Source organism: Argentina silus (assembly GCF_951799395.1).
Source record: "Argentina silus genome assembly, chromosome: 12".
Classification (NCBI taxonomy): Eukaryota; Metazoa; Chordata; class Actinopteri; order Argentiniformes; family Argentinidae; genus Argentina; species Argentina silus.
This window is the reverse complement of record NC_139666.1, coordinates 12,746,801-12,801,166: the sequence shown is the minus strand read 5'-3', so window position 1 is coordinate 12,801,166 and position 54,366 is coordinate 12,746,801. Positions and strand designations below refer to the sequence as shown.

Below are 54,366 nucleotides of genomic sequence, written 5' to 3'. Positions count from 1 at the left end.
ATTATAAAGTCCTCTATTATAGCCAGTTTACACCTACACAACACCTACACATAGGTTTAACATTCAAGTGAATCAAGGACACCATGGAATCAAATGCAATACAATAAATGTACTGGACACAGTGCAGAAGAATGCTAGTGCCTATGAGAATCCCAAAATCATTTCATTAAATGTTTCTATTTCTTTGGATACACGTACATTTATACCAGCAATTTACAATTTTAACTGACTGAAATAAACAAGGCAAGCCTTCTTGTCCAGAACCAGCAGGCATTTAATTAATGGGCATTTGGGGCTTGCATACTAAATAAGGGAGAGAGAAGGCTGCAACTACAGCCTAAGGCAGGAAAACTTCAGAGAGACCTGCAAACAGCAGGGAGAGGCAGACTACTGGGCAGAGCTGCTAGTGGTCACTCAACCATGGGATTAAAAAAGCATTTAATCCATGTACCAAAACCATGCTTATTCTGACCATACCAGGGAAGAGAAAAGACAAGTTTAGGTAGCTGTGTTGATATTGCCATGGCAAAAACAAATCTAGCTGTCTGAAAATGCCAGCATCTCAGTGTTCTCTTGCAGAACAACATAATGAGTACTGTAGGTCTAAAAGGTTTTCTGTGTTCTGCTTAAGGTGCAAAATGGACTGTCACTACTGCTTATCTCTTCATGCCTGAATGTAATAGCAAACATGCAATCAAATGTAGGGAGTGCATGCACGGGTGGTTCACTTCACACTACTAATGCCTCAAAGGCAACAACAAGCAATTTATGACAGGCCACCCATATATTCATGACGACTTCCAGAGAGTGCCAAAGCTTGATTAGTAGGACTCAGTGTATCAAATAAAATCATTACTAGCTGATGTGTCTCTAGTATATGTCCTCTTGTATCACACTGAGGCATGTTTGTGCCTGTGAATGCCGGTGAAAAATAAACCAGTTGAGCTTGTGGTCTTCCAGTTCACTCGGCAGCTCCTGGCCTTGCATTTTCACTGGGGCTGCAGCACCCTGCCAGCCTGTCCTTGTTTTGATGGGCGATGATGAAAGCACAGGTGGATGTGAGAAAAGCGAGCAGCTCCCCCTCCCTGGGCTGCTGTGGACTCCTTGTCTATGGTTCCCCATTAGCAGGGGAGTGGAGGTTTGCAGTCTGGCTGCTGGGCACAGCGGGTCAGTGTTCACAAAGCTCTGTTTGTTCCCTGGCCTGCAGGGCTCCCTGGGTAAGCCTGGCTCCAGAGGGGAGACAAACAAAAAGGCGCCACTGTCTCACACACCGGAGCTGCTCCTCCAACACATTCATCTCTCCTTCTCAACAGGACTGTTTCTCTTCTTAGGAGAGGGATACCAAAAGGAAACTAGAGTCTGTGATTTGCAGAACTTAAGTTCATACTCTGAGATCCAATGGGGTCGAAAACTATCAATTAATAAGTTCATGCTTCCTCTTACTTTCACATCCAGTGTCTGGCTGTGATTTCCAAAGATGAAATAAAGTGCAGCTTAGTCTACTCTTGCTCTCGCTGTCAGGTCAGAGATTCAATGTGGTTCTGCAATCTGCAGTCCAAGTATAACTCCATTATTGAGGGGACTTTAAAATGAGAGCTATGTGACACACAGCGGGTTGATTTAGTTTAATGACCATGACAGTGACAGCGCAGTGATGGAAATTGGACTCCCCCTGCAAATTTACATCACTTCAGGGTACTTCGGGCTCTTTTAGCGGCTGCACTCCAGAGCACAAGCCATCAGGAGGTCCTGGATATGTCATGCTTGTCACCTTCCTTTAAGTGCATCTGCAGACGTGGGAGGGGGATTAATATTATATAGCCTACGGAGGCACAGAGACCGTCTTATCAGCACTGCAGATGTGATAAGTACCTCTACTGTACCCCCATGAAAACCAGGAAAGATCTCCATGCAGAGAGACAAGCATCTCTTTGTGATTTTTCTTCACACTGCTACATGATTTCAATGGTGCTTTACAGACAGATCTGGTGTCATTTCACATCTGTTGTAATTTGACGTGCAGGGATCATCCTGTGTGAAATCAGCTCCATCACAGCGTGACTCTTTTCAATTATTAAAGAACTTGCATATGGCTTTAGAGATACGGATCTGATGGCCTTTGATTTTCACGATGGGAAAACATTTAAGAGAAAATACAGTATATTCCCCAGTATATTGTATTATATGGTAGTGGGGAAAACAGGTTAGCAATAGGTTGTGTGACCACATTATTTGGTTGCTTAACCTCCCTCGAGTCCTCTACCCGTTTTCATTAAAATGTCATTTTTTACTGAAATGTCCTCAGTTTCCCTGCCACTCATCTCACATCAATGAAGATGTCAATGAGCACAAATTCCACTGCCCTCAACCGAGTGCTGAGATGTGAGTGGAGTTGTGGGAACCATTGCTGTCACATCAGTTTTAACTGCAGGGCCTCGTATGGCCAAGAAAACAAAGTGACATGGAAAGGATTGATCAAGATAAAAACTGCTGTGTATATGGTGCCACTGTATACAGTATTTATTGGCTGTAATTAGCATTACAAGTAACATCTATATTCTAGACCATACAGCCAAATACATATCATCTTTATTAAGCCTTTATATGACCACTATTCATTTCCAAACATTCTAGCAAATACAGTGTGGAGCATAAAGCACTAAAATGAAATATATATTGAAAAGGACAAACAGGCATAAGATATGTGTTTATTTGTAAATCAAAAGCTACAAACTGGGGTGCTACATTTGTTTTTGCTTTTTCTTCTGAAGAATTGCCTGCAGAGAGAGTACGTGCTTTATATGCTAAATGTTGTCTCAAGGGTCCAGGTGAAAATATGTCTTAGTTGGCATATTCTTACTAAATCAAGTACTGTGGTCCCTATTTCATCCTAACAAGCATAGCTCGCCTTTAATATCAGGTATTTACAACCAAATACAAAATTACAAAATAAATATCTGCATATAAATACATTGCTTACAGGGTGTGACGTTTTGAGACCTTTGGTTTAATTGGCATAATTGGTATATTTGGATTAAGTAAATTGTGTCCTCCTTACAGTATACCTAAAATGCGGCCCACCCACCAGCGGCAAGGCAGAATGACTCGGCAAGCTACCTGGCAGCCTCTGTAGTCGTAAGGCCAAGGCCAGTAGCCGCCCAGAGGTTGACATATCCTCTGACAGTGGGTGTAGCTGCGTTGGCATTCCGCACAGCAGATCCCCTGGTGGTCTAGCATGGGGTCAAAGGTCATGGTTCCTTCCTCTCCCTCCTGATTACGCTGTGGAGTAGAAAGTAAATTATTTATGTTTGCAGGATAACTTTTTTTCCTTTTATTAATTTCATATTCAACTAGCACACTCCCCCAACTCAGTGTCTTTCTAAAGTAGCTCCAGTTCAAACAGGATACATCAAGGTGCAGTGACTAAGGGGATAATAATTTCCACTTCAGTTTGTGAAACGGGGGCCATAAACATGGGGTGACAGCTATCACCTCTGCTAGTGACCTTAAATTGCAGCTGTTCATCTAACACCTACTCACACGTAGCACCTCGTTCCAACAAATCTAGAGTGGATTCTACGTGGGTGCGTTTGCACATTTCCAACTGTTGTTGTACTCGTGATTCAATAAGAATTACACTTTTGGTTCACTCAGGCATGGACTCCTTGAGGAAAAAAATCTAAATACTTTATTTTTCTGTAGGGGTTTCTTTAGGGCTTAAAATCAAAGCTCATCTGAAAATAAAATCTCATCTAAAATTTAGAGAATCTTATTGTCTCATAATACATCATGATTCCCAATATGTACAAAGCTGCCATTACTCACGTGATATGGGTTTTCTGGGTTGTATGCCGACCCCACTGCTGACTGTGCCCCCTCCTCTTCCTCCACTGCTCTCTTGGAGGTGCTGTTCTCTGCACGGCTCACTGTATTCTTCTCTTCAGCAGCTGCCTCAAACTCCTCCATGTCAATCTGACGCTTGGCTCGCTGGGTATCTCTCTTTCTTCTCTCTCCATCTGTTACAGCAGCCACAAGAGGCATGGGTATTGGGTCAACAACCACTAGACATCACACATGTCCTCAGAGCACAATCATATATAGCTTGGTCTCTCTCAGTTCTGCTGAATAATTTAATTAGCTACAGTGATATCAAGTATTCGTGCATATTTCAAGATCATTCTTTTTTAATGTGCGACAGGAGGAGTTTTATGTGTACTGTAAGTCTCCAAACACAGAGCATATACAGGTTGTAAGTATGTCTCACTAACTTTCGAAACAAACGTCTGAAGAGTAAAAGCTTGTGAATATCATTGGAAGATTAGAGGACACTAGCTGATCTGTGTTTAATCTGAGGTGGATGGCCTGAGCAGCTCTAGACTATAGACTAGACAATGTGATAACCAGGAGTCAGAGGAGAGGAACCTTTAGGGTAGGTTGGATGGAGCCAGAAAATAGGCAAATCCCCACAATGGGCCAGGATTTTGGTGCTCAGGAAACTGGTGTCCTTCAATGGCTGGTCTGCAGCCACCCAAATTAGAGACCGATCATCAAACTTCACTGGCATGATCTCATCTTCCTGACAAGATGACATATACCTCATGAGTCCATTGTTGTTTATCATATCCACAGGCTTACCATACATGCAAATCATTTAATGTCGTTCCATTGAAAGAAAATGTAAATGAGGATGGACAATACATATCTGTAAAACCAGCACAAAAACAGCATACAACTCAGGGAGGGTTTTCTATAAACTCTAGTTGTTATAAAGTTAGAACTGTATAACATGTTTAGTTATTCTTCAATATGCCATGTTAAGGTAAGATTAATATAAAGCTTACAGTACCAGGTCGAACATCAATGACTCCTTGTTGAGAGTCTCCACCTCTGGAAGGTTGGCTTTGATTTGTGATTTAATATAACACTTGTCTCCTCCAGAGAAGCGGATTCCAGTTATTCCCTGCATTAGGAGTCACAGAGATGGGATGTTTACACTCACAACTTTGCTACTTTCCTAAGCACATGCCAAGTCTCCGTTGAACTACTTCAGGGAAGAAAATAAGCATAAACTCACAATGTGAAAGTCATGAATCTCCAAAGCCTCGTCATTTCCACTCCCAGTTCTGAACCTTTCCAGGTTATTATCGGAATCAATTTCCATGGTTCCCTCCTCCACCTTCCCATTGATACTCATACTGTAGTGAACACTGTACACCTGATGACATTTGAAAGTGAGAGTGGAATGTTATGAAGGTTTTCCAAGGTTATGCCTATCATAAGCACAAATAATAACTTGAAATAACTATGAAATAGACTAGCTTGTTCGACAGGCAGCGAACTATAAGCTGCAATCGACTAATATTACTCTATAACATGTTTTTTGAAGCACCTTCAGCTTTAAAGAGATAGGAAAGCAGCCTTAGTACTGTAGTATTGTCTTCACCCCGAAGTCCTTTCACTAAACAATGTCTCCAATATCTCCATAATTCTCCTGGGCTTCACTTAAAATAACTGTGATGTGAAGTCCAATCACACAGATAATATATAATATGAAAATAATATCTCAGAGGAGGGCAACAGACCTTGACAGGGATCTATCCTGAAATGTTTGCCCTACAGGTGAGCTCATTATAACACAAATAAATATTCAAGTTTCTTTAATGAGACAGTCACTACACCAGGCCCAGGTTACATGCCCAAATTATTCACATAAATGGATATGGGATTTGAGCTATGTGATTCAAATGTGAAATAGAATGTAATGGCATACAATAACTCATATTTCATATTTTGGAAAACTTGAGCACTTTCAGGATCTTGTTGATAGAATTTATCTAAATCGACATTTATATACTTTTTCTCTCAACACATTTGTAAAAGGTTGCATACAACAAACCCAGTTTTATCAATTATCCACTGTTACAACATTTAAAAGTGCAGTTCATTCATATGTTGAGCTGAAGACAAAATTATATACAAAAATGAAGACACTTCATTTAAAGTAGTAGACCAGTAGTGGATCGATTAGAATATTGATAGGCATTGTGATGAGGCAACACCTCTTGGTCCCAGGGTTACAGATGGACCATAGACGTCTACCACCTGTATTTTACCTGGCTTAAAGTCTGCAGGTTACATCATAAAGGGACCAACATGACTACACATGACATATTCTTACATTTTTGTCACTGACTTTCCAAAGGTAGAAAGCTCCAATGGATCCGCATAGCATCAGTACAGCCCCGGCAATGAGAGCCCCAGCTCCAAACCTCAAGAGACGACCAACAGCAGTAGGGGGCTTTGTTGCCGACATACTGTATGCCTTTGCAGAGGTCAGAATGACAAGTAAGCAGCAATATCAACATTAACATTAAAGTGTCGTGAGGAATTCTTTGGTATTCAAATTTGATAAACTAAATAATCGTAGGAGCAATATTAATGAGTCACGACTGCATATTGTACACAATACAAATATAAACAAATTGCCTACCCTTCCTTTATTTCTCCAAGTTATCTTCTACTTCCAGGAAAATATTTCAAACCTTTCATTTACTTACTGGTGGCAGACATTGTTCAAAATCCTCTGGACTAGCAGTGGCAATTGGGACTTTCTCCGAAGTCTCCCCCATGATCTCTGTATATTGGCGTTGTTGATGGTGTTGACTCTTCTGGCTGAGATGTCCACAAGTCCAGTTTCCATACTTGAGTGTGAGTGACGTGCAGCTGACGGAGTGTAATACGAATCATTTTTGATGAGAGAAAAAAAACGAAGGAATGTTTGCGGTTTTATTCATTTATTCGTCGGTTGGGTGAGAATAGTTGCCGATTTTCCCTGCCCACCAAGAGAACGCGGATGTGTACTGACAAAAAGAGTTCAAATACTTTCAGCATGCGTTGAGTGGGATAAATAGTTCATGGACATGAACAACGAGAAGTTGAGGTGAACAGAAGTGTGTGTATGACTTTAGACAGGTTTGAGCTGAAAGTTTTGTCTAAGCACTATGTGTCCACTTAATTCACAATGCAACGTTCTTATAGTATGTTCCAGGTGGCGAATCCACACGAAGGCTCTGGATCGCAGATGAAGTCAGATTTACGACTGCCCTTGAAACCTGAGCGTCAGACACCCTGAAGTGAGCATACCATATCTGTTGGCCACGACATTGCCTCGGCCACGAGGTCTGAACCTTTGTGGCGCAAAGAGCTGTACATTTGCTTTGTAACTATAGCTGGATCAGGTTGTATTCTGGCTGCCCCCTCCACCCAACTCCATCCACCCAGACTAAACCTTCAGTTCTTTGTCTAGTAAGATGTGACTATTGTGGTTTAGAAGAGAGTCTAGGCCCATTCACTAACAAGACACTGCCATTTGAATATTGTTATTGTCCCTTTGACCAATTCCCACCCTCAGCATTGAGAGAGTGTACCAGAGACATCTCCTTCTCAATGTTCTTTACTTCTAATCTTGACTAAATATGAAAGTGGACCTGGTGCTTCTTGCATGTGAACAGCCACAGTTGCTTAGAAACAGGTGTAACCACAAATTTTCTTTGACCTTCCAGAGAATAAGGAGCTTATAAAAAAGATTCCTAGCTACACAGAATGTGCAAATGCCATGTACTACTACCGCTATACATTATTTCCTGGCTTGAAATATGGTATGTGTTTGGCACTATTTCAGGTATCATCGTGCAGAGTATACATATGTAGTATTAGCCCTCGAGACAAACTGTGTAGGGAAGTATTGAGCTGGCTAATTGAGGTTATTCAGTGTGCTTTATAAATATCTTCCGATTAGGATAGGCAACACAATACCTACGGTATGAGATTTATGATGCTGCCACTTTCCAAGGCTTGAAAGACTTATTGCATGTATGTATTATGGTAACACTTTTCATTCACATTACCATCTATGAATGATTTATTTAGAAAAAGTCCATTACACAAAACAAGAATTTGCTTTTGAATATTTATTTGTGCAACTTTGTGACAAAATCTACCACAAACATGGTAATTTTTGATATTGATTGTGTTCCACTTGACAGAGGCCCCTTCAGCCTAAAGGACCAATGGTCATGCCCTTTAAATAGTAAAAGTTCAAACATGCTCTTCAAAATTCATAATACAATTGTTGTTTACATTGAATCATTATGAAAAATATATTCTTAATGTACAAAATCTTGCATATTACACATGATACAATAAACAGTCATAGGCTATAAGAGACAGGAGACAATCATACAAAAACACTTATTGTAACACTCTTTAACATCAAAACAGAGAAGGCTATACAGTATATAAAGATGCATATTACTCTTAAGGTGAGCTTTATTGTTTATTGTCAACATCTTCTAGGAGTGTGTATACTCTGGGATGGCCATCTCATCAGTCTCTTGTATTCTAGCTGGTGTTGGTGGACAAACAAGAATATAATCAAATTCCTGGTGTTGAACTTTTTCATAAACACTTTGTAAACCATTGGTCTTGGGTAAGTGAGCCTGATAGTAGTTGTCTCTTCGCAGAGTGTCTCGTGGCAGGGAGGCTGTCTTGGAGAATGTTGAGAGGTGTGGTCCATTAGAGAGGCTGGTGTTAGGTCTAGTAGCTGATGGGCTCCAGCAGCGGTCAGAGTGGCCCAGGATCTTGCACTCACTTGTGCAGGCCCAAAGATCTGTGGGGACAACACAACTCTTACCCTTGGTGTACTGCCCTATAGTCTACATGGTAGGGCACAACAGACTTGACTGGGCATTGCCTCATTATGATTTGATATCTGATCGTAACAAGCATGACTGAATGTCAGGAAGTAGTGGGTTACATCAACACAGCAATGGCGCCTTTCATAGAATTTTGGTAAAATTATTGTGTTTTGCTATTGTGACGTGATTTTCACCGAAATCATCTCAACAACATGAGACAAGTTCTTACTGTTCATTGGTGGGGAGTCTTTTTTGTGGCCATCTCCACTTATGTCGGAATCGCTGTCATTGAAGTCACTGTCTCCTTTCCCACTGTCCTTCCCACTGAACTGAGGATCCCTTGCTGAGATAGTAGTAAATGAATTGCCCTTCCATATTGTTATAGGTCTGACGGTTTCCTTTCCATAGCCAGGCAGTGTTGAATAACCCTGTGAAAAAGCAAAGATGAAACATGCAACACACACACACACACACACACACACAGTCAGAATGGAAACAACAACAACAATACAATTGACAGCCAATCCATAAAGTCAGTCAGTCACAATTAATTACCTCCAATTTCCCCTCCATCATCCTGCTGCTGCTGCTGGGCTCAAAGACGCAGGCTGTTTGTCTTCTATCATCACAGCCTGTTTTCATTGTGTTGGTGCTGGCCAATGGAGATTTTTCTGGAAACGGATGAACATCAAACACATTGCTCTTGTGGTTGCTGATCAATGAATCAATATGGCTGCTCTCCCCCTTCTCCACATTTGCCATGTTTTCTTTTTCATTGTATCCTTCCTCTCTCTTCTCTCTTTTACGTCGACTACAAGTGGTTGTGATTAGGATGATGGCCAGTAAGAGGAGGGAGCAGCTCCCTGCTAGGACAATGATTATGGCTATGGACATGTCCCATTCAAACAGCTCTTCAGTGTCATTTTGGACCATAGAAGGTACACTTGGCAGTGTTCCTTCGATGAGAGAGATGTGTATGGTGGCTGTGGAGGTCAAAGCAGGTGTTCCATTGTCACTGACAGTGACTGAGACTTTCAGTGTTTCAGTCACATCGTAAGTCAGCTCACGACTTACATATAACTTCCCTGTAGCTTTGTTGATGGAGAAACCCAAGTGCCCCCCCTCCGTGATTTTGTAGGACAGCTGTGCATTTGTGCCTTCATCAGCGTCTATGGCCTTTATCTGGGTTACAACATATCCTGCAGGTGCATCTTTGGGCAGGAAAACCTCAGCAGATCCCTTATTAAGGACGGGTTCAATGATAGACGGTGGGTTGTCATTCTGATCAACTATTTTTAGTTTGATGACTGCACTGCTCTGAAGCTGTGGTGACCCTCCATCACTTGCTTGTATGTGTAACTCAAGATGTTTCATGACTTCATAGTTGAAACTTCTCAGTGCATATATTGAACCAGAGACTGCATTGAGAGATACAAACGTGTTCACAGGAGACCCCATTATAACACTGTCTAAAAGTCTATAAGTTATTTTGCCATTAGTCCCTAAGTCTGCATCTCTGGCCTCAACCGTGGTTATGTATGCGCCCGGTGCATTGTTTTCTACCACAGGAACTTCATAGATAGGTTTACTGAAGTGTGGGGCGTTGTCGTTCTCGTCGCTCAGCCTTATGGTGTATTGTGTGATTTTTCTCAATGGAGGTGACCCGAAATCTTCAGCCATCACTGTTAAGTTGTATTCGCTTATCTCCTCCCTGTCCAGGACTTCTGCGGTGACGATCATGTAGCTGTCCTCGTAAGCCTTTTGAAGTTTGAAATGGTCGTGGCCGTACAACGTGCAGTGGACCTGGCTGTTGACGCCCGAGTCCCTGTCCGAGGTGCTGATCAGCGCCACTAGGCTGTCCTTGGCTGCTGCTTCGCTGATATATGCGATGCCTGTCGTGATGGAGGTCATTGGGGTGATACTGATTTCTGGGGTATTGTCATTAACGTCTTTGACATGAATTATTATTTTACAGACGGAGGGGGTCGGGTTGGGTCCCAGATCAGTTGCCTGCACGTCTAGCTCATATGTGTTCTTGTTTTCGTAATCTACTGGGCTCTTGAGCGTCAGGCGACCAGATTTACTGTCCACTTCAAAAAGTTCTCGGATCTCCGAAGAAACCTGTTTTCCGAATCCATAGATGACCTCTCCATTTAAACCCTCATCAGGATCAACTGCATTTAAATCCAATAAAACGAATCCGACCGGTGCGTCCTCGGGCAAACTGACTGAGAAATTATTCTGGTCGAAAACGGGACTGTTGTCGTTAAAGTCTGTCACTTTAATAGTTATCTTTGCTGAACCCGATCTATATGGGTTTCCTCCGTCGGTGGCAACAAGCTCCATCATATAAGATGACTGAGTCTCCCTGTCTAGCTCTTTCATTAGCACCAACTCCGCATATTTAACCCCATCCGCTCTGAGAAGAACATCAATTGAAAAATGACTGTTTACAGAAATTTGGTAGTTTTGGATGTAGTTTGAGCCAACATCTGCGTCCTCGGCGGGGTCTAAAGGAATACGGGACCCCACCGCTGCGTTTTCAGATATCTCGACTGTAGATTCCTTGTTAGGAAACTCTGGAGAGTTATCATTGATGTCCTTTACTTCCACCTCGACGTGTATCAATTTGTACCGCTCTTTTGAAAAATTCACCACATCAAAAGTAATCAGACACTGCAAAGTGTGCCTGCAGATTCTCTCTCTGTCAATGCGCTCCCCGACAGTAAGCTCCCCGTCGCTTTCTCTTACCCAAATAAAAGAATCGTTGAATTGTTTCATCATCCTGAAATTAGTCTTCGAGCTAAAAGAGGGACTCAAGGACGTGTCCTTGGCGAGGTTTCCGATCACTGTGCCTGGCCCGTCCTCCTCATTGGTTTGGTATCTCAGTGTATTTCCCTCGGACTCAGCAAGTGAGACAAATAACATTAGTAGTATTGTGAATCCAGACATCCACCGATGCCAACCTGTTAAAACTTGCATCATCATCAAAGCCGCGATGGTTAGTTAGTTCAGAGAGCTAAAACCGTCTCACTTTGGCTCAACAGATTAGACCACTTCACCTTGTGAATTTGCCTCCCTTCTACACACCATCAACATCAGGTCTGAACTGTGCTGAAACTGAAAGTCACTTGTTCATTTCGCGCATTCGGGCAGACGCGCTTGTGCCTCGCGCCTTCCACACAGCTCCAAATCCTGCAGTGGTGCGAGGTTTATATGGCTCCTCATGATAATGAGACGAAGTGTGACCAATCCCCCGCTTTAGAATTAAAAATAGGCCTTGTGAAAGACATCTAAGCCTGTTTTGAATGTGCATAGAGCTAAGCAGCAAAATAAAATGCAGTGCTTGAAGTCAAGTTTTCTGCATTGGTTTTATCATTTAATTGCAATATGCTGGTTGATATATTTATTTGTTTATCAGGATCCCCATTAGCTGCTGCACATGCAGCCACTATTCTCCCTGGGGTGCACATAGAACATAAACACATGACAGGGTACAGAACAGCTATAGACAGAACCATTATACACAAGAACAGCATAACTATACAAAAACTACTAAAGATAATGTAACAATAAATAACAAATAATAATAAGATAAGAGTCATATATTGTCAAGACACCAAGAAACAACCAAATACTTACACACTATTCATATCCATATTCATAATCTTAGTTTATATACAGTTCAGTTCAATTGGATCTTTAGAAAGAGGAGAGAAATTGTGATATAAGGATGTTTTTTTTTATCTATTTCTTAAACTTGCTTTTTGCCTGAGTAACCTCTGGTGGCAGAGCATTCCATGATGACATGGCTCTCTACAAAACTGAGCGATGCAATAAATCAGTTTTTGGTTTGGGTTCCGTGACGAAACCCATAGTGGCATGTCTGGTGGGGTATATATGTATGTCTGTTTGAAGCGTATGCAAATAGATTATATAAGTGGACAGGAAAGACTGGAAGAGAAGTAGTCAATCTTTTCCCAGCCCTTAGCCAGGAAAGACTATGCCTCGTGCATGTTGTTGATGTTAGTTCTGTGTGTGCAGTTGAGGGCAAGTTATGCTGCTCTGTTTTGAGTTAACTACAGTTTTGCCAGGTCTTCCTTTGCTGCACCTGACCATATCACCGGCAGTAATCAAGATGTATAGGAAGTGCTATTTGTGTTATTACTGTGTTTGCTACCATTGAATAGTGATAATGATTCCTTGTTATTATTCAAATCCATATTTTCTGCGATGTCCCTCAAATGTATGTTTTCTAGTCAAATGCTGCTATAGACATTTAAGAAGCAACATCAATTATTTGTATTTTTTCCTTTCCTAATCAACAGGTAGCCCTACTGTATGGATTAATATTATTTGTAGGTGTAAAGTATTTTATATTGAGGAATGTGTAAGAATGTGTTCATATAGTAGGTGTGTCAGAATTGCCATACAACAAGGGTATTATTGTTTATGTGTCAGTATGGATATGTGGGAGTGTGCACAGGTAAACTTTCCTGACATAGATGCAGGTAGGCCAACCTGTTGCAACAACATTGTGATAAGTATGGGGTTGCTACAGGTCGTTTTGGTGTGTGAGTACAGGTAAATGATCCGAGTGGGTATACAGTACAGTACAGTATGGAAACAATGGGTCCATGAGCGTATGTAGGCTAGGTAAACTATGGATCAAAATAGGGGTGCAGGTATGTCATTGGAAACTATTGGATAGAATGGGTGTTTAAGGTGCACACCCACCGCAAGTATGGATTAGAATGTGCAGGCATGACCTTTGTTAGGGACAAACAGTTTTTTTATTTGTGACTTTATGATGTCTCAATGCACTATGCTTTGTTGTTTTCTTGTGTATGTGCATGCGGGGGTGTACGTGTGCATATTGAATGATAGCATTCCCAAGCAATAGTAGCAGATGTTGTTTTTGTGTAATGCCAACTGTGGTGAATTCCATCTCCGCTCTTGACGAGGATTGTCCTACTCAGTAACTATTTTATCTCTTGGAAAGGTAGATAGCACAGGTCATACAAAGAACAGGAGTGAAAAACTAAGAACAATGAGCAAAAAAGACCCTGCATTCTCATATTACAATATGTTTAGAATAAGAGGTTGGAGAGGAATTGAATCTTGGGCCCATATAATCAGTTCTTTTCAGAGATCCTAGTTTTGCCATCATATTATTGACTAGATAGTTAATTGTTTTGATCATGTTCAAGCCTCTAAAAGTAGAAATATATCGAACCTCAGTTCTCAGTTTGCATAAAAAAAAAGGGAAATGGAATGTTGGAACTATCTGTCATCCACAGCAAGTTTTTCAGTAAAGTACAGACAACTTTCTGAATTTTCAGAGAGCGGCATGGGCTCCATCAACCCATGATAACATTTGTATGCCTAATGTTGTGATTTATATGTATGGAAGTGTTATTTCTTTGAAAGTTTTGGTACATCTTTCATGGCCTTGAATGGATTCAACAAGACAGAGAATGAGGTAGCAGAAGAAAAATGCATGAGAACTGTTTTAGGGAAGATAGGGATTTCAAATTTACAGTTGGCCCACAGACACAATTCCAGTTTTAATGGGATTGAAAATGCATTCAGTTTCAGGGGATGCCTTTGCATTTTAACTTCTCTCTAATCACTTTGGTCCATAACATGCCTAAAGAAATGCCATGATAGTCTGCATTTGTGAAAGGCACTTAGCTGCTCATTCTCTTAGAAAGATTAGAAATCAGAGGCAAATTACTCAGTGTTGAAACCCAACTGCACTGATTATTGCTCTGGTGGGATATCTATTGCTTTACAGAACTCTGTAGAATTCAAGACTTTGTTAATTAAAACATTAAAAAAAAAAAAAATCCCACCCCAGAAGACTCTTGTCCCATGTGACTGGTACCTGTATGCCAATGTAGCCATCTGTGTGTGACTTGCACACTCCTAGCCTTTCTGCTGATAGCTGTAATATTATGCTCTAATATTATATTTTGTATTCACATTCATATGACTATGTCTAAAATCAGTTGTTTTTTACAATAATGAATTGTCGTCTAAGTTGCTCATGTAGCACAGTTCAGTACAGTACATTGTATATACTGTAGCTAGGTATGTTGGTCCTGTCCTGTATGTTAACAAGGTAATTAAACAATTCTATCATAGATGACTTAGGGCCCTAAGGGGATCTTTATCACAATCTTGAACTATCCTGATAATGGTGAGGTCACACAAACGTTCCTCTCAGCTGTGTCTTTAGTTTTCCCTGGTGACCATTAACATCTGGTGAATGGTCTGCATGATTGCCTTATTGTTAGATTTGGGAACATTCAAACACATTCTGTACCTGGGTTGAAATGTATGTATTTGAACAGATGAGGTTCCTGTGTTTTTCCGTGAACACATAGCTTTTCTGTGTTACTCTTTGATGAGAGTGTTCTATTCTCTAAAGGGTGAGATTTAACTAATAAAAATATCTGGTAGTCAATGCAGTACGATTAACTGGGTTTTTAACTCTACATATGAGACGGTCCCTAGATTGTTTGTTTGAGTCTATGAGCTTATTATGGCTGTTGAAATGCATTCATCAAAACATGCTTTTAAACACTTGCTATCAAATCCCAAATGACTGTGGATCCCAAAAGCAAGATCAGTTCTTTTTGTTCAGACTGATTAATTCAAACATCAAAAAATGAAACTGGTGTTTTTATGTTATGTGTGAGAACAGAGGTTCTGGCGTCACATAGGGTTTCAAACCCCATCGGAAGCCTTATATTCAGAGAGGAGCCAATCTGATGTTTTATTGATTCTTCTCCTAGAGCCTGGAGACAATAAAATACTTGAATATTTCATTTCTCTCTTTATGTTTGGAATGAGAGCTGTATTCCAGTGTTCAAGGTGTCTCTTAAGAAGCGTCCCACAGCACAGATAAACAAAGTTATTATAGATGAGTGAGACAACGATTCAGAGGGAGATTTAACCATAAGAGCTATGAAGGAACCCTCTGACAGTACATTATACAGTCTGTTACCTATGTTGCCTGGCTCCTATGAGAATATAGATGCTCCTATGAGAATATAGATGCTCCTATGAGAATATGTTTAATGTTACTGCAGAGTGTATACTGTCAAACAGTAATGGCGACCATTTAACATCTCTATGGAGGTAAATTAGTATTTGCCGATTTGAATGCACCATGCCATGACAGTTATGAATCATGACTTTTGATCAACGTAAATGTGCCTAAAATATGTAAGTGTGTCAATTTGGGTCATGTTCCAAGCAGTGAGGGTTTTTTTCAGTCATATTTGCATACAGACTAAACACAAAAAGGGAAAGCAACACACCCATTACAATATGTGATGTTTTGTAGACATATCTCCCTTCAAGTGTGACCATTGTGACTTAAACATGGTACAGATGGAAGAAACAGCCTCACCATTAAGGGGTTTTGCCACAGGGGTTAAAGATGTGGCAATTTCTCTCCCTTTTTGCTAAAAGCAACATGCTATTGGAGGCATGCCATCAGAAGACAGGAAGAGGTATAATTATGCAAATTACAGTCAAAAGAATCATTAATACCTCATGTGGAATGAATGTGCCAACAAGGTGTTCAGAATCACTGTGAGAATTTGTTAATTAAACATGACACCATTTATTTTCCGGCTCATAGCAGTAGGCTGCAGTCACATTTTGGGATAAAAATACTGTAGTGTATATTGTACTGCCAGACCAAGAACTAGAAGATAATCTGGAATTGAAAAATAGGCTTTGGTTGTGCTACTGCACGGGAAAGGAAGTGGGTCCATAGTTACAGTATCAAGCCTCTCAGAATTACTCAGAGGTATCGCACTGTTATCACGACAACTCACAGATCAGAGTCGACTGTGGAAGTGCGTTATCAAGTATTGTTTTTTTTTTCCATTAGGGTTAAAGGGTTACGTTACACCGACATGCATGGAGGCAGATTGTACGCGGGTAATGGTGTTGAGTGGTGGGGAAATGGTGTTGAGTGGTGGGGAAATCAATAACATCTTCGGATCATGTGTGGTGCGGTAATTAATTAATGCTTGAGTTATTGCGCTGGTAATGGTTGTATGTGATAGACCTTCGCTATTGTACTGCTGCATTTTCCCTGCCAAAAAGCGCAAGAATTATTTTCTTTTCTACAAGGAGCGCAAAATACTTTCCCGCAAGTGGCGAAGTGACAAAAATGATGACATCCCTATCCAACCGTTATCTTTGAAGAAGCTCTGCGCTGTCAAATGTTTGTAAAACACCCCTCCTTTCCCGAAATGTGCTTGTTTCGTGTGTGAAACCATATATCGGTAACTCATAGACTAGGCTTGCTCATAAAAAGTTAGGACACCTCTTGACGACTGCAAACTTTTTTGTCTAAAGAGTCTTGATGACTTGCTTTTATTCATTATGCTGAAACGTAGGACCAAATGTGAGTTACTCAGAATTTTCGAGAAGTTATGAGCTGTTTCCTACTCTGAGAGGCTTGATAACTACCGGCCCTGGTATCTAACCCGAGTCAGCCTACTATTAAACTTGAAATCATATTTTATCCTGTTCAATATATTATGTTTACATCAGCAAAATGTTTGAGCTTGCAAGTGCCTGTTTTGACTGTAGTGGGTTTCACGTTGTACTTTAGGAGAATGAAATGATAGATTATGTAGATTATTGATCTTTCTTGCTAAATTCATGAATACATACGTTCAGATTCATGAGTAGTATCAGATAACAATGTCTAATAGTTTTGATAAACAGTTTAATTTCCTGAAAGCATTATATAGAGACAATATATTCAGTCTACTAGACAACAGAGAGGTCTTCCCAGGGTGAGACATTTTATGGTTCTTCCCTTGCTATCGAAATGACCTGTATCCAGAAATATAGAGGAGATTGTCTCTAAGCCATGGTGGACTTTATCACCATGGAGAGCAAGACAGAGGAGAGAACTAGTGTTGTGGTTTCCTGTCTCCAGTTGTAGTCAGGGCACGTGAGACGGCTGAGTGGTGAGACAATTAATGGAGAAGAGACAAAGTGTTTGGAGAGCCTGTGAGCGACACTTGAGCTCTGGCAAAAAGGGGGGAAAAATGTAGCCTCAAAGTTTTTTTTCCTTTCTCTTCCTACGTTTGCCCAAGATGAATGGGCTTTTCAGATTTAAGAAAGTGCATGGCTGAAATACAAAGAGAGGCTCATCTATCAGTGCTGAATAGTGAGAGAAAATCCTATGGCTGTGTGGAAGGGAGAGGGGGCTGTTGGTCTCTGATTAGACCCCAGGCCAGTTACGCTCAGGGTTTGCAGCGCAAACATCAATCCTCTCTTCTCCCCCTCCAAAGCCTTTGAACCACAGGAGACAATTTCTTCACTGTAAAGCTCTGTTTTAAAGATTCTCTCAGAAACGAGCAAACACGTGTTATTGAACATTTAATTCAACTTGTTTTTTTGTTTTTTTTTAATAGGGAACTTAATCAGATGAAAAACAAACTCAGCATAACCAATGCCAGTTTAATATGACAGCATTCAGACTGCAGTTCCATCGCTCAAACAGGAGCTGTCAACAGCCCAGCCAGTGAGTGAGTGAAGCTGTGGATTGGGCCGAGGGAGAAAAAGAAAAACATTTTTTAAAAAAGCCCTCTGAAAGAGGAAATCAGTCTAAACAGTAAATATAGAAAGTACTGATGAATTTGAAAATAAAGCATCTCCAGCCTGCTCAACACAGACATGAAAAGAACATAATCAATTAAACACTGTGAGAGACATGTGGAAAGGTTTTATAATGGTTCCAAGGTGCCAATATCTTCTTAATTTTTTATGCTGTTTTATGTGCATCTAGAGTATAAATTGGCCTTCCTAGTTTCTGTGGTGATAAGAGGTAAACACCAAAGTCCACTAACTGTCAAACTAACATTAAATCAAACTGGCATCTCTCTTAAAAGGTAGGGCCATGAAAAATTAACAGAGAAACGTTCTTGAGGCGCCTTGGCGAAGTGAAGTATTTTTTTTACCTATTTTTGTAGCTGATGTGATCTGATGTGTTTTGCTTTGGTCTGTGGAATACCTTTTACATTTTTGGAAGAAAATGACCACATACTGTGTATGAAATGATATCATTTTCATGAAATCATATTTCACCTCAACTTAAGTTCCAACACTTGCTTATAATGTATACGGATATCTGCTCATCTTATGCAAAAGATAAAATTACTTGCAGGGTTTTCTCTTCATGCCGCTTTCTTTAAACACAAGCACTACTAAGTACGGGGAAATACAAATTCTCAGTAGTACCAAGAATCATTGGCTTTTGTAGTCTCTGACCTGGACTAAATCAACCCACCCTGAGATGTTCTCCTGAAGCACATCTCCTAGAACACAGCTGCACATCCTCCCTGCAAGGGTGGAGGAGGGCTTTGAAGGTTCTGTGGGCTCAGTGGGACCCAACACAAAGTTCTGGTTCCATAAAAAGAGCTGTAGTCAGAGGGAGTTGAGTAGAGAGGCAGAGAAGAGGGGAGTCTCTTACATCTCTATTTTAAAGTCATCTGGGAAAGAGAGAGGCTCAGAATACAGGGAAAGAAGTCAGAAGTAACATCTCTTAAAAATCCTTTTGGGGCCTTTTATGGTCCCCATGCTTCTAAATCTATACTGTATGCTGGGACAGAATGGAGTGCAATCAATGGAAGACTATCTCTGCAGAGAGAGCACCTCATCAGAATGAAGTATAGACTCCTAACATCAAGGTATATATTCAGACTCAAGTTTGAGCAGATCTATTAAATGTCTTGTATAAAAAGTAGGTCCACAACCGATGGGCATAACAGTTCTCAGTTGCCAGGGAAGCATCACATAGAGATTGAGCAAAGGTACAGTAAACCTAAACATGTCAGCCAATTGCAGACGTGTATAGCCACAGAGTGCATCAGCAGTGCTAGCGGCTCATGGCTTTGGGCCTTTGGCTGTCTGAATCATGAATTCACAGTTCAGAGCACTCCCGGAGATGGAGCTGGAGAAATCCTTGATGCCCCGCACAATGAGGCCATTTCATAGTAGATCACGGCAGTCTCTTACTGGCGTTGATGGGAGAGGAAAAGCATTATGACAGGCCGATGAAGAATTTATTTGAAATGTCTCTGGGTGTTGGGGAGATTCGTGAGCTCCCTGAAAAGCTCAGAAGAGAACATTAGAGTGCACCGAGAGGATTTGTGCACAACCCCCCTCTCAATAGAACAAAGTGACTATGAAATTACATTTATTGATAACTAGATTATTATAAACAAATGGTAGTATGTATAAACAGTATTGTTGGCAGAATGACATTTATATTAGTGTTTAAATTGACTGTGAACAGCGACATAACTTTGAGTTTACCCAACACTTTTCTACAGTCAAATGATGTTTCATCCGATGCAGAGAGGTTCATTTGATTAGAAGGTAGCGGTATAGTATGTAGAATATCCTCAGCTGTTATGAGCTGTTTAACTGTTGCAGAAACTGACAATGGAGGGAAGAGAGAGGAAAAAGGCAATGGAACAGAACAAGAGAGAACGAGGGAGTGTAGGAGAAAGGAGTGATGTGGCCTGACAGAACAGCCCTCCCTGAGTTTGCTGTTGACAGCTTTAACCACGGTGACACCAGCTCCTAGCAACGGCAGAGGCAGGATATGTAGTCACTTTCTACTAGCGCCCTATTTGTGGACTCTCTCTAGAAACACAACTCACAGTCACTCTCCAAAGCTCATGGAGGATAAATTAAGTAACAGTGCTCTAAATTAGTTAGCGTTTGGCTCACTGCTTTAAAATGTGCTTGGAATCTCAGCAACATAATATTTATAACACCTCAGAACAGCTTCTCTTGTTTTCTTTTGAATAAAGTACTCTGTGACAAGTTCCCTACACTGTTAGGAGTGGAAAAAGATATGTCCAGACTTTATCTTGCGTGATACATGCTTTTTGTCTCTGTAAATCTGATGAAAACCCTTTGTTTAGCACTGAAAGGATAACCCTTTGATAATTGAAAGAGAATGCTTGAATGAAATACTGTATGTCAGACGGTCGATATTCTTCTTCTGCACTCCACTATGGCCAAGCCATTGATTGGCTGACTCACCCCAGCAACATATTCTACAGGGGACCATTGCCCTGTTGGTTAAGATAATGAAAAGAGTAGAGAGGTATCGGCAACTCACACACTGAGCACTATACTCAACATTGTAGAGAAAAGGTATAAATATTAAACTATATTTCTTTCAGTGCTCAAAACATAAAAAAGATCTCCCACTGTTCACGTCTCGGTATGTTGTTGAATATATTCATACAGGCTGGCTGATAGGGATTCGGTTGATAGCAGGTGCATAAAAAATCCAGAGTTTATAAATGATAGATTGAAGTCGGGGGAACTGTTCAGTTTCCCTATTGCAGAGATGAATAGAATCAGCTCGTACACTGATTAGGCTCCTCTTCTTTGTACAGATATTGTAAGGAGTGCGCACATGGTCAAGGACAAAACATCCAGGGACAGTCTATTCTTCACAACTTGAATTAAATATTCATTGTGTTTGCAAGAAGGGTCATTTGTGTTTTATTCCTCCAGGCTTTTCTTGTCATTGTATTGCGTAACTCACAATGGAAAGGCCAACAACAGTTCATTCATTTCCCACTTCTCAAGCACCAAAATGGACACTTGAACATTTGAACATTAAACATGGTTTCATTCATGAGTACTGACCCCCCCCCCCCCCCGAACCTTCTGCTTCAGGGTACAGTATGGTGGCTCTTATAACAAATTGTCAGTGCTTCACAAAAGGGTTGCATTCCCTATACAGCAGTGAGGAAATGAATGATTCTAGGGAGCATTACCATTCTGTAGGCTGTGATAACAAGTCTCTAACTGAATTGCATTTCCCCAGTAGTATATTTGGCCATGTGAGAGATTGCATTTGGACCACCCAAACAAACACATACACAAACAATTTTACATAAGATGCACAAAACACAATATGAATATTCTTCTACTTCCAGATTTGTTAGACGGTGTGCTTTGGCTCTACTCTGAACATACTAATTAACTCCAAGGAGAACCATTGAACAGTTTGCAATTTTGCCCTGATTTTTAATCAGCCTAATTTCTCTCTCCAACACACAGGCACGTTCGCACAGCCATACACACAAACCCTCTGTTTGCATAATTTGTTCCCTGTGTGCTCCTATGAGACCAAGCAGTGTGTGTTTGTGTTTGTGTGTTTGTGTGCATGCGTGCGTGTGTGTGTGTGCCTGTGTGCGTGCATGCGTGCGTGCGTGCATGTGTGCATGCGTGTGTGTGTGGTGTGTATGCTTGGCTAGGGAAGGGGCTTCACTCCACACTACCCCCCACCCCCCTGGATTGCTGCCCTCACTGTGGCACGACCATGATTGCTCTGACAATTCAACAGAAAAAAATACCTTCTGCCCGACTGTTTTTCCCATCCTGTTATGGAAATTAGATTTTCCATCTCACTTCATCCTCAGTGCTTAAATACCTCTTAGCAGAGGGTAGGATTGTCTGGGCTGTTAACACATATTCTCCCTCATAACCTCTCTGTTGTTCACAAAGCTTGCACACATTTTTACTTTGGCTACCTTGGAAAAACTGATTATCTGAAAATAATGCAAATTGCAATCTGGTGGGTTAAGAATTTCACATTACCATTTGAATCTACTTAGATATGGCTGAAGAATGCTTCCTCATGTCAGACTCATGTGTTCAACTCGAAACAGTACTTATCTGCCTCACTTTCATTTCAGTGATTTGGATGGTGACTCATTGAGCGAATTTCAACTGTCAAAGAAAATCATCTATGTGTAAAATTGAACCTCAGTCTAAGATTGTAAGTGAGGAAACGTTGTTAGTGCTGTGACTAATTTGAAAAATCCCATTTCATTAAACCACTATGTGTAATTAATTCCATACTTTAAAAATCAATTAAGCTCAGCTGCCCTTGATGGCAAACAAAGCAGACATGGGGAATATAACTGCAGAGCTGAAAAGAGAACTTCTTAATCTGAAACAATTAATAACTGAGGTTCCATAAAACAGTCTTTTGGTTGAGCTCTGGAGAACTGCAGATCTCTTCAAATGTACACCAACACCCTCCTTTATCAGCTGTTGTTCCATGAAGGCGCAGCGTTGAGCTTCATTTTTACAAGAGCTTATTCTTTTCGTAGAGCCCTTTAGAAATAACTGCCGTTCATAATGGAGTTGGGATCTGATTAACCTCCTCGCTTGCCAGCACAATGGCAGGCTACCCTGAGACTCAGCCCCGTAATGGAGTCCGCTATCACCAAGCACACTCTAAACATTCCCTGCACTGCAGGACTCGACCAGATTGGTATCCCTTAACTCTTCTCTGCACTACACGTACAGTAGGGAGACAAAACATCCTCCAAGCTGATGCCCCTCAACATTAATCTATTCTCTCTGCTCCACAGAGACAAGCCCCGCATTGCATTCATAGCCATTTTTCTCCCTAATATTAGTATAGAGTTGACTTGTAGTGAGGGTTTCACTGTGTGCGCAATAACCATACAAATTACAATTGGAACATCTCTAGGGCTTCTCTGCCATTGAAATGAATACATACCAGTGAATAAACATCATTATCATCAAGATAAAAAAGTGTGAGATCATATGGTTCATGGCTTGAATTATTTCATATTTCCATGAAACCTCAGTCTAACCTCTCCTTTCTTTCACCAAGCCCTTAACAAGGCAGAAATGTTTCCACATGTGAAACATCCATCTCAATGTTGCCATCTCCTGGCGTAAAATGAAGCTATTTTAGCAGAGATAACACAGGCGTTGTTTATTGTCGAGCAAATGGAAGGCTTGTGCCAAATATGTCAGAGGGACTGATTACAGCCCTCAGTGGCCAGTTGGCCCAGGAGTCCACCCCTAGTGGCCACCCCTGTGGGGCCTGTCAGGACCAAGCAGGCTCTGGATTGGTAAGGAGCCAAAGAGGGGAGTTCACAGCCAAGTCCTTCCCAGTCAGTGTCATCTGGCCCTGCCAATGAGAGGCTATTCACAGTTCGCACCCATCAGATAACACTGAGGAGGAAATTGCTTCAAGGAGGCAGCAGTTTAGGATAGAAATATCTACACATAGAATAGAAAGAAGAGATTGGGTCCTTGAAAAGACACAAATTAGCATGCACACACAGACAGACAGACAGAAAGACAGACAGACAGGCAGGCAGGCAGGCAGGCAAACAGACAGAAAGACAGACAGACAGACAGGCACACACACACACACACACACACACACACGCACACACAAATACACACATACCCACTCACTGGCTATACTGTATCTCTCCTGTTTTGAATAATACAACCGTCCCACTGAGAATTAAATTTATTCACAGCCTGAACTGCCAAACAAATGCTGATTTACCCTGCCTGATATCGTAACTGACAACAAGCCACATGAATATGAATGGCAAGCATAAACATTTCAGCGTCAGTAATAAACACGTTGCAATATGGAGATATGCAATTAAATCAGAATTTATACAGGTTGAACATGTGAATTTTGAAATGTGAAAAATTAAATGGAATTAGAATAGTGTCATGTACAATACGTACCGGTAATCAAAATATATTCTACAGAATATCATTGGCAGTAAAAGGAAACAAATATGTACAGTGTATTGCTGATTTTCAAGGTTCTCATCCATGTACCTTGAGGTGATGAAATTCAATATAAACCATGAAATGTAAAGTAGTCCACTTAATTGGATTGAAACATTCAGTGGAGAGCTTTACAAACTCAGATTGAAAGGCACACAGCAGGGACCTGCTCTACACATATAATAGTTGAGCTGATTTCAAATAGTCTGACTGCTTATCACATGCGTTTGAGGTTCAGGAGTCAGAATCCTTTTGCTGCCATTCTAATGAACGTGTGTTTTCTGTGATCTTGCAGGACTAGATGTTCTCTCAGACAGGTGCTTCACACACTTGTTTATGATTCATTAGTCAGGGGAGGTATTGATCAGAGTCTGCATGAAATGTAAAAACGTGGACTTGCTGTGACGATTCGATATTGCTGTCAGCGTGCATGTCATTGGATGTCATCGTTTCAATATGAGCATCCTGTAGATGGCGCTCTTTCCCCTGGTTTCAGAAGAGCAATTTCATCTCTTGTCACTATTGACACATCACCCCTCATCGGAAATTGTGTATGTCCACGATTGAAAGCTTGTTTTATTGGTTGTTTTTTGATGATTTGTATTACAAATATGTGCCTTGAGAAATGACATTATTTTATTGCATACAGTATTATATAATATTTATTTTGACACTCAGTACTTGCACATCACAACTAAGACAGCAACTATCGATGGGTGTGTCAGAGTTGACAGTATATTTGGCATAACATGTCCTTTTAACAGATGAACAAATAGAATGCCCATTTCAATCGTCTGAAAGCACATGATTTCACAATGCATAATAAAACAGAGTTAGGAATGGGATGAATCTAATCATAACTGGAATCAGTCTTTTTAGAATACAACAGTTTTGCAGTGGGTAGGATGGGGTGTTGGGGTGTTGGACTTCAGCCAAGCATGATTTGTCTGAGAATGCTCATATCTTTTTTGATCTGCCTCTGTTTTCAGGTATTAAACAACAAATTGTGTCTTTCTCAATTTCTTAAAAGCCTTTTGCAGCCAACATTAAGAAAATCCTAGAAACATGTGTACATCCATATTAATGTGCTTCATTTGTTTAAAACATGTTCACTCCATAGAGATCCAATTACAGGGATACTCTGCATTATTCAATTGCTGCGGCCCTAATCGACTCATTAATTTTTCATGAAATAATAAAATAACCTCATACTTCACTTATGCAATTCATTACCATAATAGATCTTTGTTTTACAAATCTTTTTTAGGTTTTCTTTGATATATAAATACGGCATGCAAATAATCACATATTCTGAATTTAGGAACAGCAAAGTAGACTTTCCCCCTCTATAGCTATCTTCATGCATAAGTTAACCAAGCTAGAGAGACAATTAATGAATCTCTTCACATGTAAGACTTGGACTTGGCAGACAGTCCAATAACAGGCAATTCAATGTGACAGAATGTTGTCTGTTATTAGGAGCAGTATGCTAAACATTTTGCCAGTCGTATTCAGTTGGAGGGTGGTGGGGATGATCTGTGTTTTGGGGGCTCTGTGACGCCACAAGAGGTGCTAAGGCCACAGGGACCACTAGCCCGTCTGATCTTCTGGCACCTTCACATCTGTTGCTCACACACTCCCGCCCATTTGTCTCACCAATGGCCAATACCCTGGCAGAGGATAAGCTTTATCTGGCTTTCAGACAGCCCAAATGGCTTAGATTTAACACAGCCATCCCATCAACCACATGACCCCCCATGGCTCCAGGACTGACATGTATACCCCCACTTTAGAGAGCACTGGAGGTAACAAGTGAGATGAGGAAACTGAGGAAATGACTTGGAAATAAGACAGAATGGTTGTCAGACATGAGAATCACTCTAAATTAATTTGTTTTGCATACTCAGTGTATTCTGGATAATGTATGTTAGAAATACAAAACATTTTAAGCATGTCCATGGAAAGGTTTTACAAAATGTAGGAACATCCCTTTCCCTAGACCAGGACATCCCATGTTAGAAAATAATGTAGCCTAACATAGCTATTCTCATTTTTTCAATATCTAACATACTTTATGATGCCATCCAAAAGGTTGCGATTTATGTTCTGTTGAGACATGTGGTCCCTGTGGCATATGCTAAGGATTAATGCCTACTGTGTCACCAAAAGTTTGGCTCTGGCTTTTGGCTGTCATCCACGGTATTTTGACAAGCAACTGCAAAATACATGTTATGAAGAGAAGGTTTGCAGTTAGTGCACATATTGTCCTCAAGTAACCCCTCAATTGTTCACCGTGGAAAAGGCTACCGTGTGAGAGGCCATTTTTTACCATCACTGTGATTATTGAGATGGCATGCCAAGAAGAGATTAACATTAGTCTTACCGTTAATTAAAATCACCTCAGTACCAGAGCAGATGGCCCAACCTATTAATCTGCACTAATGCTCTTACTGTCACCAAACAGGTCTTAATCAAGCTGTGATCTGCCTTAATCACGAGACTTAAGTGGCAAACAAGTATCACTCGTATGTTGGCAATGCCCTGTTAGTGGTGGTAAGACCATTGCCCCATAATTTTGTGTTGATGATGCATCACAGTAGTAATTACACACCAGACACACTGGAGACTGGAGACCGTTGATGTTTTGTTTGTAATTGGTCTTTCTTAGTGTGAATTAGAAAAAGCATTATGTAGAACGGTGTCTAAATGATGCATGATTCACTTAACAGTGTGAAAGAATATCATTTACACAACTGTTTTATTGCCTTGTTTCGCTTTTTGAAATGTATTTAATTGATGTTCTCTCGTTGGTATGCATTTAATCAAATGTTGTTTTGAGTGTAGAATTTGTTTGTGTTAACCTTCAGAAATGTAGCCACTCAAAATTGCACATGTGTGAGATAAATTGAAAAGATTAACTAGTAAGCTTCTTAGTAGCAAAGATCTCATTTGGTCTAATTGTTTTGTATTATCTTTTAAACTGACTCCTTAGCCATGAAATCCTAGATTTCAACACCCAGTTAGCCTGATGGGCCACAGAGTGGAAAGCCTTTTGGACATGCATAGTGTTTCAGTACGTAAATGTATGAATGTGTTTCTGCACAACCGTGAACATTTAGTTTGGTCTGACTATCGTTCATAATTTGCGATTTGAATGAAAGTCTCTCTGATTGATAGTCATTAGTGTAGCTACATCATGTTCTGCAATTTGCCATCGCATAAAAATTGACAAAGAATAATCAAGCCACTATAGAGACAACCTTCAGACATTTTTCAGAGATGGTTTAAGCGGCTGTCAGATGAGATATTTCCAATAAAACAAACCACAAAACTAAACACAGTTCAGACAGTGCATTAACCTTTATCACAAAGATTACTGGCAGTCTTTTAGGGCATTATTTGTCATCGACACTCAAGCCATGGGCTTTAGCTCCAGTGGAGTCCCATATGTTGGCACAGGTGACGAGTTGATGCCAGTGCAAACACAGCACTGACTACATCTCAGATCTGAGGATGTTGTTAGTCAAATACTGTGAGTCCAATGTTGGTAATAGATCAATGACTGACATGGAAAGCATAGCAAAAGACTGGTCTTAAGAGAGATGGATCATTTCCATGAACTCATTTACAGTATTGTTAAGATTACAGTCATTGTCAATTCATTTTCAAGTTAATGGTGCATTGTTTTTGGCAGCTAAAACCTGCCCCTGGATAGCACTTCTCAAATGTGGATTACCCCTTGCAAACTTCTATCTTTTTTTTCTATCTTTTTTTTTTTTCTTTTTTATCAGAATCTGTAGACCAACAAATGCTTTAGTGACCCAGTGACTATTTTAAAATGTGTCACTTTTAACACCTTCCTGTATGTGGTCTTCTGGGGGCTCAGACAAATTTGGCTCACATGTGGAAGGTGTCAGACTCAGGCCCTTTGAAGCCAAAACACTCTGTTTAATCAACGCAGGCTAATCACCCATATGGTTGTCAAAAGCCAGTTTAGTTCACATGGTCTTTTGTGAGGGTCAAGAAAAGAAGTTTAAATACAACGATCAGTGTTTTCTAGTTAAAACGTTACAATACCCATGCTCAGAAATAAAGATAGAAATATCCCTTTACATAGAGTAACTAAATGTGTATTTTTTCATACGCAGAGACACACACACACACATAGTCTACCCACACATGCACCAGTGGTGGCTAGTGGAGGGAGAAATCGGAGGACTGGCTCATTGTGATGCATTGAGTTGAATGAGGAATGGTATCAAACATGCAACTGATACCATTCCTCATTCTGTTCCATGCATTACAATGAGCCAGTCCTCTGATTTCTATCTCCACCAGCCTCCCCTGACATGCTCATACACAGAGAGGTAAGAGCTTGTGGTTGGTCGTAGTGCTGAGCCCCTGGAGCAATAGGCTGTTTAATGCATTGCTCGAGGGCTCCAACAATGGTGGTACCAAAAAGTATTGATGAATGAGTATTACAGTTTTGCTCATTTTCTAAGAACTCTTTACCTTAGTGTCCTTCTCTGTTTATACTTAAATATGACATAGCAATGACATAGCAATATGGCGTAGCACACTCATGCGCATTCCACATAATCGCAAGGTTCCTGGTTCGATTCACACCCTCAACATATCTTGCATGTCATCCCTCCTCTCTCTCACCCATCCTTGTTGTCAATCTCTACTGTCTCTGTCCCAATAAAGCAGAAATTACAAAGTGCTCTCAAATAAAAGAACGACTCATGGCACCTAAGAAGGCCATCATAAAAGCTTGATTTGAGGATCACCTCACTGCAGTGACTGCAGTACTGTCTGTGGACATTCATTTTTTAACAAAGTGCACAACCAGGATCTATAGTAGCCGAAGTCGACGCTACAGGCTTTTGTTTATCTGACCTTTATCTGACATTTGTCCTGTATTTTCGACATTTACTCATGTTTTGGCTGACTTTAAATTATGTATGCATAATGGAAATCAGTTTCAGTTGTGGCTACCTCTGCATAAAAATTATTCAGATAGAAAAACATGGGTTTAACGGGAATAGTCTATCAATGCAGACTTTTTCTACTTTCTTTTCTTTTCTTTGTTAGCAATATGAAAGACCCTCGATCAATTTGTCTAGACTATTTGTATATATGAGAGGAGCTAGAGCAATTTGCCCCAGCCTGAACCAAATGTGTCCCATATGGTGGGACAGTTGAAGGCCATTGGTCGATGGGAAAACTGATTTGCATAAATCAAGGCTTATAGATCAACGCCACGCTCTTCAGTCAGTATTGAATTCAGTTGGTCCTGGCAACGTAACATCCCACCAGATTTACTGCAAGTTTGTTTTATTTATGAAGTACTCAGTTTACGTTGTCTTTTTCTTCTAAAATGGCATTCTGCAGGATTAGAGGAGTTGGAGAGTGCTTGGTGCTTGCTGTTTTGTTTTACTCGGCTCAGTGTACAACTACGAGATACTTCACTTATGAGGAGGATGCACCCGGGACAGAGATTGGACATCTCTCGGAGGACTTGAAGATCGACCCAGCTGAAGATCCCGATACAGCATTCCGCTTCATGCAGGAGACAAACTCGTCTGTGATCAAAATTAGGGAGATTGATGGACTTTTAACTGTCGGGGAAACAATTGACCGAGAACAGCTGTGCCCGCGGTCCCCGCGATGCTTCGTCACCTTTGACATTGTCGCCTTCTCAAAAGAAAAGTTTCAATTGATTCACGTCGAGATCGAAGTAAAGGACATAAATGACAACTCTCCTCAATTCCTCCACAATGAGACGCATCTGGAGATATCCGAGAATGTTCCATTGGACTCACGATTCCCATTGGAAATCGCAGTTGACCACGATGTCGGAAATAACTACATCCAAAGTTACCATATCTCCGCCTCCAGCCATTTTGTAGTTGATGTGCGCAGTAGGGAGGATGGGGTGAAGTATGCTGAACTTGTGCTGGTGAAAGCAATGGACAGAGAGGCTGAAGATTCTTATACAATCGAAGTGACAGCAACAGATGGAGGTGAGCCACCCAGGTCCGGATCAACGACTGTTTATGTCAAGGTGCTGGATTTTAATGACAACAGTCCGACCTTTGAGCATAACTCACTGAAAGTTGAACTTTACGAGGATTCGCCTGTGGGTTCCCGTGTGCTGAAAGTTCATGCGTTTGACCAAGATGATGGCGTTAATGGTGAGGTGGTGTATGGATTTGTGGAGGGGCCATCTTCTGAGGTAACACGCGTTTTTAATATAGACCCATATTCTGGCTCAGTGACTTTGAAAGCATTGGTTGACTACGAGAAGAAGAGGTCATATGAACTGAATATCCAAGCATCTGATTTAGGCATAGACTCTGTCCCATCGACCTGCAAAGTTATTGTAGATGTTGTAGATGTGAATGATAATGCACCAGAAATTAGAATCAAGCCGATGACCTCAACCAGTGACGGGGTTGCTTACATTACGGAGGCCGCAGCAGAGGAGAGTTTCGTGGCACTGATCAGCACCTCGGACAGAGACTCGGGTTCAAACGGTTACGTGCGAAGCAGTCTGTACGGGCACGAACATTTCAAGTTGCAACAAGCCTACGGTGACACTTTTATGATTGTAACAACCACTACTTTAGACAGAGAAAAAATCGCAGAGTATAACCTGACTGTGGTGGCTGAAGACCTTGGAACCCCACCCTTCAAAACCATTAGCCACTACACTATCCGAGTGACCGACGAGAACGACAATGCTCCTCTCTTCAGTAAATCCGTTTATGAAGTTTCCGTCCTTGAAAATAATATTCCAGGGTCATATATTACTACTGTTGTAGCACGTGATCTTGATATTGGTAAAAATGCCAAAGTCTCATACAAACTCATAGATTCAGAGGTTGCAGGAGGGGCCTCCATGTCGACCTATGTCTCTATAGACCCAGTCTCAGGGTCATTGTATAGTTTGAGATCTTTTGATTATGAAACTCTGCAGCAGATTGAATTGACCATCCAGGCCGATGACAAAGGAACACCTCATCAATCAAGCACATCCACAATCAGAATCAAAGTAGTTGATCAAAATGACAACTATCCATATTTCACATTTCCTGTTTTGCAAAATGACTCTGCTGATATTCCTTTACCTTACAATGCTCCATTAGGGTACCTTGCCCTTCGGGTCAAGGGTGAGGATGAAGACGAAGGTGTGAATGGTCAGCTATCCTACCGAATTGTACAAGGTGACCCAAAGCTTTTTTTAATAAACAAAGAGACTGGGGAAATAGCTTTAAAACAGGGGCTGACTACCCCTCTTGGAGACGTGTTGGAGATGAAGATTGCAGTTAGTGACAATGGGAGGTCCTCTCTCTCCAGCAGTGCTACCATTAGGTTTGTAGTCACAGACACACACCCCTCAGAAGACCAAGTTGTCATTGTGTTAAGGTCAAGCGATGAGGAAAACTCCAACTTGGATGTCTCTCTAGTAGTGATCATTATGCTCAGTGGGGGCTGTGCACTACTGCTGATTGCCATCGTGATTGTTGTTGTCACATGCAAGCTCAGCCGAGGAGGCAGAAACCACAGCTCCAAGAGGGAGGTGACTCATGGCCTGTTTGACACAAGGCCATTGCCAAGGCTCAACTCTGCAGAACCGAACATGTACAGTGGCCAAAGAGGTTTACTCCACAACAACACATCTTCCTCTCTTGACGACTCCTGCATGTATGAGGAGAGAAGTGGAGACTCAGAGACAAAGGTGAGTTGTTTCATTAATTCAGTTGGGGAAAAAATGTCAGATACACAAGATGTGAATATTAAAGTGGATGTAAACTTAATTCTCATTCTGTTATCTTGTCTTTGTTCTCTAGTTGTTCCTGCCTCCCAAGCCTTTTCAACCAACATCTGTGTGGCAAAATGACAAATACTGTGTGCAACTGAGGTAAGAATACCACCAAAATTATGATTTGCTGTGATCTGCTTCACAAGGAATAGGAATCACTGAAGGGTACTTAACATGCAGTATGCATACATGTACAGTAGATTGTATTTGTGCCTTTCTTGTGGAGAGGGGGTGGGCGGGGGATGGCCAGCTTCATAAGTGAAAAAGCAGACATCAATAATCAGATACAGTCGTGCAGTGGTGGGTAACATGTTTTATTGTATTCCCAGTGGCATGGGGAACACAGACCAACTGAGCGTGAAGGACAGTGGGAAAGGGGACAGTGACTTCAATGACAGTGACTCTGACATCAGTGGGGATGGAGGCAAGAGGAACCTCCGCACCTTCCAGCCCTGGATCAAAGGTGAGTTTTACAATCCTTTTGTTTTGAGATTTGATAGTGACATTTTCTCTTGCAGCTGAATAATAATGGTAATGATTTGCATTTATATAGCACTTCCTCTCAAACCCAAAGGGCTTAACACACCTTTCACCACCAATATATAGCACCCACATGGAAATACTGTGCAATATATTATATCCAGGCAACAATGAATGACATTGGTGTAAAACTTTCATTCTGATAGTAATTCTGTATGTGTGTGTTCTATTTCAGATTCATCCAACGCTGCTAACACCCTCACTGTGGATTGGCAAGGTAGTTACTGTGTAATACCAACCCAAAGCTTCAAGGCCTCTGGAGACAATGGATATACAATAGGCTTTCCTCAAGCACCAATCTACAACAATCCCCATGGCTATCCCCACACCTGGAAAGAGTCCGGCTACAACACAAGTGTTCCTAAAGCAAGAAGCACCATGCAGACGTTCTCCCGGATTGGCACACTCCCCTCTTACTTTTCCCATCAAAAGAGAGAGGCTGGGGATAGTGCTGGCAGAAGTTGCAAGCAGAACCAAGATAGGGTCACAGTCGCAACTATATCAGAAGTTGCTACCATTTTTTAACTTCCTGTCAAGTGTATACTGCATAAATACTGTAGTATTCACTAGACTGTAAAGGTACTGTAGATGTACTGCTATAAGGAGAGGATGTAAATACTGTGAAATTGATTTGAATCAATGTGTACATAATTGTCAAATGGTCAGTGGATGTAAAAAAATGTTTGATGACATGCTGAATATTGTAAATATCATGTGTTTTATTTTATGAACATTTTTATATTTGTTATTGAAATGCACAGTGTATCTAAAAAAAATGGTGATGGTTGAATAAATACATGATTTAAACAAAGCAAGATACTGTATGTACATTGTTTGCATGAGCAGTTGTGATCATTTTTTGCTCATCTTTGTTAACAATTGATAGCATGAATATTTCCTTCTAGTAACACATTGATAACTTTTATGTGGTTAGTATTCTGTATGGTGAGCAATATATGTATATCTTGCAGATATATTGTGCATTTAAAAAAAAAATCAAGTAGTGTCTTACAGTGAGAGTTTTTGTTTTAAAGATCCAGCATGTCGTTTTGGGTTTGAAAACGTGCATATGTTACATTTTCGAATAGGGCCAAATGTGAAATAGGCATGTAAAGCCTAGTGTCCTACCCCCCACTAGATTTTGGACTAATACAGCACTCTGATCTCATTCCTTGATGGCTACAGTATCGATTTATCAGGGCCATTTAGCACTATTTTAAAGCTAAAATGTACATACTGGACTATTAATCATGCTACCCGATGATCACAGTGATTGTGCATGGTTCATTCTAGTTACAGTAGTTATACTTTTCAAGTGACACAAACATGCATTACATATTCAATGCACTGTAGTCTTCATAACTCATCCTTGATATTACTCAGTGTGGTTCAACTTTGAGTTGGTTATTCAGTGATGCCATTGAAAAGCAACATTAGTACAAGGAAGAGATACACTGTACACAACACTCATAGATTTAATGAAAAGGTGTACATTTGCTTAGCATCCTCAGCAAAATGGAAAAATATATTTTAGAAAATGTTCAATGCGTGCAGTACACAATTCTTAATGGGTGGTCTGTATTCATTGTATTGTACTATGATAGAGGTATATATATATATATATTTTTTTTTTAATATGTTTTTTAGGGCATTTCTGCTTCATTGGGATAGAGACAGTAAGGATTGACAGGAAGGATGGGAGAGAGAGGAGGGATGACATGCAAGATAGGTCGGGGGTCGGAATCAAACCAGGAACCTTGCAATTACATGGTAAGCGCATTAGTGTGCTACGCCACTAAGCGCAGCCTGAAGGAGGTATATTGAGGTCAGACTTTGAACAGAGTATTCCACATCTGAAGCAAGAAATACAAAATGAAATGCATCTTTCAATCATGAGAAAATGTTCCTGAGGGAGCTGATTGCTTTTTATCAATACCAACAGTGGTTGAGAATGCTGTTTTTTGTGTTGTTGTTTGTTTTACATGTTACACTGCAGTGTATGTCCCAGGTGATCTATGTTGCCAGTCAGGCTCCAGTATAGGACTTGATCTTGGAATCATCTGCAGCAAACCTAGAGTTTTCGGAATATCTGTGCAGAAAAGAGAACTTCCTTCTAGCAACATTTATTCCCTTCATGTTGTTTTTCTGTTGAGCCTGCTCTTGCTGTTGAGTTCTCTCTTCTGCATTTGCATTGCCACTCTTGCTTAGGGTTTGCTGTCTGTGTGCTGGTTTGATGAAATCCTCTCTCTGCTTCAGGCCAACATCAAACAAGCCTGAAATTTACACAAGTAAATAAGACATCTGATGGCCCAAAATGAAGGGAAAACAAATACATAGTTTTTTGTACTTTTGTCAGGGATCTACGATAGTAATAGACCACTAGATCTAGCCAATGAACGCTAGATCACTATTCATTAGCAAACTTGTACTGTAGTTTTCTGTTTGGTTATGATGCAACTGAATAAAAATTTAATTATAAATATTTGAAGACATGAACTGAAAACAAAAAAAAATTGTTTCGATCTAAGATGAGCTTATAGATTGGATGCATTCACGAAAGGGTTTATTTGAAGTTTTCATAAATTTTTTAGAACTTATTACAATGTGCTGCCCCCATAATAGAGAGGAATTTATTAAATCCATATTCTCCAATTATGTTGTCAAGGAAGCCACCAAATATAATGTCCTTGTCCCTGGAGATAGAATGTATGTTGTCAAAATGGACACTCATATGAACCTTACTGTAAACATGTGCAGTACAGTATTCTTGATAGCTGATGTCCAGCAGTAAAATAGGACCAACAAAATAACAAGGTTATACTTTTGCTCTCAGTGATGTTCTAGGTTTTGACAGATCTCCAATTGCACACAGAGGAAAAATGCATTTATCAATCAATATAATATGAAACGCTTTACTTCATTGCTTTATATTCCCTAGGTAGGTCAAATAGCTGTCCATCGACCGGGTACTTTATGCCACAAGGCATATTCATCTACAGAATGAATGAGAGTGAATTGCCATTATCAAAACACTGTGGATGCATCTATTTGGAAATGTGAATATAAACGGTTAACACGCACACTGTATATATTCACGTTTACAGTAACTTACTGCAATCTGTTTTTGGTCTCCCCAGCTCATGGAAAATGAGGCGTGACATCCCTTGTCTGCGTTCACCAATCCTCCACCGACAGATGAGCAGGATTCACACAGATCTTTTTCAGCTTCACCATCCAATGATGACATGTTTAGTTGTTGGCAGATTGCCAAAGTCTTTTTTTTCATAATGTTGGTTGTGTTATAGTGATCTCTTCTTTTCATAGCTGTGTAGGTCGTGGCCACAGCCAGACTGACTCCGATCAACAAGACACAACCCCCCATGTACATGAGATATGGCCCAAGGGAGAGTTGAAGTTTTTCTAATGTAATTATTGACTCAGGTCTGTCTATTATTTGGCCTGCTAATGTCGCTTCCTCGACAACAATTACATTTATCTTCACCTTTGTCATCAACGAAGAAACACCCTTATCTGTCACACCTACTATACCTGTAATATTCTCTCAGAGTGGTTTGACATTGTGCCTCGGAGATACAGGTCGCCAGTCTGTTCCTTTACTGTGAATAATTTCTTTGCATCAACCAAGATAAGCAATGTTAATTCTGTATTCAATCCCTCATCAACGTCTTCGGCTTTGATCTGCACCACCGGGATATCAGTAGACACATCAGGCGCCAAGACAGCAAAAGCGGCTCCATTTATTAAACGAGGGGGTGTTATTATTGGAGGGTTGTCATTTTTGTCCGTAACTCTTATCCAAACTAATAGTGTTTTTGAAAGCGCCGGGTACCCACCATCACTGGCCTGTATCTGCACTTTGATTTCTTTAGTCAACTCATAGTCAAATGATGATGTTGCGTATACCGACCCCGAAACTGGATTTACTGACACAAAACTTGATGAAGGGATTTTTGCGTTTGATTGACAATTTATTATCATATGTTATATCATCGTTCTGACCGAGATCAAGGTCGAGGGCCAACACAAACGTTAAGAATGTACATTCAACACTACATTGTACCCACTCCATTCTTCTCCTCGACAAAAACTTCATAGATCGATTTACTGAAAACAGGGTGGCAGTCGTTTTCATCGCTCACACCGATTGTGTATTTCATTGTTGTCTTCAACTGAGGTGTTCCTAAGTCCATTGCAACAACAGTCAGATTGTACTCTGATAGTATTTCTCTATCTCCATATGCCTGTTGCAGCTTGAAATGCTCGTGCCCGTGTAAAGTACAGCGCACGTAGCAGTTTAACCTAGAGTCCCTGTCCACGGTGCTGATCAAGGCCACGAAACTGCCCTCTGCCGCGGCCTCAGTAATGTAGGCAACCCTGTTAAACTCTGAAGGTGTTATAACAATTGTCCTTACTGTACGCATAGCCGGCAGAGAGTTAAGCCATACATTATATTTTTTTATTTTAAATTCATAAAATGTCTTCCTCTCAAAATCAATTTCTCCAGCGATAATCAACAGCCCTGAATAGGAATCGATTGTAACGATCTGTTGTATATCTGTGGGCGTTTGTTCCACAAACCCATAAATTATTTCACCATTCTTGCCCTCGTCAGGGTCAGATGCATTCAGCTGTGATAGCAAGACACCCAGTACAACATCCTCATAGAGTTCCACTCTGATGAAGCTGTCCACAAAAATAGGCCTGTTCTCGTTGAAATCTAGCACTTTAATATGCACTATCCACGGAGAACCGAGTTCCCAAAGTTGCGCTCTCAAGTATCTCAATATAGGTGTCATTAATAGAAAACGTCGGTGAGTGATCATGAACCAAGAAAGATTTCATAATAAATTACTACGACATACAATGGCAGCACGCAGCGCTGCAACAGATGACAAAGTTCCTCACGGTCAAGTCGCTGACCTATCGACAACCGGCTATCTATCTCTCTTAAGGTAATCAAGCAGACATTGGGTTGTTCAATTAATCGAAAACTCGGGCCTGAACCACCGACAAGAGTTATCTCCAAATCCCTCCCCAGGTTTCCAATCTTGGTGCCAGCTTCATCTTATTCCATTGCAACATAACGGTTGGTTCTGCTTTCCTCAACAAGTTGAAGAAAAATTAACACGATGAACAGATCGCAGAGAAATAGTTTGTGGGCAGTAATGTCAAAAAGGCAATTCTTTAAAAAAAAGAAGATTTTCCAGTGTTGTTTCTCTTTAATTTAGGCTTTTAATGCCTTGTTTCCAAACAACGTCTTACACAGCCCATGTCTAATACGTTTATCTTAGGGCCCACATTCTTTTAGACCAATAGCATTCATTTGGTAATTAAGGACTGTGTTAGTTTTATGGTTAATTAATCTTGAAAGAGGCTTGAAGAGCTAACTTTCATGACATGATTTTACATATAACATGTTCAAACCACTCACACTCACATAGGCACGCCTTATTACTCAGTAATACAGTAATATTCGAGCATGGAAATGCACAGAAAGTACATTCAGGGCATATGGATTTTACCAGATAGGAATTCCATGAATGATTGGCCTTTATTCCAGGAATCGGAACATAATGGATATGAATCACCAATCATCAACAAGGTCTCTTAAAATAAATGTGAAGTTCATTGCAACCTCGTAATAGTGTCTTTCACTCACTGTCCCTTTCCTCAGTTGGATGGTAATGTTTACCACTAGGGGGAAACATCATGCTATGGAACCCCAAAGGGTGAATTTAGGAATTTAAAAGGATACCAACATGGAAAAAAAGAAATTCAACAGACTGGAGAGAAACTGACTGATACCACTGAATGTGTGGTGCAGGCAATATTACATGAAATAACAAAGCAGACACTATAACAGCATGACTTGCATATAGTGTATATTGTTCCAAATTTCTACCTTTGAGTGACAAAATAATTCAAAGTACAGATGCTAGTTTACAATTATGAGTAATGCAATAAAAAGAGGTGGTCATTTAATCTGAATTATTAGCAGTTAGGTATCCGTCTCTGTCATTGGGCCCTGCATGGTGAACAACCTGTTGCCAAGGAGGTTGTTTGAGTTATCATTTATATCAAGCTAATAATATATGCCATTTAGCTGATGCTTTTATCCAAAGCAACTTACATTGCAGTGAGTGCATACATGTTTCAGTATATATGGTCCCAGGGGGAATCAAACCCACAACCTTAGCATTGCTAACGCCATGTTCTACCAACTGAGCCACAGCTAAATGGCATATATATCAAGCTACAGTTTGAGGAGTGGGGAGTGAACATGACTGAACAATGAGAAGTATTTATGAAAGATTGGGTTATCTATTTAGTCATATATTTCAATGCCAGCAAATTCCACAAGGTTGTGCTACAGAATAATGAAGTATCATTAGTATTATCTCTCCACAGCTCCACAGCTTTGCAGTACATAATATATTTAACTCCACATGGTGGCAAACGTCAAATTCTGAGCTCAAATCCAACAGATAGACTTCAAAAATCTTCCATCCTGTAAACAATATGGATCTACAGTTGCATTAATGCAAACCTTTACAACATATTTTCCAAAGCCAATGAAGTCAAGGAATACACATTGATAGACTCACTTCATTGGAGCCTGCATTGTAATCCCATATATGGCATAGCATGTGCAGACTGAGGACATAAGTAAACGCCTTTGTCTTCCACAGCACATGTCGGTGGTGCCTGCGGTCTCATAGTGTCAACACTCAGCTAGAGAGAGCTGTAGTCCTGGGATGATGATGATGATGATGATGATGAATCTGCAGCAGTTGTTCACACGTTGAGTATGGAGCGTCTCATTAGGTCAACGTGAGCCGTCCTGTAGACAGAGCTGCCGAATGAAAGGCTGTGTAAATTCTATTTTATTTCCTTCCTCATGGATGAGGAAATGAGAGAGCTAATATGTTCTATCAATCAGTCTAATTGACTTTGTTGTGTAATTAGCCCCCTTGTTTTGTTTCTCAGGTTCCCAGAAGTTATTAGCCGTTTGCAGTTTGCCTTAGAGTAATTGAATTGCCTCAGAGACAACACTTGATGTTGTTCTATCTGTTCAGGACTGACAGTTTATTTTTGTCTGTGGGCAACTTCCCTCCTCTTTCATGTTGCCACAGTATTGTAAATCCATTTCCTGTCACTTAACAGTACTACAACATACTAATTAGTGGTTTGATGTATGTGTGGTTCACACCCCACTAGGTGGCAGGGTGTCTTCCACCTTGTGAACCAAAATCAGAATCAGATCAGAATCAGAATTCTTTTATTTGGCCAAGTATATTTGCACATAAAGGAAATTGATGAGGTTAGTGCATGGACATAAAAAACAAATAGCAAATATCTCACACAGTCTCACACAGTCTACATCTTGTAGACTGTGTGAGACTAAATGGCAATGGTACATTGTTACAATGGTACAGAATAAACACAACTAGAACCATAATGGATACATTGCGCCTGCTATGGTAACATTGTAATACAAATCATAAACACCACCCTCAAGAAAGAAAATAGTTATTTACGTGCCAGCAGAGGTAAAGAAGTATAAACAGTATCTCCCTCATCACAACCTGAGTCTGGCATGTTAATTTACCGCTTCATCTGCAATTAGATATGCACTGCATCAACATTGACTTCCTTTGTTTATAGGTATTCTTTGTTAGAGGTACAAATCCATTCCCTTTTTAAGAGACCCTTCATTTGAAGGACAGGCAGCCACAGACCATAAATAAGTTTTATTCAGAGTGGAATACAATCATTAAAACTTGCTTTTGTTTGTTTATCTGTGTTCATTGGGGTGGCAGGATTTGTAGTTCTTATTCATATCACGGAGGAACACAGAGGACTGAATGCTGTTAGAAATATTTCCAGTTGCTGTCAGAGGAGAAGTTGTAAATTTGAGCCTCTAGGAAATTGATATGATAGAGTGGCATGCAGAATACAGAACGAGTAAAGTGATGTCACCTTGAGTGGCCATTACTCCCGATTGGACTGGCAGCTGATATCAGAGGATAAACCTTACTTTGACCTTGTATTCACTCATCACAACAGAACACAAGGAGACGATGGAGCAAAAGCCCCCATCCATCACAAGTATTATTGCCCTCGGTCTGCTGATATCACCATGTTGCTGCACTTCATTCTGTCTGAGGCAATGCATGACTGACTTAGATTGTAAGGGTCTTACTTAATGTGGCATAACTAAATACATCTCCAACTCGCATTCATCACCAAGTTATTTTCATGATCAGAGTGGGAACATCAAAACACAGTGACCTCCATTACTTTCCCACTGAAATTAAATCCACTTTATTCTCCTCCCAGGCTCTCCAATATCTTGAATCATTTCTCCAGGGCGACACCTTTTCTAAGATGCTGCTTCAGAATCTGTCCAGAGAGGTCTGTATCCAGCTATCCACTTTCTCCTCACACTGAATATGGGGCACTTGAGCTAAGAGTGAGACAGGGCATCTGACACAACCCTCCCGAGGCTGAGCATCAGTGTGCTAGTTTCTGCTCAGCGATACACAGATACAGACCCAGAAGTAGAGTAGCACACAATGTTATATTTATGTTTATCACACATGGGTCTTCTTTTTGAGCACTTGAATGAAATCCCTCTCTGCTACACCATTCATATGCCAAGGACTATTCAGTTTAACATAAAACAGAACCGCCTCTTAAAGACTGTTGCTCTTATACTCCAATTCACCTCAATGTAGAAAAGGTCAACAAGGAACTCTGGCATCTAGCTAATGTTGCATTATTTCCTCCTATTACCTACTAATACCACATTACTTTAGTTACACTATACACAGTTACCTGAGTCAGGACGTTGACAGGGCAAAGACTAAATTGAACACTTGTTTTCATTTCATCCACACAATGGCCCTCGTGGAAGCCCCCCAATGACATTACAGCGCAGATACTAACAAGTGCAGTACCATCACACAGCACGAGTGGATGTTACTGGACGCGGCCTGCTGAAAAACAGAGCCTGGAATTAACATTCTCAAATGTGCTCGACTTCACACAATACTCCCCGCTAGTGCTCCTTTAACAGAATTGATTGATGAGTAGGTAATGTGGAATGTTTGGACCGTATAATTGCACTAGGTCTCTGCAGGCACCTTGTCTATGGTAAACAGAGAAGTGCCCCCCATAGGCTTCTCTGACCATAGGCTGCTGTCAGAATGGTTTAGTTAATCCTCAGCAACAGGACTGATGAGAGACATCTGTAGGGCGGGGAGACAGATGTGTCCGTTCACCTCTAGGAGCTTTTTTGCTAGAAGAGCAGATAAAGTCTTATTATATATCAAACAAGTAAAAACATTTGATTGTTCCCTAATTGCACATGATTGTGGTATAGTATAAGTAATGCTTCCTGTGATTAATTCTCTGTGAAACCAAATCACCTACCACAAGCGTTGACTTTGTAAGTGTTGGAAGTGTTTCTTGATTGTGAGCCTGTGACGTTGGCTGCCTAAGGCACACACTGAAACAATATTTAATTCTCTCTAATCCTGCTGTTACAGGATGGAAAGTGAATCTCATAAAAATAGATGGCAAAATATTGTATTTATGCTCAGGATAGGTAACTAGGGTTTGTCATCCCAGCTCCTGCAGAATTACAGCAGCTTGAATATACAGTGCCACAGTAATGTGTTTTTGACTGAAAATCAATTCACCATGAAGCAATCGATGCATCCATGTCTTTGTGATACCAACAGATGCAGATGGAAGTTTATTACAGGGGGAAATGTAATACCCTCAGTGGTGGAACATTCTCTCCCTAGCACACCCTTCAACGAAGCAATGGAGAGCCACACGTGGAGTGCGCCAGTGTTTTGGATATGAACTTCTCATTCATTCACAGAGCTATGATAATATTAAAGAGGTATGAATGTGTGTCAATGCAAACAGTGTTGTCAACAGCAGTTCTGTCCCAGGATTTTAACTGACTGAATGATAATTAGAGTTTCCCTTTGTTGCTCTTATCTCTCACCTGCAGAAATGGCCAATTTATGCAGGCTGCCTGCACCCTGGCCAGGCAAAGTTGATGCTCCCCTGAGGAGGAAGGCAGCCATGTTCCAGACAATATAAATGAACCCGGGGACAACTCAAGGTTGATTTAGAGCCAGGGCAAGGAGAAATTTAATGATGAACTGAACCACACCGATCTTGGCCTATTGTTGACTTTACTCCCCTCTCAGAATATGCCTGTGCATGCCTGTATTACCAGAGAGACCAGCATTGCACCAGTCCGGTCAGGTGAGAATTCAAATGCAAATGTCATAAAATTGAAATGCTGAGTGGATTAAATGTCAGTCTATCTTCTCAATATACTCTCTGTGATATGAAGTGAGAATATTAAGTGAGAATATGATAGCATTGCGTTGCAGGAGTAGGTGGGCCAACAAGTGTGATATATGATGAGATTGGAAGTCCCTATTTGCATATCTCCATGTAAAGCAACAGTCTCTCATATGAATTAACAAATTGTTATGCATCTTTTGACGGTATTGCTTTTCCTCGAGACACAATAATCAGGACTCACTGTTAGCACATAGCCAGTGATGGTAAATCAGAAAGAACAGTGAATGAAGCCAGTTGCTGGCACCTTGACCAAATCTGTAAAACGAAAAAGCTGTAAAATATTGCTAATGTCAATGTCATAAACGTTATTGGATGCATAATGTGCAAAAGTCTATTGGTAATGTCAGCAAGCAAGTACAATATATTCGAGGGTCTTTAATGAAAAAAAGTCACCACCAGGCAACGCGTGTCATGAATCATGATTAGCCAGCCAGCCCTTGGTGTGACCCGCCTCTCAGGTTCAACAGGACTGACCACCTTTAACCACTCCATTCTGGTGTGACCACTTTGCCCTCGCCCACTGGTTGGACCAGTCTCGATTCTATCCCACCAACGAGTTTTAATGATCCAATCAGTATCACTACTCCACGTCAGAATGTATCAAGAACAACATCCACAGGCACGTTTTCATCTCTAGCTGTGCTCAGTGCGCTCACATCAGTAACTGAATCACGTAGGCTACCACTGGAACAGCCATCCAATGCGAATTTGCCAGACCTATTGGAGAAAACCCCCAAGGCAGGATCTGTCACTGTTTCACTCATTGGCTGGAAGACTATCAGAAACAATGTTAAATGCACCAAGAGATAAACTGGTGTCAGTAGGATAGGGCGTCGTGAGGATTCTGGTTGTTTCCAAGAGAGCGGTTTGCAACAGTTGACGTGACCAGAGAATTTTATCACAGGAGAACGCGGTTAATTTGTGCAAATCTACATTGCACCGGAATTCTTGTATTTTTTTCAACGTCTAAGAAGCAGTGCTGATGTTCTTAGCCCGAATCAATGCAGGATGCCAGAGCGCCAGGTCCAATTGGACTGGATTACGGGATTACAGGACTGATTATAGGACAATTATTGGGCAAAAGTCGTCATCGCTCTCCAGATGTTCCTGAATGACAGGGAAATGTTAGACGTTGTCCCGAAGCAATCTGCTTTACTTTACGGGTTAGTTTATGTACAGTAGCCTACCAGAACAAAACCTGAATGCAACAGTGTGTAGCTCCCACAGAAGTAGGTGATTGTGTATGCTGTGTTGATGCTTCTGCTGCAATTGGAATGGATTGATATGTCAGTAGCCTTGCTGTAGGTTTAGATGTCGCATAAGGGCATTGCGCTTTTGTACAGCCTAACCTTCATAGAGGTATGTTCAAACGTGTATAACCTTGTAGCAACTGGGGAAATCATGAACGCTTTAAAATCGCTGAAGATGTTTTATTCAACCGACAAGCAATACACGTCTAGCACATGTTAATTTTTGTACTGCGTTAACGCGTAAAATGTCTTTGGGCGTTCATCTTTGTTTACACAAGAGTTCATCATATTTGAACGACATGTGAAGGAGGTTAAAAGGACCGCGTAAAAGAAGGAAAAAAAGGCTGGTTCATAAGGAATCGATTGAATAACCTCTCCGTCGTGTTGGATACAAAACTACCTTACCTGTCTCGGGTGATTTTAGTCGTAGTGGGCTGCTGAACAAATCAACAGGTTGTAAGTAAAAAGGGAATATTTTAAGCACGCGCATACCTAGAAGGCTAAAGGGATGCGTCTTTCTGTCCTCTGTTTCCTTCTCTTGTGGGCTAAAGCCCTGACATTGAAAAATCTAAATTATTCTGTTCCGGAGGAGCAGGGACCTGGAACTGTTATAGGAAACATTGCTAAGGATGCTGGATATGGACCGATGGAGAGGGGGAAAAAATCTAACTTTAGAGTCCTGGAGAATTCTGCTCCACATCTCGTAGATGTGGATCCGGAGAGTGGACTGCTCTTCACCAAACAACGGATTGACAGGGAGACATTATGTAGACGCAACCCTAAGTGTCAGCTCTCTATGGAAGTGTTTGCAAACGACAAGGAAGTATGCATGATCAAGATTGATATACTGGATATAAACGATAACTCACCCAGCTTTCCTTCAGATCACATCAATATTGATATATCAGAGAATGCAGCAGCTGGGACTCGATTCCCTCTTACAATTGCGCACGACTCAGATTCTGGGGAAAACGGAATTAAGACTTATCAGGTCACAAGAGATGATTTCAATACGTTTTCTTTGGATTTGAAATTGAGGGGTGATGGAACCGTTTACCCAGAGCTGGTTGTCCAGAGACCTCTAGATAGGGAGGATCAGAGTCATCACACCCTTCTTCTAACAGCTATTGATGGAGGTGAATATCCAAGATCAGGGTCCATGCAAATCAATGTGAGAGTCACTGATTCAAATGATAACAGCCCTGTGTTTGAAAAACCCTCCTATGTGCTAGAGATCCCTGAAAATTCTCCACCAGGAAAACTACTGATAGATTTGAATGCGACAGACCAAGATGAGGGGAGCAATGGACAGGTGGTCTATTCTTTCAGTGGATATGCATCAGATAGAATTCAGGAGCTATTTTCTATTGACCCTAACACAGGTGTCATCAAAATTCAGGGAGACATAGACTATGAGGAGAACCAAATCATAGAGTTTGATGTGCAGGCTAAGGACCTTGGGCCTAACCCGATCCCTGGCCATTGTAAAATTACAGTAAATGTTCTTGACAATAATGATAACTGGCCAATTATAAGTTTTGTGTCTGTGCGCCAGGGAGCTATCAGTGAGGCAGCTCCTCCAGAATCTGTCATTGCACTTGTGAGAGTCACAGATAAAGATTCAGGGAGAAATGCCCAACTCCAATGCAGAGTGCTTGGTAATGTACCGTTCAGACTGCAGGAAAACAATGATAATTTTTACACTCTGCTCACCGACAGACCCCTAGACAGGGAACTGAAGGATGAATATAATGTGACAATAGTGGCCAGGGACAATGGGATACCCTCCTTGAATTATACCAAATCGTTTACAGTGAAAATCTTGGATGAGAATGACAATGCACCACGTTTTACCAAGACAGTCTATGTGCTCCAGGTGCCTGAGAACAACATCCCTGGGGAGTATTTAGGCTCTGTTCTGGCCCATGATCCAGATGTAGGTCGTAATGGAACAGTATCTTACTCTATTCTGCCATCACACATTGGAGAAGTGTCAGTGTATACCTTTGTGTCAGTCAATCCCACCAATGGAGCCATATATGCATCAAGGTCTTTCAATTATGAACAAACCAAGTTTTTTGAGTTCAAAGTTCAAGCTAAAGATGCAGGGTCTCCTCATATGGAGAGCAGCGCCACAGTCAGGGTCAGTGTTCTTGACGTCAACGACAATCTGCCAGTTATTGTATTACCTCTCTTACAAAATGACACTGCAGAGATCACAGTCCCTAGAAACGTAGGCTTGGGTTACATTGTTACCACGGTGAGAGCGATGGACCATGACCACGGGGAGAGTGGCCGTCTGACCTATGAAATCTCAGAGGGCAATGAGGAGCACCTGTTTGAGATGGACCCTGTGGCTGGGGAGATTAGAACTGCCCATGCTCTCTGGGAGGATGTAGTCTCCGTGGTGGAGCTGGTTGTGAAGGTAACAGATCACGGGAAGACCCCACTGTCTGCTGTGGCTAAGCTCATCATTAAGGCTAACACAGGGGCCTCAGCCGGTGGGGACTCCAGGTCCAGTGGGGACAAGCAGCACTGGGACATGTCCCTGCCTCTCATAGTCACCCTCTGCATCATCTCTGTCATGCTCCTGGCTGTCATGACTGCCATCGCTGTCAAGTCCAAGCATCAAGATAAGGAACCAGGGAACTATAGCTGCCGTGTGGCCGAGTACTCCAATCCCCCAGCGGGGAAGGGCAAGAAGAAGAGGATCAACAAGAGCGAAATCATGCTGGTGCAGAGTGAGATGGAGGAGAGGGACTCTTTGAGCAGAATGAACGTGGTGAGCAGCCCTTCTCTCATCACGTCGCCCATCTGTTTTGACTACCAGAGCCCCCTGCCTCTCACGCTGCCCAGGTCAGAGGTCATGTACCTTAAAACCACCTCCAACAGCCTGACGGTTCCCCGGGCTGGCTGTCACTCAAGCTTCGCCGGGCTTACCACTGAGACTCCAGTGAATAGGATGTCAGTGATACAGGTAAGAAACCGAGTTGTGCTGCTGTAAGATTGATCTGCCTTACCTTTTATTCTGCCTTATCTTGTTTCATGGCTCCCTATACAAATCTGACACAAGAGAGTTATTTCTTCAAATCAAGACTCTTGACACCACTGCAATCACACATTATTGTTATCAGCTTTTTTCCTTTTCTGCCACCATATTGTCCAAAAGCAGAACTGAAATGATTCAACAGATGCCGGGTTTAGCAAGATATCCCACTTGCAGTTGTCGGCCTACTAGAATGGATAGTACTAGAATAGAATGTTTCTGATCTGCTTTTCCTCCACAGTGAATGGAAGCATTTTGAAATTGGCCCATTATGAATCTTTTCTACCAAGACCGTACAGGTGGTCTAGATAATCAGAGAGCCATTTTGGTTAGACATGCAAACCATGTGAGTCTTGGACTAGACCGCTGTGCTGCTGCCAGATCCGCTGCCACAGAGTGAAAACAAAACCCTGCCCGAAATGTGGGATTGGACAGGTGTTTGAGCAGCCTGTCTGATCACATTACTACAAGTATTGTGTGCCAGACAGCTAGATGCACACAGCATAACCTTACAATCCCATTTCTTGCCCTCTACAAACATGGGCCAGTTCCACCAATCCAAATCCAATGTTGGCAAGATAACACCATTAATGGGGTCCAGCCCTGCCTTGTAAAGATGACAGGGTTGCTTATGCAAGCCAGCCAGCATATTAAATTGACAGGGAGGGCTTGTAATGTTATTTTGCACAGCAGTGTTTTTTGTAGTAAATGATGTAAATATCTAGGACAGTCTCAAAGACTCATTTAGAGATGAAAACACAGATGACAGGGCTGGTGTCACCAGTTGCTAGGGCATGTGGGTGTGATCAACACAAACACATTATTGTCAAGATGGGAAAAATAGGATGCAGATGACAGTGTCTGATGCATTACAGCTTAGCCTTGCCAAATAGGCACATATGGACATGAAGGAGATTTGTTGTTATCTGGGCGCTGCTGTAAGCAGCTGGTCTCTCAGTCTAGATAAAATATGTTTTATTTACATATTTTGTGTGTTCCTAAATGATTGAAATGTACAGATCTGAAAAATTAGGCCAAGACATCCATAGCTTATATCCTGTGAATACCACGTTACTGTTGCAGTGTGAGACATTTGAGAAGCAGAACACACAATAATTGTTTTTCTCATTCTCAGACGGATAATTTCCCCTCAGAGGCCAATTATGTGGGCAACAGACAGCCATTTGTTCAAAGGTAAGGGCAGTATCTGAGAACACCCTGACCACTGCATTTTACATTCATGTCTATATCAACCTATTAGACTGTGCTTGTCAAATGGGAGTGATCACAGAGCCACTGGTGAGTTACATGTCCTCCCCCCCCCCATCCTGCAGCAGCTCAACATTTAAGGATGCAGAGCGTGCAAGCCTCCGAGACAGTGGCCATGGTGATAGTGACCAGGCTGATAGTGACCAGGATACTAATAAAGGCTCCCACTGCGACACGTCTGCCAGGGAGGCCCTCAAGATGAAAGCAACAGCGGTTAATGGCCAGACTCTCGAGCAGGGTGAGTGGAGGCTCTCATTGTCTGACATCTTCAAGACGCTTAACCGACTCTTGTATCAGCCATTGTTTCTCTCTATCATTGCATTAAACCAAAAGGCACTGAAGACGTGTGTATCTTATACAGTACAAGGTATGTGTGTCCTGCGACCGTTCTGCCCTCTGGGTGAATCTGAAGTAAATAGATATTCCTCAGGCTATACCTATGAGAGATTACCACAATCATAATACTTAAACCAGATTTGAGTGGTGTGGATTCACCACAGGAATTAAATCTTAGCTCTGTGAGGCAGCCACAGTACTGTATGTATTGTAGCTCAGTTTTGTTGCAGAAATTCTGTGCTGTGCTGTGTTGCCAGGATGACATGAAGGCGCCAGAGTGGAAAGTAGATGATAGTTCAGAGGATAAAAGGGTCCATTGGCTGAAGGAAGAATGTTCAAACATCCTCTGTCTGCTTTAGCAATCAAACAAGCTCATATGCATGGTAAAGTGTACCTCTGTAGCTGTCGCATTTCATCATTTTATTATTTGAATATGAACTCACTGCATGCCTGTCTTGAATTGCAAGACAGGGACAAGAAAGCATGACAGACACTTTCAGCATAAACAGAGAAGGAACCTTTTGTGAATCCTGAAAGAGTTTTTACATTCTAAATGTGGAAATATATTCTCAGTTACCAGCTGCTTTGTGTGGGTAGAATGTTTTCGAAAATAAGTTATCGTTGGTTGGTAGAAAATGTAGTATTTCACATCACTTAGTGGGATAGTTCAAATCACTTAATTAAGTTGTATTATAAACACTGACGATAAAATCATAGATGTTTGACACCATTTCAACCGGTCATATCCATTTCACCACTGGCAAGATTAACATTTGGTTTATTTAGCTATTTTCCTTTATGATGCAATGCACAGAGAAGATGAAGCACATCTCCCATTGGCAGGAAAGTCAGCGTGCCTGCAACAGAAAAGATAATGCAGGACTTGACTGAAGTGGTGCTGGCTCTCATTTCCCTCAGTGAGAGATAGAAGTGTCTTGGAATGGAATGGCTCTGGTCATCAGATCCCTATGCAGTACTTTCCACACCATTTGCATTGCTATGAGCTGTTTGTTTGTGGCATGCTCAGGAGGGCAGAGATGGGAACACTGTTGTGGTTGCCAGAGGGAAGAGTGTATGTGTGTTTTGTGTGTGTGTGTTTGTGTCTTTGTGTGTGTGTATGTGTGTGTGTGTGTGTGTGTGTGTGTGTGTGTGTGTGTGTGTGTGTGTGTGTGTGTGTGTGTGTGTGTGTCTGTCTGTCTGTCTGTCTCTCTGTCTGTCTCTCTGTCTGTCTGTCTGTCTGTCTGTCTGTCTGTCTGTGTGTGAGTGCTGTCAGGGGAAACGGCCGGCCAAGCTCTCTCTGTAGGAGGTGTAAATTCAATCACACTTTTCTGGAGCACATATTTCTGAATCTGATTCTCCAGCCCCCGTTCAAACTCCAATCAAATAGAAAGATATTGAAAGAGATGTTTCATATGTGCAGAGAGGAATTCACACACAGTACTGATGCTCACTTGACTGGAATGTCAATTAATTTATAGGCCTGCAAATGTCAGATAAGAGAAATGCAAAGAACTGGGGCAATACATTTAATATTAATAGCTTGTGTTAATGCATTTCCTGATGTACTCGTCAATATGTACTTTGGTTGTGCAAAATGTGGCTAAAAACTAATTGTCACATTTTATGTGCAGTCTATCAATCACTTGACACGTGACAATCTGTAATTGGTACATACATTTTTGGACTTTTAAATTAATGATATATCCTTTGATATAGCCATTGATTCTTGAAGAATGTAACTCTCACTGCCTCATGCGCTTAGTTCCACTGTTGTACCCCATCAGAACCCAAAATATAAGCTTGTTTTCCTCCACTGTTTGTTAACAATGCAATTGTAAATAAGTGTACAGCAAACATGTTGTCCCCCACGAATGAGGTAGCGCCCCTTCATAAAAGGAAAGTGATGGAGAAGCCTGTGAATGAAGCAAGACATTTATTCATAAACTTTTTACAATGACACTCTGGTTGTCTCTGTTTTACAGTGCAGTGTCCCCGTTGCGCACAGGGAGGGCTTTCCTCTTGGTGTGATCACCTTCTATGACCAAAGAGAATACAAATAAATGATTTGGGTGCCATTAGGCTACTATTGTACTAATTCTGTATTGTATAAGACGTTTTTACTTCAAACACGTTTCACCAATGGGCTAAGACAAAATATTTACACATTCAAATTCTTTACACATGTGACTGGCTATAAACCTAGCTTGCGCTCTGGTTTCCGTATTGATATAGACCAAGTGTTGGGTTTAATTATGCTGCATAACAGATTTCACTCACAAAATGTTATTCCCAAATTCATTAGGCTATAGGCCTACTGCATTATGCTACCAGAAAGTGTAGTGCTTATTTGATTCATTGTTAGTCTAGCTTCTTACAGCTTTGTGTTGATTTCTAAAAATATTATTCCTGAATTCATTTGCCTATAGGCCTACTGCATTAGGCTATCCTCCAAGCTTTTCAGATTTTTTAATGATGAATCAGCGTCACCTCGAAAGTTCTAAACAATCTTGATGGCAAGACGCATCTTTCACCATAGCTTAGTCAAAATTGGGTCAATCAGTGTAATTCTGTAAATGCTGCATTTGTATGGCAAGACGCATCATTCCCCCAAATTTCATAAAAAGTGTGCCAGTGGTGTCGGAGATAAAGCGTACTAACGGACAGAATTTTGTGACATATGAACAGACAGACTGAATCATAGTCCAATCCCCAATTTCACTGTGGGGGACAACAAACACTGTGTAGCTTCAAAACATGATTACAACTATAATTTTGGTCTCATGGATGGTCAGTCCTTGCATCCATAGCTCTGTCTATAAAATTGAGAGTGGTTACATTTCTCCAGCCCTATCCCTCAGCTGAAGAGTGGGGAGCCTGCTTTGTTGTTTGAATTTACAGACCTTTAATTGTGGCACTGTCTGCTGACCTACAAGGATGAAAAGTCTCTGTCAATGTTGGCATTGAGTACAGTATGTTTCTAATAGTCCACAAAGCACATACATTGTTGTGTGGGAAAGTGTTCACATGAAAAGTGAAAAGTGGACTGAAAATTCTATAACCTCTCTGTAATGGAGAATTTATTGAACAGTGTATTCAGTCAGGGACAATAGGTAGTGACTCTAAAGAAATAACAATACCAGAAATGGAACAGCCATTAAATCCTATCCCCAAAGCCTTGACTCTTAGGTGCATAACCGTGGATTAAGTCAGGGTTTTTTTTATATTTCACCTTTATCAAAGACTCCAGTCTCTTCTAAGCTTTGATACAGGTAATATATGCACCTGTGCGGCTCTCAATGGCTTCTTCTCTGTATAGTTATTATCTGAGTCAGGTGCACACAGGGTTTCTCTGTTGCTAGGGTTTCTCTGTTTCTATTTATAATGACCAGGCAGGTTATTTTCTTTGAAAACATGTTTTTCTCTCTTCAAAGTTGCCCATAGTATACGCACCATGTGATCATTTTAAATGTCATTGCAGTGTTGCTGGGTTTTATCAAGCATCCACAAGGCATAACCCAGCAATTGTTGACCCACTAGAGATGATTAGTCCTGGAGCTTGATGGTGCCTTGATTTGAATGACACAGACTATGGCAGTTACATGACAAAACATAGCCAGTAGGCTCCTCCGGTAATACATTCATGGTATTGTTAGAATCAGTAGCAGGACAGAATGCAAAGGTGGCAGGAAGCATTCTTGAGTGTGAGCCATGACATGTCAACATCCACCGACTGAAAGATTTACCTTTGCATAGAATAGTGCTGACTTGTATAAGAATGAAAAATCCAATAATAGACCAAACCTACCTCCTGTGCTTTTTCTATTATGAACCTTTTTAATACAAACTTCTGTTTGCATCATTGTCATCTGCTAGCGCTTTTGCAGTGGTGAAAGCACAGCTACCTCTAAAATGAATACTCCATTGTTCTCTGCAATTGTTTTCCTGGTTCTTATATGCTAACAGTTATATATTTATTTCTCTGACAGGAGATGAAAGGCAGACAAAAACAAATGCACAGGGCACATAACTGTAATCTGTGATTAGTCTGCATCGGTGGGGTTGCCTTCAAAGTAGCATGATTGTAATGTGTGGGATCTGTGTTGCAGTTTTGCCAAATCGAACTGTTTTCGTTTTGTTCCCCCTTTTGATTTAAAATGCATTTTGAACTCAAACGCACAATTTCTCTTGATCTTAGTCCTGACAGACTTCAAATTGGAGTTGCTTGTACTTATTCCCCAGAAATTATTTATTCATTATTTATTTTACTTATTTATTTATTTCAGCATGTGTGTGGGAGGACAGAAGGGGTCTGCTGTATTGCTGAAATTGGATCTAATTTATTTTCCAACTTGATAATTTGCATGAAGTGTCCCCATTGCAAATGTGATTGTCCTCTAACAACTTTGTAACTGTTTCTGTAGGGCAAGACAAATCAGTCCACTGCACAGATGAATGTCGTGCTCTGGGACATTCTGACAGATGCTGGATGCCAAAGTTACGGATAGGAAGCCAAGCAGACAGTGCTGATAATCGCACCAACCTTTTCATCCCTGTGGGAATGGAGGCCATAGTAGAGACAGAGATTTATGGCACCATCAGCCGTGGCGGTAGAAAAACCCTCAGCACGTTTGGGAAGGAACAGCGGGACAGCACCATCCTCGTGGCCAACGTCAAGCCCTACTTAAAGTCCCAGCGTGAGCTCAGTCCCCTACTGCAAGAGTGCCCGTCTACATCCAGCAGCCCCACCAAGGTGAACACACCCCTGGACTCCCCCAACAAACAGGCCATAGAGGAGAGGGAGGGCCAGGGGCAGAGGGAGAGGGAGGGGGGCAGTGCCTACGGACCTCCAGATGGCCAGTGTTCACCACCACACACAGAACTGGAGGAGCCCTCTTACCTGACCTGCAAGCTCAGACCCAAGTCCCTGACCAGCAGCCTCATCCACAGCTCTGTCATCAGCCAGGAGTGTGGGGGAGGGGAGTGTGGGCAGAATCAGCGGGATTCTGGGAACTGAAAGGTCATCTGGTCTTGCTCTCTGATAGAGGTGATGATGATATCTCAAATGAATGGCAAAGGGGTCAATTATTTTCCACCCAGAAAGGTTCCTGACGTGCATTGTACAACCAAAAACCATCAGACTTCTCTGTTTTGTTTTTGAATTTGTGGCTTGTTGTTTAAAGTGAAATAAGTATGTCTTTGATTCTGTGAGGGGCTGGGGGGAGAAAATCATGGCTTACATTTCATTGTGTGTTTTCATGGTATACCTGTCAATTTACTGTAGGTGTCTGTATTTTACACATTTCAAGCTCCAATTTTGTGAGGCTGTGGAACAAATTG

General features: G+C 41.1%; 4 protein-coding genes across 4 annotated transcripts; 2 read left to right on the top strand and 2 right to left on the bottom strand.

Annotated features, from left to right (window-relative positions):
* Positions 1-2,740: 2,740 nt before the first annotated feature.
* Positions 2,741-6,629, bottom strand: cnmd (chondromodulin; the record flags this gene model as incomplete). Its single annotated transcript, XM_083682331.1, has 7 exons — positions 2,741-3,279; positions 3,826-4,016; positions 4,423-4,576; positions 4,847-4,960; positions 5,075-5,215; positions 6,179-6,322; positions 6,558-6,629. 7 exons carry the CDS (start codon positions 6,627-6,629, stop codon positions 3,055-3,057), a joined length of 1,041 nt encoding a protein of 346 aa, XP_083538457.1. The 3' UTR covers positions 2,741-3,054.
* A 1,722-nt stretch (positions 6,630-8,351) lies between these two features.
* Positions 8,352-11,684, bottom strand: LOC310812784 (protocadherin 8; the record flags this gene model as incomplete). The annotated part of the gene is made up of 3 exons (XM_083681486.1): positions 8,352-8,668; positions 8,926-9,124; positions 9,252-11,684. 3 exons carry the CDS (start codon positions 11,682-11,684, stop codon positions 8,352-8,354), a joined length of 2,949 nt encoding a protein of 982 aa, XP_083537612.1.
* Positions 11,685-29,727: 18,043 nt separating this feature from the next.
* LOC310813258 (protocadherin 8) lies at positions 29,728-33,240 on the top strand (the record flags this gene model as incomplete). Its single annotated transcript, XM_083682120.1, has 4 exons — positions 29,728-32,091; positions 32,204-32,274; positions 32,505-32,638; positions 32,891-33,240. 4 exons carry the CDS (start codon positions 29,728-29,730, stop codon positions 33,238-33,240), a joined length of 2,919 nt encoding a protein of 972 aa, XP_083538246.1.
* An 11,646-nt stretch (positions 33,241-44,886) lies between these two features.
* LOC310813071 (protocadherin-17-like) lies at positions 44,887-54,043 on the top strand (the record flags this gene model as incomplete). Its single annotated transcript, XM_083681911.1, has 4 exons — positions 44,887-47,355; positions 48,560-48,618; positions 48,759-48,931; positions 53,451-54,043. The coding sequence occupies 4 exons, from the start codon at positions 44,887-44,889 to the stop codon at positions 54,041-54,043; spliced, it is 3,294 nt and encodes a 1,097-aa protein (XP_083538037.1).
* Positions 54,044-54,366: the final 323 nt, after the last annotated feature.